The sequence below is a fragment of the Tiliqua scincoides genome, chromosome 9, assembly GCF_035046505.1.
Source record: "Tiliqua scincoides isolate rTilSci1 chromosome 9, rTilSci1.hap2, whole genome shotgun sequence".
In the NCBI taxonomy this organism is placed as follows: domain Eukaryota; kingdom Metazoa; phylum Chordata; class Lepidosauria; order Squamata; family Scincidae; genus Tiliqua; species Tiliqua scincoides.
In genome coordinates, this window is record NC_089829.1 from 14,645,904 (window position 1) to 14,717,467 (window position 71,564).

The 71,564-nt window shown below is 46.5% G+C and overlaps 1 protein-coding gene and 2 pseudogenes across 1 annotated transcript; all 3 read right to left on the minus strand.

Annotated features, from left to right (window-relative positions):
- Positions 1 to 2,158: 2,158 nt before the first annotated feature.
- LOC136660335 (arylacetamide deacetylase-like 4) lies at positions 2,159 to 10,350 on the minus strand. The gene is made up of 4 exons (XM_066637463.1): positions 10,174 to 10,350; positions 7,615 to 7,831; positions 3,303 to 3,366; positions 2,159 to 2,933 (listed from the first exon to the last, which is right to left on the minus strand). Exons 1-4 carry the CDS (start codon positions 10,348 to 10,350, stop codon positions 2,159 to 2,161), a joined length of 1,233 nt encoding a protein of 410 aa, XP_066493560.1.
- A 10,515-nt stretch (positions 10,351 to 20,865) lies between these two features.
- LOC136660336 (arylacetamide deacetylase-like 4) lies at positions 20,866 to 25,230 on the minus strand (annotated as a pseudogene).
- Positions 25,231 to 27,676: 2,446 nt separating this feature from the next.
- On the minus strand, positions 27,677 to 50,261 carry LOC136660337 (arylacetamide deacetylase-like 3; annotated as a pseudogene).
- Positions 50,262 to 71,564: the final 21,303 nt, after the last annotated feature.

A 71,564-nucleotide genomic window follows, 5' to 3' on the forward strand; every position in this document is an offset into this window, starting at 1 on the left:
CCGCCAAGAATCGCCCCATAGCCAGGCTCCTGTGCTATTCCCAAAACCAGGGGGGAGCATGAGCCCTAAAGTTGTCCAGCTGCTTAAGGGGGGCAAGAAGCAACCCCATTTTCTGCCCCAACACGCACGGCAGTCAGGGAGCTCAGGCAGGATGGCTGCAGTCCTTTTCCCCACAACTTGTTTAAAAGTAAAAAGGGGCCAAAACCCAAGGAAAAAAACAGTGTTGAAGGTCAGGTAAGCTGACCAAGAAAACACCCAGCCTAGAGACAAGCCTGCCTAGAGACAAGGTCAGTCTGGGGAATCGAGGGAGCCCCTCCCCTCAGGAAGACTTTGTAGACTGACCTGCCTGCCTGAGATGGAGGGGCTTCCTAGATGTCAAGGACTGACGCTGCCATGGAGATTCCACTGGATAATGCTGTCCCATGGGCCACGGCTTCCACAGCCCTCAGAAGGCCTCCTTATCCACCTGGTGGGTGTGCTGCACAGGTGGCATAAGGGACAGCATTTTGTGGTCCTGGTCTTAGCAATTTTTGGCAAAAGTTGGAAGTGATTTTTTAGACTCTCTGCAGGCCACAGAAGGTTTTCTGGTTGCCAGGGAGGTCGTGGATGGCATCCCAAGCCCTCAGAAGGCCTTGGAAAGTCCTGCTTAAAAAAAAAAAAAAAAAGCGCTGCCCCCCTGGATGCCCCAGGCCATTTGCCCCCGGCCCTCCTCCAAGTATGCCTGTGATGACAACAACAACAGGGCAAGGGTCCCGGGTTGTAGTATTTCATCCTACATGTGAAAAAGAAGAGTTGGGGTGATGGATACCGTTGTCAGGAGTCCCAATGGTCAGCAGGTGTCACCAAAGAACCAAAGGAATCTGTTTACTTCTACGCTCTTCTCAAGCAACCCAAAACAGGGAGGAGGGTGGATTTTGAATTCCTTCTCTGCTGAATTTCTCCCTGGATTTGCAAATTCCAGAGGAGCTCCTAGCACTAAGGTGAGGGTCCTTCCAAAGTTGGGTGTGCTCATCTGTTTGAATGCTTCTATGAATGTAAGAAGGGGCCTCCAGCTAATGAGACCAGCGGTCTCTCTCACTCAGCTCTGTGAACAGAGGCCCACAGAAGCTCTCTAGGAGTTCAGGCAGTAGTCAGACTCTGGTCGTGCTGGTCAGCGTACAAACTAAGTCCTCTTGCCTCACCTCAATGAGAGTCAAGTATCAACACAGGGGCCAGGGGCACACCCACTTTCTTGCCAGTGAGTGCAGGGGCCAGGCTTCCCGAGACACTGCAAGATGCTACCAATAGGCACTGAAATTCAAGCTAAACACTTGATTATGTTCTGTGACTTATTTGACTTGATTATGTTCTGTTTGCTTTTTTCTGAGCCAAGTCCATCTGCCAACTTCACAGGTTTCCTTGGGAGTTTGTGTGCTTTGCTCTGGAGTAGCATCTGCTGAACATTACCAGCCACCGACTCCACTTTGGTCAAAGCTTTGCCTTGCGCCCAAGCAAGCCAAATTCCAGCATATTCCATAATTTTTGTTTGCAGACCTGACACGTCAAATTGATTGCTGCTACTTTGTTCTCATCTGAATGTCAGCCAGGTACTTCTAGTAAGCTTGATCAGCGCCTGATGCGAGGCCAATACACATTGCATGTTTGAACACTTTTATTCAATGGTTCACTTGGAAATAAGAGAAAAGCAGAGCATAGAGCAGAGCAAAAAGCCAAGTCTCTATCTGACAAAGACAGGGTGCTTTGACTTATACAGTTTCCAGAAAGCTCAATCTTTATTTGGCTTTCCCTGACCCTCATAATGCCTTTTAAAAGCATAACACCACTGCTGGTTTTGCAAAAAATATCACTTTCTTTTGCTTGCATTAGCCATTCTGAGCCCACAGAGGCCACAAGTGGACACGAGCGGACTCAAAAGAGCCTCTGGAGGCAAAGGTGAGGAGGGAATCCCATTTATCCACTGTGCCTGTGCTTTTTTTCTTTTTTCTTTTAAAGCTTCTGATCATTACCATCAATAGTGAAAAAGCTTCTCCTTCAGAGGGACAACATGTAGGACTTATGGTCAAACAATTCATCATCAGATGATTCTGGTTACTGAAAGCAAATGATTGTTCTTATGCAGAAACAGGAAACTACCACTTTGCATGAACATTGATTTTTGTTAGAGACCTTCTAAAAAATGCAATACTTGATTCAAAGAGTCTTTTAAGTTTTGAAATTCCAGAAATGGATAATTAAGTAGTAGTAACATTCCATGCACACCATCCCGAGCATGATACCAGGTCACTGGCACACCGTTGTCCTCCAAGCGTTTCTTGTACAAAAGTCCATCATCCCTGAGAATGTCATATTCGCAGGTCAAAAGGAAAGTCTCAGGCAGTTGCCGGATAACCTCATCATCAGCTAGAAGTGGGGAAAACTTGGTCTCAAGTGCTGCCTTGCACACTTCGTACAGTACTTCTGAAAACGAGGCAAGCACTGGGGGCTCAGAGGCCTTGACCTTGAACTCAGCCGGAATGAGGTCGGCATTAATCCACTTACTGTACTTCACCCTCATGGCCTCAGGAACATGGGCATTTTTCATAATTGCATTCACACCTCTAGGTTTCAGAGCAAGATTCATGAAATAAAAAATCACAAGCAATTTTTTGGATAAAATAGGGCTTGAGTGGTACTGCTGGTAGGAAGGCAAATTGATATCTAGTGCCTGGAGAAATGGGTATATCAAGATCTGTGCTCGGAGCCTTGGGAGATCCGCTCGGGACACCAGTTCTTGGGCAACCGCTGTAGAATATGTGCCACCACTACTGTCCCCACCAATAATAATGCGATTGGGGTCAACTCCGTAATCCTTGGCATGCTTCAGAAAGTGTATGGCAGCCGTGAGACAGTCTCTTAGCTTGATTGGATGCGGATGCTCAGGAGCTAAACGATACCTAAAGCAATGGCAAAAATGATCCACATTTATCATTTTGATACTCCTTTTGATGAGATTGGATACCCCCCCCCACCGTGAACACAATCAACAGAATTCTGAACATAGAGGTTGTACCTAAGGCTTGGGATGAAGCAAAAATTGTTGTGGTCTTCTTTAGATCTGCTTAGTTCCTAGAGAAGTAATTCCTGCAGTGGTAAGTTGGTCAACCTAAAGCTGCCCCTTTCTGGACTCACACACACTGACTCTGCACCAGGGAGAGAGGCTGTTCTATTCAGACAGGCAGACATTCCAAGCTTACTTATAAGCCAATCCTCAACTCCAGAACCACATACTCTTTTCTAACACAAAGAAATACAAAGTCACTTACCCAACACTTACAACCACAGAATCACTTCTTTGGGCAATACTGCGACAGATTCGTTCATATCCTCCTGAAAAACACGTTTTTCCAAGGGAGATTATTGGACAAGTTCTATGAACATCGATGAAGTGATAAAAGCCTCAGGGGATTTTTTTCATGTAGAAATCATGAGGTTGGGAAGGCACTGGGAATAGATATGATTCCATTATTTTGTTCTAATCATTAAGAGGAATAAAAGCAGGTTAATGAAAGAAAAGGAAATTAGAAGGAAGGCTAGCAGTTCAGTCACAGAGAACATGCCCTGCATGCAGAAGATTCTGGACTCAATCCCTGGCCACATCTCCTGGAAGGGCAGGGTGAGACAAGGCCATGAAAGCAAGCTAAAACTAATCATTTATGCAAATATTTACTTATGTTAATAATGTTTATGCTATGTTATGGGTGTTTATAGCTAAATTAGTTTAAAACAAATTATTGGTTTATATGTTTAGGAAATAAGGAAAAGTGTTTATTTGTTTAGCATACTTATATGTTGAGAACCAAAAAAAAAACCCAAACATTTTTTTGGTCTCTGTCTGCAAAATGCAAGCTGGCTGCTAATTAGTCTCAAGGAATGTCTCTTGGCAAACTGCCTAAGCATCAGATAAGATGAACGCTTCATGAAAAAGGGAGTGAAATACACTCCCAAGCTTGAATGACAAAACAAGTGGACAGATGAAAACACATGGAAAAAGAACATTTTTGGCTTTTTAAACCTATTATTCTATTAGTTCCCTTTTAAATCAAAAAAGGAAAACAAAAACAGTTTTGCCATTTGAAAACATATTTTCAGAAGGACAATTTTATGAATACTGAGAGAGTTATTTACACCAGAGCATCACAGAAGTGTCAAATAAATTACTAAGTTAGCATGCATGCCAAATATTCTTCAATAGTTAATAGTTATAGAGTGTAACTAACACACACATATAAGGATGTAATAGTTTAGGAATACGTTTTATTGTTTGAAAGTTAATAATAGCATAAAAATACACAGAAAGGTGAAAAAGCTATTAAAAAGGCTTAAAGTCACAAGTCTGAAAATGTAACCTTGAGAGGCAGATGTCTTGCAAAAGTTAATTAAAAAGAGTCTAACAAGGAGACTCTGAAATGTGGTATAAAGTTACTCCTCACAGATAAGACTCTTACCTTAAGCAAGAGCATTCCTAACTCTGTATCTCCTCTGTAGACTCAAGGTCCTGCCTGATACTTTTAATTGGAACTAGGGAGTTACTACTCAAAGTGACAGATTTAGATACAACATACGAGAGAACAAATAAGGAGTAGCCAGGAAGCAGGATGCACCTGCAACAATTAATTGGGAAAAGTTATATCTCTTGGCACCAAGAAGCGAGAAAACCAAAGGTTATACACAGGTTAGAAACATTTTAATGAGGAAAACTAGCAACATTAGATAGAAAGGCCTTGGCAAGGACAGTTTATCTGTTGCTAATGAAAAATAGAGTTTTATAAGATACAGACACCTGCAGAAACCAGCTAAACAGGAACAGATAAGCAGGAACATTCCTGAAAAAGTCCCCCAATTAAACCAAACATCATTAGAGCCTCTGACTGAACTAAAAGCTGACAGAAGGAGCTAGATTTAGTTAAAATAAATGAGAAAAGTCTCTTAAAATCCTTTTTACAATAAGAGGTTAGTTTGTCTTGTATTAAATATATGTTTATACCACTATACATCACAGCAACATGTCACATATAGAGAATCACACATGAAATAGAAGGCAGACCAAAGAGCTTAGTTTAAACAGAGGTTGGCAGAAAGCCCACAGTGTTTGATGAGACCAGACAGAAAGGAATTTGGAAAGATAACACTGGTAGCTCTACCAAGGTCAAACCAGTAAAGAGTAGCAAAAGATAAGAACAGAGACATACCAAAGGCCAGTAAATGAGTAAACAGTGCCATCTAGTGGTTTTTGAAATCTTTAAATTCTATATGTCTCAATGTATGTATTTGCCTTTTTTGGAGTCTGTAACTTGAAACCAACCAGTCAAATGCTTGTAAAGTTATCTGTGGCCAACCCTGAGAAAGCCCTCCATCTCTGATGTCACACACCAGCCAATGAGAAGTTTAAGACTCCTCAAACAAAGGAGCCAGAATCAAATATAAGTGAGAGGCTCACACTGGAAAATTGCTTTCTCTGAGAGCTCCCACATGGCTCTCATTGCTCTCTTCGCTTTGGACAGGAGTCCCTGAGAAGCCCCTTGCTGGCAATGAAATAAAGCTTGCAGACAATCACCACTCTTGCCTACTGAGATTGATTTTGACCTTGCAACAAGGGTATCCCAAGAAGGTGAAAATCTGGCTGAGTATTATAAGGCTTCAGCCTGTTGTCATCCTGGACCTAGCTGTTTCCATTTTGGGAAAGCAGCTCAATCACATGCTGAAAAAAGGAATTGTTTGTTTGGTCTGGGAGCAACCATTCAAAGATCTGGGCAGCAAAGAGCCTAGTTCTGCACAGCTTGTTTTAAATAGCCAAGGACACCTTGATTGGCCATGGGATACAACTGTGTCTTCTGGTTGGGAGGAGGCAGGAGTAAGTAGTTTTCCAGGTTATAAAGCCTTCTGGAAGTTTCAGAAGGTTCTGACTTTCTATTCGTTGTGAGCTGAGAGTTGGGTATAAAGTTGGAAGGGGGTATGACTGCTTTACCATTCTGTCATGAATGCCTACCTGGTCAGATGCTGTGAGTGAGATAGGATGCAGACCTGGTGTAGAGTAAGCTTTGAGATACCTAACTGGGAGAGGGTTAGGGTCTGTAAGTTCTTAGGAAGCTGGTTTCATTATTTTGTGTTCTATCACTGTCCAATTGCCTGCCCTTTTATGTGTAACCTTATTTAATCCTTAAAATAAACCAAACATACACAGTTGTGCGTCGCTTAATGACAGGGATGTGGTCCGGCACCCCTGTTGTCAAGAGAGGCTTGGTGTTAAACGAAACCTTCAAAGCTGAGGGGAGCTGGCCTCTGGAGGCTTTTCGGAGCCCTACAGAGGCAGCACATGTCTGAGCTGCCTCTGGGAGGCTCAGAATGGCTGAAACAACCAAGAAAATGTGACTTTCCTATTAGGAAACAAAAGTGACATTTTTTGCTTTATTAGGCATTAGGAGGCCCGGGGAAGCCTTGCAGGGCTAAAAAAGCCTCTGGAGGCAATGGTCCCCTTGGTTTTGGAGGCTTGGGGAGGGGGACAAGGACCAGTGGCAGCTGTCACATATGTGGGCCATCACTGGTTGGAACATCAGTAACATCACCTGTATTTCCATTTGTGTTTTTCTGAGCAAGCCATCAAGACACTGGGCAGTGACTGGTCCTCCACGCGCTTCTCATCACCCCTCAAAGCAATCCAAGCTACAGGCCACCAGCACATCTTGTACCAATGGATTTCCCAAATAAATTACACAGTGAGTGAAGAATTCTCTCTTTATGTCTGTCCAAAATGACCCACCTATCGGTTTTGTTGGCTGATCTCATGATCCTGAAACAATGGTGCAAAATTCACTCCCTCATTCTGTGTGCAGGTCGTGACAATGAGAATGGCCAGAGGCCTAGTGCAGGCACCACACTGGCTCACAGAATTTCCCCCTTCCCCCACTGGAGCAGAAAGGTTGGCAGCAGGGGTGCTTCAGGAGAGGAACAGGCTGGGGAGAGACTTAGGATGGGGGTATTTCAGGAAAGGGAGGGGGAAATCTTGGTTGCAGCCAGGCACACCAAGCACCTATCCCCCTCTTCCCATCCCAACCTGCCCTGAGTCCTCTTGGGCTTACACCAGCTAAAGAGTTGGCATAGTTCTATGGAGAATCATTGTGGACCAGGTGGCTTAAGAGGAGGTAATATTTTTACTTACCTTCCTTAGCCGTCTGGTCCTCTCCCCAAAGCAGGGAGAGCGCAGGGTCCGTCAGCACCACTGCATATTATGGGCTAGTGGGAGTAAGACTGAGCCCTAAAACTTATTTATCTTGTTGCAGATCCCATAAGGCTGTCATTCCTTCCTAGATTCACAAATCTCTTATGTCTTCATTCTGGGTTGTGTTGAACCTTGTGCACCACTTCAGATGACTTTCCTACAATTATCTGTGAACAGAATCACACTGAAATCATGTAGCTAAACCACATTTGGAAGATGCACAAATTCAACAATTTCCCTTTGAGCAGATTAATAGGTACATATTTTGCAAAATGCTATTATGATGGACTGTCATTTTTTTTTTAAAATAGCCATGAAATCCCCCGCCCCCCAAAGTAGTTTCCCTCAAAGGAACTTACGGATGCTCCCAACCAGGCCAGCTCCACCATGAAGGTAGAGCATTCCTCTCTTTTGGCCAGCAACTGGTGTTTTGGGCCAGTACACCCTCACTGGGACGTCGTCAAAAATCAGATCCATGATGAGCAGGTTGGAGTTCTGTAATGGTGGTATCCCATCGAATGTCAACCGCACTAATGCAAGCTTGTGGCAGATGCCAAGTTTTTCGAGAAACTTCCCCTAATTTCAAAGCAACGTAGAGGAAGCAAATCAAGAGACATTAGCATCCATGTTATTTTTTTTATGTATTATGGCTTTAAGTGATAAATATTTGGGGGGGGGGGAATGTTCTCCCATGTAGCCTGGGTGCATCTTTAGCTCTCACCCCTTTGCTCTCACATTATAAATAATAAAAGCTATGCACATAGAAATACTCAGAACATAGTAAAATACTTTTATAACAAGCACAATTATCCGGTGGCTCAAATGCAGCCAGCAATAAAATATAAAATAAATGCATAATAAGCACAGAGCAAACAGTTTAAAATCCCAGCAGAGTGCGGGGGGGGGGGGCAAATGCCCCAGAGTGCCATGTTTCTGGTGCTGGTGTCACCTTCCTCACCTGCCCCACCCTGCACCCCACCCCCATTCAGAGCCCTCTGGAGAGCCATGGAGGCTATGTGCCTTGTCCCCAATCCTCCAAGAATTCTGGACTAAGAGGAATTCAGGTCAGGATTAAAAGTTTTAAATTATGGTTGAAATTTTTTCCTGTTAAACGCACTTTGCCTTTTGATGCCTCCAATAATAGCGGTTTTCAGCCTTCCTGAGGACTCAGAAGGCTTTTAGAGGGTTGGGAAAGTAGCACACAGCCTTCCTGTCCCTTGGAAAGGCTGAAAATTGCTACTTCCTGTTTTCAGAAGTCTTTCAGAGGGCCAGGGAGGCGCACGGACTGCCCAGCTCTAAAAAGGCCACTTGAGAACAGAAGGGGACAAAGTGCGTTTAACAGGAAACGATTTCAACCATAATTTAAAACCTATTTAATCCTGACCTGAATTCCTCTTAGTCCAGAATTCTTTTCAAAGAACAGAGAGTTAACCACAGCAGGCAGAGGACAAAGAGTGACTCTCCAAAGACCATTCTTATAATCTACCCAGGCTGAAAGAATGGAACACAGCTGCCCCTTTTCCCTTGTCAGGCCTCTGGTCCAGGGTACCACTCAACATTGCTGAGCTGGTGGATGGTCCCACAGGTATGGCTTGCTCCTAAACTTCAGTGGGTCTGTAGTCTGTAGGGGAAGCTCAGCGAGGCCTCAGTCTATTGGGGGGGGGGGTTGTTGAATGCACCCTGATCCCCTGCCTGGGTCTTGAGGCAAGCCAGTGGTTCCCAGGCAGGTAACCTCTGCCTGCCTCACCTGTCCTCAGACTCCTCATCATCACTGGCCAACCCCAGCTTTATGGAGCTTATCAGCTCCACCCAACTTCTCCCCCTTCCTGCCAGACATCCTTAAAGTGACCCCAGCCTCCTTTCCCCCTGCATATTCCCTGGTGGTGTCTAATGGGATAGCAGGCAGTTGTCTGTCAGGTCGGGGGTGCTTTGCCTCCTCTCTTGCCTGCCCTGGTGGAGAAGGTGCCCACCCCATTGCCAGGGCTCACAATGCATCCTCATGGCGTCCTCAAACACAGGGGGTCTTCACCCAGAGAGCGGGGCCTGCTGTGGGCATCTCTAGCTGGCAAGGTCCTTGCCACAGGTGTCCTGGGAAGCCCCAAGGTTTCCTGGGGTCCTGGCAGCAGGTGGGGGACGTGAACAGCGGCTGCTCCTCCTGCTACTTGCCCTGGTTAAAGGAGTGTCTTGGTTGGCTGCGGGGGGCGGTCTGGGAGGCTATGCCTTGTTCACCCTCCCTGCTGGGGCTGCGGTTGGAGGCCCTGCTTGGCAAGCGCTCACCGCCTCCAGGTGGCCCTCTAGCGATGGCAGTAGCAGCAGGGGCTCTTGTATGACAGCTCGGGGTTGGATGCTGCCCCCTCATCCCCCGCAGATAAGTCAGGAGCTCTCAGGTGGACTGTCCCCTGACATCCCCATTAAAAAAAACCCTGTTCCCTTAAAGGGGAAAAGGCTGTTCTTCCTTCCTAACCATCATATCACTTATTGTGAGGTCATTTAGTCTGGAAGCTTCTGGAGCTTCACTGCTTGGCAGGGCTACTCAGCTTTCACTAGACAGACCCCATGGACCCTTGATCCATCTAGCTCAGTACTGTCAAGCACTGACTGGCAGCAGCTGTCCTGGGCTTCAGGCTCCTTCCCAGACCAACCTGGAGATGCTGCCTTGGATTGAAACTAGAGCATTCCATGGGCAAAGCAAACACCCTGGCAAAGACAGCCTCTACACTCACATTTTGTTTCCCACATGATGGTGTTTCTCTTCATGATGCAGATCAGCCACAACCCTCATTTAGGCACTTACAAGACTACTTCGTGTTCCTCTCTCCTAGCCACTGCAGGTCAATTTGTGAGAATACGGTGTGCCCTGCATCTCCTGTGAGCAACTTAACAGAACAAGAATATATATAAAGTGCAAGTAAGCTTACCAAACCAAATGCGCAATCACGCACTATATCCATAGCTTGTAGTATTACACGTTGTTTGAATCCAGGAGGCAAGTCTGTCCTGGTGATGGCATAATAAACGGTCCATGGAAACATCAGGGAAGAAATGCAGGTGAAGATATACCAGGACAGAACCATCAGAACTTTAGCAAGTGCCATCCCGTTTGCTCAGGAGATCACACTGGAGACATCCCTCGCGGCATCAGAGGCAAACGGAGTCCTGCCTCAGCAACGTCTCTCCAGTAAGTATAGAGGCAACAGCCCTGCACCCACCTTTGCTTTCTTGCTTAATGGCAAAGCTCAGAAGCTATTTGTTTTTGTTTTTTGCCCTGCTTCAGTGGTTTAGCAATCACGTTATTCAGTGATTTCCAAACTGAAGCTGGAAGATAGAGAATGCAATGTTGGTTTCAAAAGGATCCAGATGTCTGAGTAATTGCAGGTTAGTCGACTTACAGCATAATCCTACCCTGTGCTAGAACAGCCAAGCCCTGCCTCCCACTCCCCTCTGGGGCAGCCCACCACCTGCCCTCTCCCTGCCCAGGAATGCTTCTTTCCCATCTCCTCCCTGCCTCCTCCCCACCCACCATAGAGCCTTGTGTTGGCCCAGTTGGGCCTACGCAAGGCTCGCCACACAAGCTGCCACAGAGGCTGGATTCAGCCTCTGTGTGCCGGCGCACCTCCGTGCGCTGTCGCAGCTTGCTCATGAGGAGGCACAAACATACTTTATAGCACGTGTGTGACTCCCCTTAGGATTGTGCTGCACATGTGTGTTCTGCTAAAGGAAGAATGTATCTGGTTGAAGGGAAATCCTCCTGGTGACTGCAAAGCTCAGTCCTGCCCCATGTTCCCAGGTGTGCTTTCAATGCAGGTTAACCTGTGCAGGTGGAAAAAGACTCTCTCCTGTGCTGGATTCCTGTGTACCATCCAGCAGCTTGCAGCTCGGTGGCTTTATAGGAGACAAACATCGCCTCCGATCGTCTAAAGAGAGCTGTCCTTGAGACATAAAAACTTAACACCCTCTCCACATCTAAAGGCAGTTTTCTGGGAGAGCTGTCATAAGGGACAAATGGCCATGGGTTTGAACAGATGTCTGGTAAGTGCCTTAAGCACCAGAGTGAGAGCCCAGTGGAGGAATTGGTGGAGGATTTATGAGGGCTGTCCCCTTCAGAAATGTAAGTATGTAAGTATGTAGGGGTGGGATGAGAGAGCGCTTCCCCTGGATAACCAAGTATAGAGGCTATGGCCGACACCTAGCATCTGAGGGTGGCTGTGCTCAAACCCTATTGGGACCAGTCTGAATGAATTCAAGGAGATCCTTCACCTTGGGTCTCACAGAATCGATCCGTCTACTCAAACACCAGGTTGTAAAAACCCTTCAAGTATAGTTGTATATCCTGTTAGTGGGGGATCTTTTTTCGAAGAGCATGTTATTTAACACTGCTTCTGAATAGTCCTTGGCACAGCCTCCACACAGCTGAGTATAGGATGCCTGGGTGAGGGTGTGTGATCCAGCCCTGACTAATGATGATGATGGCTGACCCCCTTTCCCCTTGCAGTTGCTGAAGAGGGCCCTCCCCCTACTGACCTGCTGGTCTTATAGGACAGTTTGGTTCCCTACCTCACTTGGATATTGCTCTGCTCCCTGAACCATTAAGCCTAGCTGGAGGTTCAAAAGGAATGGGAAGATTTGTATACCCTTCCTTGCTTGCCACTGGAAGCACCTTCTTCTTGTCTCAGTTCTCTGTTTGGACTGTATCTACTGTCTCCCCAAAAGGCTTTGAACCTGGAAAGGGTATTCCAACCAGACAAGACTGGGAACATGGATCCATCTCCCTCTGCTCTAGTCAATGTTCTGTTGATCTTGGAAAGGCCTATGGAAAAAAAAGCAGCAGGGAAGGGGGCCATGGAGACCCCACCTGATTTGATCCCAACCCCAGTCCTTCAACACCCCCCCCCCTCCAATTCCTTGGTGCCCACTGGCACTTTTAGGGCTCAATCCTGACTTGTGCTGGATCCGGTGGGCTAGCAGGCCTGCACTACATCTAGTGCCAGTTTGGGACCAGAATCAGCGCAACCTGAGGCAAGGGGAAAACTTTCCCCTTACCCTATGCATCACACTGCACAAGCCTCAATGGGTCTACTCGGATCTGAGCCATCTCAGGAGGTGGTGCAAATCCAAGTAGAGTGGAGCAACCAGAGGCCCACACCATTCAGGAACAGGGTCAGGATCTGGCATAACTGCTGAATCCTGGCCCACCTCCCGCATGCCACCTGCCCTCCCCGCCCGTAAACTTCCCTCCCCCCAGACCCCTGCGTTGGCTGAGCTCAACTGATGCAAACTTACCCTGCCGGGCCTGGATCAAGCATGGGGAGGCCAGCGCAAGTCCTTGCACTGACCTCCCCAACTCTAAAGTTGGCACAAACATGCCTTTTGGCACGTTTGTGACACCCCCAGGATGGCACAAGTGACTTGCGCAGGCCTAACCCAGGGGTTAGGATTGTGCTGTTAGATGGGGGACCACTGATTTTCTCTTATTATTCACTTACTTAATTTCACTGAAGTATCTGAAGCATGTGAGAGAGTGTAGCAGCATCCACGGGTCTTCAGCACTGCAGAGAACATTTTTCTTTCTTGCTTCCTCTCTTGTTTTCAATTCTTTTTGGCCTGTGCTGCTTGCAGACAGGATATGGATCCGCTCATGCTCAGTCCTGGCTTGGATAGGGTCTCTCTCTCTCTCTCTCTCACACACACACACACACACACACACACACACACACACACACAGCATATGGGAGTGAGGCTGCTCAATTTGGGTCATCAGCACCAATGATGGGGAAGTGTACATGAAGGCATTCACACAGAATTGTGCCCCAGCTATTCTGTATCTTGTATATTGTTGGCAACCTTCAGTCTCAAAAGACTGGTATTGCGCTCTGAATGGTGGTTCTGGAACAGCATCTAGTGTGGCTGAATAGGCCAATTCGGGAGTGACAATCCCTTCCACACTGGGAGCAAGTGCAGTCTGTCCCTGGTCTGTCTCCCTGGCTATGGGCCTTCCTTCTTTGCCTCTTTGCCTCAGTCTGTTGGCCAAATGTCTCTTCAAACTGGGAAAGGCCATGCTGCACAGTGCAATATAATATATGAACAGCTCTTACGATATCCAAATGCGATCCTGGCCTCTGTGTCGGTCGAGGCCAGAACCACTAAAAGGGGAGATCTGAGCTTACCTGTGAATTCCCCTTCTCTGTGGTCTCCATGGCAGGGTCAGTCCTTGACATCTGGGAAGCTCCTCCCTCTCAGGCAGGCAGGTCAGGTTACAAAGTCTTCCTGAGGGGAGGGGCTCCCTTGATTCCCCTGACTACAAAAGCCTTGATAGCCCCTCCCCAGATCAACTCAGACTTGCTCAGGTAGATGTCCATCCTTAAAGTCCAATGTGTTGAAAAGTCAACCGGATGAACTCCGATGACATAAATCTCACCATTCTGAACCAAGAAAGGCTAGGACCACACTGTACCCCAGTTCAGGGACCTAATGAGGACCTGTCAGGGATGTTTTGTTCTTATCTCGTACCACCGCATTGTTTTGTGTTTGCTGTCTTTTTTTTCATATGCTTCAAGCTGTGAGGGTGGGCGGACTGACCCTGCCATGGAGACCACAGAGAAGGGGAATTCACAGGTAAGCTCAAATCTCCGCTTTCTCCGGTGGAATCTCCATGGCAGGGTCAGTCCTTGACATCTGGGAAATGCCCAAGCTGTGCCTCCTCAAGGGTGGGAGCTGCCCGAAGCATCTGAAACTATGCTCTGCAGAACGCGCCTGGCAAAGGCTGCGACCCTGGAAGCATCGGCATCTGCCTAGTAGTGCTTTGTGAACATATGGGGGGGGGGGGAGCTCCAGGTGGTTGCTCTACAAACCATCTTCAAAGACAAAAAATGTCCTGAATGCTAGAGGTAGCAGCACCCCTTAGCGAATGAGCAACTATGCCCTGAGGCAGGTCCCTTCCATGAGCCCTGTAGGCCTCCACTATCACATCCCTTACCCATCTGGAGATGATAGATGGAAAAACCTTAAATCTCTGCTCGTTTGCCTTGTGCAGCAAAAACAGTAACTTTCATATGTCTGAAGGTAGAGTTTCTGGAGATATACTCCCTGTCCAGCACACATCCAAAATGTGCCAATCACACTCTCTGGGTTGAAAGGTTTGGAAAGAAAGACAGAATCTGGGAAACAAAGAATTAATCTTGGGTAAGGTTGGTGAGGTGAATCACCCTGTTCTTCTGAAACAGACACAAGTCCCAGCTACAGAAAAATCTGTCAGTTCAGACACCCATCTAGATGATATTATTCCCACTAAAAAAGGCAGTTTTCTGGAGGAAAAATATGTAGCCATAGGCCTGAAGGGAGGCCATGTCAATGCCTTGAGAACTAGATCTAAATCCCACAAAGGTACCCTGGTCACCGGAGGGGGGGTTGATCAAAACCACTCCACTATTGAATTTTCTATCACGAGGGTAGGAAGACAGGAGTCAACAATCAGGATACCCAAAAATACATGAAACTGTGAAGACTTATCTTATCTTATACTCAGGCCATCATGAGCACAAGGCATGCAGGGCGAGGCAGCTCCAGGGCCTTGCTATCTCTAAGTGTTAGGTGAACCTCTGATCCTAATCAGATGCTGTAAATATACACTCAATGGAACTGTAAGTAAATAACTTCTTTTTTGCAACTTTAACAAGCCATTGCCTCTTTGTCTTTTTTATTGATTAGCAGTCAGCCGGGTGAGGAAGGATCCCTGAGTGATACCCAAAGGGGGAGGGTCTGCTGCTTAAGCTACTCTGCTTCCCCCCAAAGAGGAAATTATTTTTAATTTTAATTAACCCCTGCTGATTGGGTAAGAGGCACTTTTTCAAGTGAGTGCTCCTTTTTTTTTTTTTAGCAGGGGGGGAGAGAGTAACTGGCCCATCTCACCTCAGCAAGTGTCTGTTCTGGTGGCTGTCTGCTGGTATTCTTTTGCATCTTTTTAGATTGTGAGCCCTTTTGGGACAGGGAGCCATTTAGTTATTTGATTTTTCTCTGTAAACTGCTTTGTGAACTTTTAGTTGAAAAGCGGTATATAAATACTGTTAATAATAATGTTAATAATAATTTCCTCCAACAGTAACCCATTCCCTTGCCCAAATGGCTGAGGGACAGGAAAGCCTTGAAGTGCCTCCTGATGTGCTGGAAGGGACTGCCAAAGCACCCCATTTATTACTATAAGAAGCCTCACATGTTAATCTCTTTTCCTCCATCAGTATAAGAACTGTGATGGGGTCCTACTAACCTACTCAGGCAAACCTAGCATCAGGTGTTGCATTATCTTAGGCTAGATGCTCTGGCTGGAGGATGCAGAGTTTGGATATCTGCCCAGGGATGATGAGGCTTAATCTTGGACCACTGAGATCTCAACTTGGATTGACACTTGGGACGAAAGGATAGCTTGTGACTGTTATGCAGGATTGACAGAGACCACTGAAACTAACGTAAGTTCAAGGCTTTTATTGTGAGGAATGGAACCTGAACCAAAATGATAACACCCTTGTTCCAAATTCCCTGACTGAGTGAGGACCTGGGGCAGGCACTAGGCAGGCAGGAGGCAGCAGGACTTGAGGCAAAGGCTGGCTGGTTGCTCCCTGGCTCTCAGGGGCTCCTTGCTGCAGCTCTCTCTCCTCAGCTCTCAGGTTTCAGCTCTGCTCTGCAGCTCCTTCTCTCCCAGCTCGCCTGATGATCTTTCTTCCTCCACAGAGCTTGCTCTCCAAGGCTCCTCATAGCAGCTTTTCCCTGGTGGTCTCCCCAGCTCTCCCTTGTGCAGCCCCTTTTATAGGCCTCTGCACACAGCAGCCTCTACCTTTCCTCCACTGGTACTGCAGCCTCCTCTCTTGCAGCAGTTTTCCCTCAGGTCCTTCTCAAGACAGATCCCAAGTTTTACACATAACATGACCATGAAAGGACTGATGTTATTTATATTTGGAATAGCCCTTTCAAAGAGTGGGCAAAACCTCTCTCTGACCCCTGTTCTCAATCAGAATGGGATATTGTGCTCCCCAAAAGGCTTTATTCCCTTCAAAGGGGAGGACAACCAATCTGGCCTGGGAACCTGTGTCAACAACCCAGGGTCGGAGCTAGCCACCATTTCTTCTAGCCACCAAGGCAGAGGCCATGGATCTTGCAGCAAACTGACAAGCATCAAGAGGGGCATCTGTAGAAAAGGCTACTTACAAAGCAATTTTCCTCAGCACCTTCTTGACACTCCGGGATAGGTTGTGGTCTGAAATGGCCTGCTCTTCTGCCCCCAAAAAGGTAGCTTTAGACATTAGGAGGTTAGTGGCAGCTGCCTTGAAAGCATAAGAAGAGGTTCTAAGTCTCTCTTGACAGCCACCTCTGTCCTTTGCATCACAAAGGCCCCTCGGTCCCCCTTCGCCCTCTGATAGAATCTGACAGAATCACTGCATGTGAAGACAAGGTGGCAATGGGAGCACTGACTTGGAGCTTGCAGAGTAACCTGAGGCAGAGAATAAAGCTCACCAAGCAATTTGGAGGTATGCTTCTTCTGAGATGGTGTTGCCCACTCTGCTTCCAAGGTGGACTTAAATGCCTCTGGAAGGGAACCTCTGGTGACTTGGTGGGACCCAGAGGAAAAACAGACACTTGGCCTCTGGTCTGGTTAGACTGGCAGAGGCAGAAGGTAACTCAGGCTCTGAGCCAAGATTGAGAGACCTAGGGCGCAATTCTAATCGGCAGTTATGCCCATATAAGAGCCTCTAGAGGGTAGCAAACATGCCGTAAAGCACGTTTGCGCCTCTGTGGGAGGAAGCTGCATCGGCACATCCAGATGCGCCGACGCATGGAGGCCGGTAGAAGCCTTTGCAGCGGCTTCCTCCCCGCCACTTGTGCCAGCGCACCTGTGCTGACACAAGCGGCAAAGGTAGGTGCGGGGGGGAGGAGGCGGGTGGCGCGCTTCAGGGCAGGGGGAGGGTTGGCGATGGGTGGCCCCAGCCGGCGCACAGGGAGCCCAGGGTGGGGCAGGGACCCCACAGTTATGCTGATCCCAACCCCCGTCCCCAGGGAGAATGGAGCGGCTTCAAGCTGCTCTGCTCTGCTCGGAATTGTGCCACCTCTGGGGGTGGCGCAGGTCCAAGGAGACCCATTGGGGCACACAGCCCTTAAGGGAAGAGCTTCCCCTTGTCCCTGGCTGAGCTGCTGCACCCAACAAACCTGCATTGGATGCAGTGCAAGCCTCCTGGCTTGCCTGCTCCAGCACAGGTTTGGATTGCGCCCCTAGTTGCCTTAGGTAACAGTTCAGGAAATAGGACACTGGTAAAATCCTGTTCATGTTATTAGCGGCATCTTCCCCGAAGAGTTCTCCTTCCTCCCTAGAGGATATGGAGTCCGTGGGGCCCATTTCAAGAAGCTAGTAACCTTTAGCAGTTGGAACCCTCTTGTGTTGACTGCCCTGTAGGAGCTTTGGGGCTGCAGGGAAGATGGAGAGGATGATTGAGACTTGCACATCTTAGTGGAGTCCCCTCAGAGTTAGAGAAAATAGACCCCAATGAAGATTGGGGCGGGAGAGGTGAACACTGGCACTTGAACCTGTAGGACGTAAAGTCCTGTCCTCTCACCCCCTGCTGAGTCCTCAAGAGTTGCCCCAATTTGTCAGCCGCAGTCTGAGTCACAAGCCCTTAAACCCAGCTTTGCACTAAATTTTGTGCTTCCTGGGACACTGGCAGGCATCCTGTGCCTGGGGAATCCTGCCATGGGGGAGAAACAGTTGCCCCAGGATGCCCCAAATCCCCTCTCAGGCCGACCTCCAGTCAAACCAGCACTTTCCCCAATGCTCTGGGGAAAGGGAACATGACCCTACGTACGCTAAAGCAGAGACTTCAGGCATGTTGCCATGTCCCAAGAAGCCCTGAGGGAAGCAGGACTCACAAAATGGAGTCCTTAAGGCACTCCTCAGCAAGTGCTGTAGAGAAAAGGCAAAGCTTGGAGCGTGGGTCAGGCTGGGCGCCAGATTGCTTTTAAGCCTGCCTGACCCTCCAAGGCACAGGGCAAGGGCGACAGGAGGTCTGCAAGCTCCTGAACCCTCCGCCTCGCCGCTTGAGATGTGAAGAGATATACAGTTCCAACAGGATTTGGTGCCTCCGTCAGGGGCGACACAGTTGGCAGCCTCATGATTTCTTAGGAGTCCGGCCTCCACACCTGATGGAACGGGCTGAAAACCCCTCAGCTGAGATCCTGAGGAGAGGGAAGTGCCCAGGCATGAGCTAAACAGTCCTCTAACTGCAGCAGCTACTGAGGTAAAAATTCTGAGGTAAAAATCCCCCCCCCCGACCCTGAGGGAGTACTTTGGGGGGGGAGAAAGCTCAATGGTTAGCTCAGGCTTAGAAGGGAAAAAATACAGCCGACTGCTGTGGCGCGGTTTTGGCGGGAAAAGTACAGCCGACTGCTGTGGTGCAGTAAGTTTGGCGGGAAAGGGCTTGAGCTGTCATCCACCGCCAAGAATCGCCCCATAGCCAGGCTCCTGTGCTATTCCCAAAACCAGGGGGGAGCATGAGCCCTAAAGTTGTCCAGCTGCTTAAGGGGGGCAAGAAGCAACCCCATTTTCTGCCCCAACACGCACGGCAGTCAGGGAGCTCAGGCAGGATGGCTGCAGTCCTTTTCCCCACAACTTGTTTAAAAGTAAAAAGGGGCCAAAACCCAAGGAAAAAAACAGTGTTGAAGGTCAGGTAAGCTGACCAAGAAAACACCCAGCCTAGAGACAAGCCTGCCTAGAGACAAGGTCAGTCTGGGGAATCGAGGGAGCCCCTCCCCTCAGGAAGACTTTGTAGACTGACCTGCCTGCCTGAGATGGAGGGGCTTCCTAGATGTCAAGGACTGACCCTGCCATGGAGATTCCACTGGATAATGCTGTCCCATGGGCCACGGCCTCCCCAGCCCTCAGAAGGCCTCCATACCCACCTGGTGGGTGTGCTGCACAGGTGGCATAAGGGACAGCATTTTGTGGTCCTGGTCTTAGCAATTTTTGGCAAAAGTTGGAAGTGATTTTTTAGACTCTCTGCAGGCCACAGAAGGTTTTCTGGTTGCCAGGGAGGTCGTGGATGGCATCCCAAGCCCTCAGAAGGCCTTGGAAAGTCCTGCTTAAAAAAAAAAAAAAAAAGGCGCTGCCCCCCTGGATGCCCCAGGCCATTTGCCCCCGGCCCTCCTCCAAGTATGCCTGTGATGACAACAACAACAGGGCAAGGGTCCCGGGTTGTAGTATTTCATCCTACATGTGAAAAAGAAGAGTTGGGGTGATGGATACTGTTGTCAGGAGTCCCAATGGTCAGCAGGTGTCACCAAAGAACCAAAGGAATCTGTTTGCTCTTCTCAAGCAACCCAAAACAGGGAGGAGGGTGGATTTTGAATTCCTTCGCTGCTGAATTTCTCCCTGGATTTGCAAATTCCAGAGGAGCTCCTAGCACTAAGGTGAGGGTCCTTCCAAAGTTGGGTGTGCACATCTGTTTGAATGCTTCTATGAATGTAAGAAGGGGCCTCCAGCTAATGAGACCAGCGGTCTCTCTCACTCAGCTCTGTGAACAGAGGCCCACAGAAGCTCTCTAGGAGTTCAGGCAGTAGTCAGACTCTGGTCGTGCTGGTCAGCGTACAAACTAAGTCCTCTTGCCTCACCTCAATGAGAGTCAAGTATCAACACAGGGGCCAGGGGCACACCCACTTTCTTGCCAGTGAGTGCAGGGGCCAGGCTTCCCGAGACACTGCAAGATGCTACCAATAGGCACTGAAATTCAAGCTAAACACTTGATTATGTTCTGTGACTTGATTATGTTCTGTTTGCTTTTTTCTGAGCCAAGTCCATCTGCCAACTTCACGGGTTTCCTTGGGAGTTTGTGTGCTTTGCTCTGGAGTAGCATCTGCTGGACATTACCAGCCACCGACTCCACTTTGGTCAAAGCTTTGCCTTGCGCCCAAGCAAGCCAAATTCCAGCATATTCCATAATTTTTGTTTGCAGACCTGACACGTCAAATTGATTGCTGCTACTTTGTTCTCATCTGAATGTCAGCCAGGTACTTCTAGTAAGCTTGATCAGCGCCTGATGCGAGGCCAATACACATTGCATGTTTGAACACTTTTATTCAATGGTTCACTTGGAAATAAGAGAAAAGCAGAGCATAGAGCAGAGCAAAAAGCCAAGTCTCTATCTGACAAAGACAGGGTGCTTTGACTTATACAGTTTCCAGAAAGCTCAATCTTTATTTGGCTTTCCCTGACCCTCATAATGCCTTTTAAAAGCATAAAACCACTGCTGGTTTTGCAAAAAATATCACTTTCTTTTGCTTGCATTAGCCATTCTGAGCCCACAGAGGCCACAAGTGGACACGAGCGGACTCAAAAGAGCCTCTGGAGGCAAAGGTGAGGCGGGAATCCCACTTATCCACTGTGCCTGTGCTTTTTTTCTTTTTTCTTTTAAAGCTTCTGATCATTACCATCAATAGTGAGAAAGCTTCTCCTTCAGAGGGACAACATGTAGGACTTATGGTCAAACAATTCATCATCAGATGATTCTGGTTACTGAAAGCAAATGATTGTTCTTATGCAGAAACAGGAAACTACCACTTTGCATGAACATTGATTTTTGTTAGAGACCTTCTAAAAAATGCAATACTTGATTCAAAGAGTCCTTTAAGTTTTGAAATTCCAGAAATGGATAATTAAGTAGTAGTAACATTCCATACACACCATCCCGAGCATGATACCAGGTCACTGGCACACCGTCGTCCTCCAAGCGTTTCTTGTACAAAAGTCCATCGTCCCTGAGAATGTCATATTCGCAGGTCAAAAGGAAAGTCTCAGGCAGTTGCCGGATAACCTCATCATCAGCTAGAAGTGGGGAAAACCTGGTCTCAAGTGCTGCCTTGCACACTTCGTACAGTACTTCTGAAAACGAGGCAAGCACTGGGGCTCAGAGGCCTCGCCCGGAATGAGGTCGGCACTAATCCATTTGCTGTACTTCACCCTCAGGGCCTCAGGAAAGTGGACGTTCTTCATAATTGCATTCACACCTCTAGGCTTTGGAACTATATTCATTAAACTAAACACAACAAGCAATTTTTTGGTTAAAATAGGGCTTGAGTGGTACAGCTGTTGGGAAGGTAAATTTATATCCAGACCCTGGAGGAATGGATAGATCAGGATCTGTACTCGGAGCCTTGGAAGATCCACTTGGGACACCAGTTCTTGAGCAATAACTGAAGAAACCGTACCTCCAACACTGTCCCCACCAATAATAATGCGATTGGGGTCAACTCCGTAATCCTCAATGTGCTTCAGAAAATGTATGGCAGCTGTGAGACAGTCGATTAGCTGATTTGGATATGGATGCTCAGGAGCTAAACGATATCTAAAGAATTGGCAAAACAGTCCACATTCATTATTTTGATACTTCTTTTGATGAGATTGGATTCCCCCCTCCAGTGAATACACTCAATGGAACTCTGAACATGAAGATTTTACCCAAGTCCAAGGATTAAGCAAAAATTGTTGTGATATCTTTTAGATCTGCTTTGAACTAGAGAGCTCACGGCCCAATCCTGAACAGTGTGTGCCAGCTTATCGTCTGCAGGCCCTATCGCCAGGCAAATGCCGGTGCAAGCCCAGCACTGGCCGGTGCTGGGCTACCACCATGGGGGCACCAGAGTTCCACCACTTGGCAGTTGGGCAGACCACCATGAAGCTGAAAGGTAAGTGGAGGCATGGGGGAAGTGGGTGGTGGCATTCCAGGGAGTGGAAGGCGGGGAGAGGGTGGGGATGAGGCATTAATGGGATGGGGGAGGAGGTGTGCTGGGGGAGGGAGGGAGGGAGGCAGGACTGGTGGAGCAAATCTCCACTGGATCCAGAGCCTCCATGTTCACCGCCCGATATAGAGGCTCTTGATTCTCCATCAACCTTTGGGTCGGTGGAGAATCAAGTAGTTCCATTGCAGGGATACTCAGTTTACCCAGGGGAAGGGGACAAAAGTTCCCTTCTCCCGAGGTACCACTAGCGGCTGGCTGGAGCGTGCATGATGCAGTGGCAGTCATTTTCAGCGCTGCTGCAGCCCAGCACCCCAAGCAGCTCAGAATTGGGCTGTCAGTCCTGCAATGGTAAGTTGGTCAGCATAAAGCTGCCCCTTTCTGGCAGCTTTACTGTGGTGTACTAACTGTGCAATAACTGCACCAGGGAGCAAGGCTGTTTTATACAGGCTGGCAGACGTTCCAAGCTTACTTGTAAGCCAGTCCTTCTCCAGAACCACGTATTCTTTTCTAACACAAAGAAATACAAAGTCACTTACCCAACACTTACAACCACAGAATCACTTTTTTGGGCAATACTGCGGCAGATCCGTTCATATCCTCCTGAAAAAACATGTTTTTCCAAGGGAGGTTATTGGACAAGTTCTGTGATCATCACTGAAGCAAAAAGGCCTCAGGGGATTTTTTTTTTTTTCATGTACAAGTCTTGAGATCAAGTAGCTACTAGGAACAGACATGCTTTTTGTTGTTCCTTTTGATGCATTGTAATCAGTAACAGCAAAACAGAAATTAAAAAGGCTTTACTTTTAAAATTAAAGGTTCAGTCACAGAGAACTTGCTCTGCACACAGTAGATTCTGAACTCAGTCCCTGGCAGTGGCCATTCACGTTGAGTCAAATTCATTTATAAAAAATCCACGTATTTATTTACCTTCCTTAGCCATCTGGTCCTGCCCCCCCCCCCATGCCCTGGTGGAAACCACCAAAAAAAACCAACAACATAGGTTCCCTCAATCAAACTTACGAATGCTCCCAAGTATGCCGGCTCCACCGTGAAGGTAGAGCATTCCTCTCCTTTGTCCGGCAACTGGTGTTTTGGGCCAGTACACCCTCACTGGGTCATAGTCAAAAATCAGATCCTTGATGAGTAGGCTTGAGTCCTGAAATGGTGGCATTCCATCAAACGACAGACGCAGTAATGCAAGCTCGTGGCAGATGCCGAGTTTGGACAGAAACTTCCCCTAATTTCAAAGCAACAAGAGACATTAGCATCCATATTATTTTTTTTGATGTATTAAAGTTCTTTGCTAAAGAATTCTGCCTCCTTGGCTTTAAGTGATAAATATTTGGGAGGGGGTTGTTCTCCCATGTAGCCAGGGTGCATCTTCAGCTCTCACCCCTTTGCCCTGACAATAAATAATAAAAGCTGTGCACGTCTCATATCTATCAGAGGGAAAGCAAATTTTCACCCCAGCATGGTATCTTATCTTACTCCAGGGCTTATCTTACCCCAGGGCTTATCTATCTATGTATTTAATAGGTTTATATCCCACTTTTCCTAAAGAAAGATCAAAGTGATTTACAAGAGTAAAATCCAAAAAATATCTATAGTACCAATACTCAAAACATAGTAAAATACTTTTATAACAAGCGCAATAAACTCAACTGCAGCCCGCAATAAAATATAAAACAAATACATAATAAGCACAGAGCATATAATTTAAAAACACAGCAGAGTAGAATTAGTTCAGATAGCCAATACTGTAGCCCAACACAATGATGTTCTTGAGGGAGGGCAGAGGGGCAAATGCCCCAGGGCACATGCCTCTAGGGGTGGCACCATATTCCTCGCAGATGGCCTCCCTGGCTCTCCGAAGGCACCAGGGGGGGGGAAACAAGGTGAGTTTAACAGGAAAAGATTGGACGCATATCTTCAAAAACCATAGAGAGTTCCCAGTTGTGCTCTCGTGATTTAACCTCAATTGAGTCTTTGACCCATGTATTACTTTATTGCCCCCACCAATACGCCATCAGTTCATATTCCTGTTTCTGGAAAACTTTCAAGGATCGAATATTGACACTGTTCAGTATCTGCAGGATGGGAGAAATGGGTGCTGCTCGTAATATGTTGGGAAATATTTGCTCTCAGTGCTGTCAAGCCATAAATTTGTATGTATTTCTGCTCCCCTATAAAGTGATCCTGAACAACGAATGGTTTCAACCTTGGTTGTTTTTATCCCTCTGTTTATTGAAAGTTTTTATGTTGATATTGCTGTCATTTATTGGAAATTGTTTATGCCAGTAAAGGTAGAATGAATGAATGACCTAAAAAACTTATTTATCCTGACCTGAATTCCTTAGTTCAGACCTCTTTTCAAAGAACAGAGAGTTCACCTCAGCAGGCAGCACATCTCTCCAAAGACCATTCTTATAATCTATCCAGGCTAAAAGAATGTAACATAGCTGCTGCTTTTCCCCATAACAAAGTCAGTTCCTTGATGGGGGAAAAGACTGTTCTTTCTTCCTAAGCATCATATATTACTTCTCATGTAAACTCAACTTGGATGGAAACTCAACTTGGATGACTCAAAATCACAAAAATGCACATTTTTCTGTGACATTGACTTATGAGTCATGCTCGTGGAAGACTATGAAGAAGACTATCCTATCCTTTGATATTTCAGTCCCAACTTTTTTCTGGGGATCCGACCTAACTGGGACTGAGACAAAAGAGAAGTCTTTTGTTTACTCAGCCATTTGTTTTGTTTCGTTTACTCATTCATATCCTGTCTTTTACTAAACAGTTCCCATGTACCCTTGATCTATCTAGCTCAGCACTATCAAGCCTTGTTTGGCAGCATATCTCCTGGGCTTCAGGCTCCTTCCCAGACCAAAGTGGAGATGCTTTCAAGGATTGAAACTGGAGCCTTCCATGTGCAAAGCAAGTACCCCGTCAAAGACACCCCCTGCACCCACATTTGCTTCTCAAATGTTGGTGTTTCTCTGAGTCATCCAGCTCAAACCCAACCCACATTTAGGAAGGAGAGAAGACAGTTGCAAGACTATTGAATGTACCTCTTCTCCAGCCATTGCAGGGCATGTTGAGAGAACAGTGTCCCCTGCATCTCACGTGAAAAACTTAACAGAACAAGAATATATGTAAAGTGCAAGAAAGCTTACCAAGCCAAATGCACAATCACGCAGTATATCCATAGCTTGTAGTATTACATGTTGTTTGAATCCAGGAGGTAAATCTGTCCTGGTGATGGCATAATAAACAGTCCATGAAAACAGCAGGGAAGAAATGCAGGTGAAGATATACCAGGACAGAACCATCAGAACTTTACCAAGTGCCATCATGTTTCTCACCAGAACGCAAGTAGCTATATCTCTTGTGGCATCGAAGACATAAACCCCTCTAGTAAACAGAGAGGCAACTGTCAAAAGGCAAGCTCTGGTACCCATGTTTATTTCTTTGTATGAAGACATTTCTTAAAAATTACTTAGTTTTTTGTTTTGTTTTTACTACTTCAGTGATTTAGCTATCAAGTTAGTGATTTCGCAACTCAAAGCGAAGATAGCGAATGCAACATTGATTTCAAAAGGATCCAGAGATTGGAGTAATTACAGGCTGGTCAGCTTAATATATGTTCTGCTAAAGGAAGAATGGATCTGGCTGAAGGAAAACCAGCCTGGTTTCTGCAAAGTTAAGTTCTGCCCAGTGGCATATCATGGGTTGCCAGCATCGGGGGCAAGGCACGTATTGCTCCCCCTAACCTAGGGGTGCCCAAACCCTGGCCCTGGGGCCACTTGCGGCCCTTGAGGTCTCTCAATGCAGCCCTCAGGAAGCCCCAGTCTCCAATGAGCCTCTGGCCCTCTGGAGATTTGTTGGAACCCACACTAGCCCAACACAACTGCTCTCAGCCTGAGGGCGACTGTTTGACCTCTCACAGCTCTCACGTGCTATGGAATGAGGGCTCCCTCCACTGCTTGCTGTTTCACGTCTGCGATGCAGTAGTGGCAGCAAAGGAAAGGCCAGCCTTGCTTTGTGCAAGGCCTTTTATAGGCCTTGGGCTATTGCAAGACCTTCATTCATTCACCTTTAATATATTCATTTATGTAAACTTATGTAAATTTATTCAAATTTTGAATGTAAATTAATTCGTTTTTCCAGTGTCAGAGAGATGATGTGGCCCTCCTGCCAAAAACTTGGACACCTTCTGCCAAAAACTTTGGACACCCTGCCAAAAACTTTGGACACCGCTGCCCTAACCCATGGACAATTGCATTTACAGTAAAATGAATGTACAGGTTGAGCCTCATCATTTGCGTGGGTTCCGTTCCAAGCACTCACATGGATGGCAAAAAACACACTACAGCAAATCAATCTAAAAAACAAAGTTTCTTTGTTCTGGTGATTTAAAAACAGCCTTGCTGACCTCTTGTGATTTAAGAGTCATTAAGAAGACAATCCATCAAGCAGTCACTTAGAAAGTCGATTCACTCAGCCCCTCCCTTCACCAATGCAAAATGATTGCCTTTTTTTCACTGCTCAGGGGGAAAGGAGGGGTCCGCTGGAGAGAGAAGTTTTGATGGATTGTCAGCCAGCTGCCCCCCCCCCCTCATTAAGGAAGCTATTGTTATACGACTGTTCAGTTTTTTAAACTGATTTTAAAGGGATGCATTTTTCCCCTTCTCCAGGGATCAGCACATTCCTTCTCATTTGCAGTGGCCATTCCTGTTGAGTCAAATCTGTGTATAAAAAATCTGTGTATAAATAGGCTCGACCTGTAATGCAAGTATATGCAAGAGTTTTAGCAAGAGACATGGTGTTACAGCAACATGCAAAAACAAGCCTGCAGATTGAAGGAATTCATATGATAATCTTAAAGGAGATCCCTCTTAGAATCTTAGAAGTGGAAGGATTATGCATTTCTGGCAGAAGAGTTGAAAAAGAGGAAGATAATGTTCAGATGGGGAAAGTTGGAGGGTGTTATTTTCAGATTTCAACAAAGAACCTACAGGCTGGAAACAGTTCAAAAGGCAAGAGATTTTATGCAGAAATTTAAAGGAGAATGGAAAGGTTTAGGAGGACAAAAGGGGAAACCAGAAGACATGCAACAGGACCAGTGCCTTCAGGAGGAGAAGGTTGTGATGGAGAGTGCTGTTATATCCCAAGGAGGCCAATATGGATTACAAATTTTTATTGTGGAACGTTAATGGAGCAAGTGCTCTAAATAAGAGTCATTACTTGAAAAAAAAAATTAAACATGATATAATTTGTCTTCATGAAACCCATATCAGAAGATCCGATACAAAACTGTAAATTTGTAAAGACTTGGCAGAAGATTTTTTTCAACAAATGAGAGGAAGGAAAGAAATGGTGGAGTAGTATTGTACATTAAGGCCCATTTGAAACCCGAATTAATTTTTACAGACGAAAAAGGTAGATGGATAGCGGTGCTAGTCATCTTATTGGAAATTAGAGCTTTAGTAGTGGGAGTTTATGCTCCACTTGAGATGAGGGCTGAATTATTTAAAGAACTGTTGGACAAAATATTACATTATTCATACAGCTCTTATTGTTTTATGGGGGTTTGGAATGGTGTTGTATCTCCACTGAAAGATAAAGGGTGCAATTCAGAACAGCCCAGAAGGGTCACAGCCATGCTGTAAGACATGTTTGCGCCTCCTCGAGAGTCGGCTGGGGCGGCGTGTGGAGGCGCACTGGCCCGCAGAGGCTGAATTCAGCCTCCGCACTGACGGAGGAAGCGAGCCCTGTGTCAGTCGAATTTGCCTGACACAAGTCTCTCTGGAGGGTGGGGAGGAGGCAGGGAGGAGGTGGGAGGTAGGCGTTCTGGGGCAGGGAGAGAGTGGCCCCAGGGGTAGGTGGGTGGGAAGCGGGAAATGCAGCTGGGATCCAGCTGTTATGCCAGATCCCAGCCCCCATACCTGAGAAGCACAGACCAGCTTCAAGCTGCTCTGCTCTCCTCGGATTTGCGCCACCTCAGGAGGTGGTGTAAGTTTGAGGTGACCCATAGGGGCTGCGGTGGCTTACCCATGGGTAAAGGGAAGAATTTCCCCTTACCTTCAGCTGAGCCACTTTGCAGCCCTAGTTCACACTGGATACAGCATAAGTCTCTTGACTTGCCTGTTCCAGTGCAAGATAGGATTGTGCTGAAAATATCTAATAAAGAGATTAAAATTACTTAAGGAAAATTACCAAAGACTTCCTTTCAGTTGGTTGAATCTTTAGATATAGTGGACATTTGGAGAAAGATAAATGGAAATGCAAAGGAATTCACTCATTTTCTTCTGAGAGGCATAAATCTCTCTCACAAATTGATATGTTCTGGATATCAAAAACTTAATCAATTAAAAGCAGAAATATTACCAAAATCTTTCTCAGGAATGGGCTGCCGAAATATACAGTTTTTGGAGAGATTCAAAATGGATGAGAAAATATATTGTTTTGAAGATTGTATGTCCATATTGGAGAGTCAACTGTGTCTGGTAGAAGAACAAGCCATTACCAAAATGTATAAGTTATTGTTAAAATATGATACAAAAGAAGAACAGGTTAAGGAGTATGTGGTACAATGGGTGTTAAATGTTGGTCATGAGATACCAATGGAGCAATGGGAGAGTTTGTGGATTAAAAGATTAAAATTTACATTGAATGTAAACTTAAAGTGTAAGTAAGTACACTTTAAGAATGTAAGTTCTTAAAGTGAACTTTTATAAAATGATATATAGATGGTATTTGACACAAGGTAAATTGTCAAAAATCTATTAAAAAATACCAAATAGATGTTGAAAGTGTAAAAGACAAGAAGGAACATTTTATCATATGTGGTGGACTTGTACAATAGCCAAAAAAATTGGACTTTGCTACACCAGCAAATGCAGTTGATACTTAAGGCAAATGTACAAATGAAACCAGAAGTTTTTTGTTGGGAATATTGGATGATTTGATTTAGAAAGACTATGAAACTATATTTTTATATATTTATTTATGTTTACAGGTATTAATATACCGCCTATCTTTGGTCGTCAGATTTCTTCTCAGACTTTAATCCAAGATGGTTTACATAGGCAGGCTGTTCTAAACCCCTGTAGGGATTTTTACAATTGAATAGTTCTAGTCTTTCATAGAACTCCTCGTTCCAACTGGATTCCTTCCTGGTCTGGCCTCTCTCTGGCCCTTCGCCTTCCACATTCCACTTGACGGCAACTCCTCTCTGCCACCTAGGGTCAGCTCATCAGTATATCAGCGTGTCGTCAGTTCTCGGGTACTTCCGGTTGTTTCGAACTGGCAGCCTCAGATCTTCAGGCATATAAGGCAGCAGCTCTGCCAACTGAGCCAGACCTCCTGCCTTTCCAATATCCAGAAGTAAATAACTTTCCAGTATTTGGCATCCAATATTCTTGCAGCAGTTGTCATATATAAAAATATAGTTTCATAGTCTTTCTGAATCGAATCATCCAATATGCGCTGGAAGAATGGCAGCTAAAGGTATTGGATCTGGCAGAAATTGATAAACTTACAATTCTTCCTAAAGACAAGTCAGTAAAAAATTTTATGGACAATTGAAAACCATTCACAGACTTTCTGCGCATCGTGGGGAAAATGGGCTAAATGACCTATGGATTTGATGAGTAGATAAGGGATTTAGGGCCCAATCCTATCCAGTTTTCCAGTGGTGGTGCAACTGTGCTAGTGGGGTGTGCAGTACAAACTGGTGGGGTCACGAGGTCTCCTCAAGGTATGGGAACATTTGATTTCTTATCTTGTACTGCAGTGTGGTTGCAGCACTGCTGGAAGGATGGACAGGATTGGGCCCTTAGAGCCCAATCCTATACCTGTCTACTCTGAAGTAAGTCCCATTACACTCAATGTAAAGTGTGGATAGAGTTGCAGCCTTAATTTTTACTTTTTTTCTCATTTTTCTTTGGTGTTGAAAATCTACTTTTCAATAAGCAATAGACTAAGATCTGATAGCTAATATGTTGTATGATTTTGTAGCAGAACAAAGAAATGTAGATCGAGAGCTCCATACTTGCCACGCAACTTGCAATATATTTACTTTTTCATTTTTCTTTTCATTTGTTCTTAATAATTTTTTAAAAAAAATTGCCTGGTTTTAATTTTTGCAACTTTGTCAATCACAGTATTGACATCTAAATTGGAATCTCTCTCAGTGGACATTATGGCTAGGTTACTCCATCTTCCTTGGCTGATTGTGGCTCTCTGATACACTTTGATTAAGTTTTGAGAAACTTTTTCACAACTGCCAGTTGAAAGAGTGATAGTTTAAAGATCCTTAATGTCACAACAGAGTTAGTCAATCACTCTTGCAGCTTCCACTTGAACACCCACTGAAGCAAATCGCAAGCTAGCAATCTGCTCATCAGGAGTGACTTCCTTACAGTGGCATAGCTAATGTTTGTGTAGCCTGGTGCCACGCTCAAAATGTTGCCCCGGAAGTGACGTCACAACCGGAAGTGACATCACACCCAGGCTTTTTAAAAAGTGAAAATTGGGAGGAACCCACCTCTTTCCCCCAGCAGCTCACCACCCACTTGCTCTGCTGCCTACCCCCAGTCAGTGACATAACTAAGGCATCTTTCTACAACCTGGTGTCAAAGAACATTTTGTAGCAACCCTTGCATGACAAAATCAAATTTAATTAAGGAAATAAAAAAAGTTACTGGTTCCATGCTATATCATAATAACATTTCATTGGTACTCAGAACAGTCTCATAGGTCAGTTTGGAGTTAAGCAAATCCACTTTTTGTTCCACAAGGCAGTTGTGTTTTCATTTTCTGGTTAATTGGCCATAACTTTTGATAGAAAACATATATTCCAGTGCAGTTTGTTTCATTGAATTCTGCATTAAGTTACCTTTTCAATGATATATAACATGATGGCATTATTCATACATACCAAGATTTTCATAATTTTGGTCACTAGTGTCAAGCCCAACTTGCTACCCCCCTAAAGCTTGATGTCCAGCGCAACTGCTACCCCCTGCACCCTCTTAGCTATGCCACTACTTCCTTATACCATTTGGTACTGAAGGAGATTTATTTCTGCGATTGTAGCTGCACATTCAACTCTGTGTACTTGGCACACGTGTGCTGAATTTGCTCATTGATAAAATCTTCTTTGTCAGTGTCCAACAATGTCTGGATTGGCAGGAAGGCAAATTGTTGTATTCATCTGTATTGTGTGCTTTGTAATTTCTGCCTTAAGATCATTGCTTGCTTCCAATTGTTCTCTATGTGTTTCTTGTACTAAGGTCAAGCCGAGATCACAGCTCTGCTTGCCAGGCATCTTCTTACGTTGTCCAGCTCTTCTTTCTAGAGAAATGTCATACGTTTTCACATCTGTAGAGTTTTCTCAGTTGCTTTTGACACTAGACAATCTCAGTTTTTCCTGGCAAAACAGAGCCAATGCTTTCAACTTTTGCACTCATTGATCAAGTCTTCATTCTGAGTTGTGTTGTCAACCACTTCAAATGAATTCTCTGCTATTTTCTCTGAACGGTATCCGAGTGAAATCCTGTAGCTAAAATACACATAGGACATACACAAATTCAGAAATATTTCCTTTGAGCAATCCAGTCGATATTTTGGGAACTGTGAAGAACATTTTGTGAGGGATCAAGCTAGTTTTTTGTTTTGTTTTTTTTCAAAACCACTTAACAGAAAAATAAAGGTTCCCTCTATAGCAGGGGTGCTCACACTTTTTTGGCTCGAGAGCTAATTTGAAACCCAGCAAGGCCCGGAGATCTACCAGAGTTTTTTTTTAATCCCATTATAGTCAGTGGGGCTTACTCCTGTGTAAATGTGGACAGAATTGCAACCTCAGAGCCCTACCCTATGGTGTCTACTCAGAAGTAAGTCCCATGCTAGTCAATGGGGACTACTCTCCGGTAAGTGTGAATAGGAGCTTTAGAGCAGGGATGCTCAAACTTTCAACTTTAGGGATCCTGGACCTTTAAAATTGTGTAGGAGAGATAATTTCAGCAGGTGCAGCTTGTCATCTGTGGGATGACAAGTTGTACCTGCTGAAATTCTCTCTTCTATACACTTGTTAAAGGTCCAGCATCCCTACAGTTGAAAGTTTGAGCACCCCTGCTTTAGAGCCCAATCTTTTGCATGTCCCCTCAGAAGCAAGCTCCATGCTAGTCAATGGGGCTTACTCCTGGGTAAGTGTGGAGGGGATTGCTGCTTGTGTGCCCAAGCCTAAGCCTGTCTCCTCAGAAGTAAGTCCCATGCTAGTCAATGGGGCTTACTCCCAGGTAAGTGAGGAGAGGACCGCAGCCTTGGGCGCCTGCATCTCTCAATTGCTGCTGAACTTCCCAGCCGGAGGCTGCCACCACCCTGCATCAGTGGCATTTCTGAGTGGCCCCAAGCAACTCCTCCAGACAGTCCTGGGCTGCTCCCAAACCCTTCTGGAGATGCTCCTCAGGTTCTCCAAGGCACAACCGAAGTTCTGCTCCAAGCCTTCCCTGCAAAGTCAAGCCCAACCCTTGTTTAGCTCCACTACAGTTACCTGGCTGTAAGAACCATTGACTATAATGGGACTTACTTCTGAGTAGAAAGGCATAGGATTGATCCTATTCACATTTACCTGGGAGTAAGCACCATTGCCTATAATGGAATTTAATTCAGGGTAGAACAAGCATAGGACTGTGTTGTAGGGCTGCAATCCTATCCATACTTTCCTGGGAGCAAGTCCCATTGATTATAATGAGATGTACTTCTTAGACATGCATGGTCCATGCATGGCCTCCAAAGCCCATTTTATCAGATGCATAAAGTGTCTGCATTTAGCAAACAGATGCACAGGGGGATACAAAGAAAAAGTTATAGGGGGGAAAAGGCGATTAACAGTACAGTTATCTGCATGTTTACTCAGAAGTAAATCTGTCTTCAAAGGATTCACCTCCAGGGAAGTGTGGGTACAAAACAACCTCGCAGTTCCATTGGGACTGAATTGAATATGTGGCTCAGTTTTAGTTCCATGAAGCCAGAGCCCCATCCTATGCATGTCTACTCAGAAGTAAGCCCCATTATAGCCAACAGGGCTTACTCCCATGTAAGTGGCTAGCACTGCAGCCCAGCCAGGCTCCTTCCCACATGTACCTCATGTCATCGGTGAAGAAGCACGCCTGAAGCTGAGCCATCACAAGAACCTGAGCTGGTGATGCGAAGGGCAGAAATCTGCAGCCTGCCTGCTACCCCCGAAGCAACCTCGCCACTCCCATGTGGCCCGGTTGGGAGAGGTCTAGCTAGAGCTCCACAATCGATTAGTGAGGGCTGTCTTGCAAAGTCAAGCCCAACCCTTTAGCTCAGGGGTGCTCAACACGTCGATCGCGAGGCAAAATGAGTCAATCACGGAGCCCTTAGTCTATAGACTAGAGCAGACTAAGGGCTCCGCGATCGACTCATTTTGCCTCGCGATCGACCGGTTGATCGCGATCTACGTGTTGAGCACCCCTGCTCTATAGGGTATATCAGTTCCCTCTATATAGGGTATAAGTTTAGGTTCCCTTACTTTCGAAAGCTCCGAAACAGAGCAGCTCTGCAATGAAGGTAGAGCATTCTTCACCTTCTGCCAGCAACTGGTGTTTTGGGCCAGTACACTCTCATGGGGACAGCATCAAAAATCAGATCCTTGATGAGCAGGTTTGAGTCCTGTGAAGCTGACATTCCATCAAACACCAGCCATGGTAATGTAAACTCCTGGCAGAAGCCAAGTTTCTCCAGAAATGACTGCTAATTTCAGAGCAACAAACAGAGAACAAATCAAGGCACATTTACTGTCTACATTAATTTTTGATATGTTAGAACACTTTGCAAGAGAATTCTGCCTCCTTAGCTTTAGGTGATAAATTTTTTTTTTGGGGGGGGGCATGTTTTCCCATGTAGCCAGGGTGCATCTTCAGCTCTCACCCCTTTTCCCTGACAAGAAGTAATACCTTCTTATATTTAGCAGTAGGAGAACAAATTTTCATCCCAGAGGTGTTGCTGGCATCTCTTACATTTATATTTACAGCGCAATTCTATCTTGCACTGAAACAGGCAGGCCAGGAGGCCTGCACTGTATTTAGCGCAAGATTGGGGCCTGAAGTGGCTCAGCCAGCAGCAAGGGGAAATTCTTTCCCTTACCCTGGGTAAGCCACCACAGCCCCCATGACTTGCACCACCTCAGGCACTGCTTGGGGAACCATGGTTGGGATCTGGCATAACACCTGGGTTCCAGCCCCACCTCCTGATGCCCACCCACCTGCCCCCAGGATTGCCCTCTGCCTGCCCTGCCCTGGAATGCAAACTTCCCTTACCAAGTCTGTGTGGAGGCTGGATGCAGGGATGGAGTTCCACATAAAAAGTGCCTCCACAGAAAAGGCCCTGCCTCCTGCACCTCTTTTTAGACTGTGAGCCCTTTCGTTCCTATTGTTCATTCCCTCTTTTTATCCTCACAACAACCTTGTGAGGTAGTTGAGGCTGACACACAGTGTCTGGCCAAAGGATAACTAGGAAACTTTGTGGCTGAGTGGGGATTTGAACAATGTCTGAGGCCCCTGGGTAGGGCCCGAACAGTAATTAGCACCAAGCCCAGCTAAAGTCCAGCAGCTGTGATATGCCAGAAATGATAATAATTTGGCAAGACAAAATCATGTTGTGGCTACTTTACCTACCTGACCAAGGACAAATAAAACCGGGTTTTTGGTTGCTATCATGGAAATAATTTACCCTAGTACTTTAAGGATAAAGAATCAGGCAACAGAGCATCACTGGCCCATTTAGTGTTGCCCCAACAATTCTCCAAACAGATTCATTTCCTCACTGAAGCCTCCCCATGACCTGATGCAGGTAAGTTCAGTGGTTTTAGGTCTTGATGTGCTCTTCTTTGAAGGGCTACCTAGACTGGGCTGTGACAAGGGCAAAGGCTTTCATTTACTCAGCCATTCATATCCTGCCTTTCACTAAACAGCCCAGATAGACTCTTGATCCATCTAGCCCAATAGTGTTGAGCATAGACCGGCAGCAGTTCTCCTGGGCTTCAGCCTCCTTCCCAGACCAACCTGGAGATGCTTCCAGGGCCAGAAATGGGAGCCTTTCATGTGTAAAGCAAGCACCCAGCCAATGACAGTCCCTGCACCCTCATTTGTTTCTCACATGATGCTGTTTCTCTGGGGTACCCAGATGCAAGGGCTGACACAAGGCTCTGGGGTAGGTGGGGCGGTTCAGCGTCCTGGCCCTGGGACAGCATCCTGCTCTGGTAAGCGTACCCTTTGGTCCTTCTGAAGCTGCCTTTTATCCTGCAGCCCTTTGTTAAGTCCAAATGCAGCTCAGCTGCGAGCTACCTTGTTAAGTCCAAATTAGGCTCAGCTGAGCCATCTCTTCAGTCCATGTCCATTCAAAGTCCCATCAAGGTCAAATGAAGCTCAGTTGCCCAACCAGGTCTCCATTGGCCTTGATTGATTACAGCTGTGGAGCCAGCCCTGCCCTTCCCAGAGCTGTCAACCACCTGTCAAAACAGGGAATCGCTGTCAACATTCCATCATCCACCTGATGATCTTCTGATCTTCCATTACACCATGCCCTGTGCCTTGGCTTGCTGAGGGTCAGGCAGGCTTAAAAGAAATCCATGCAAAGCCTGTCCAACACCTCGAGCTTCACCTTTCTCCACAGTGTTTGCTGAGGGGTGCCTTGAGGTCTCCATTTTGAGGTCTCCTCAGGGCTTCCAGGGACGTGACAAGATGCCTGCTTTAGTATATATGTGGCAAATTCCCTTTCCCCAGAGCATTGGGGAAAAGTGCTGGTTCGGCTGGAGATTGGCCTGAGGGGATCTGGGACACCCTGGGGCAGCCGTTCTCCCCCAGGCACTGGCTGCCTTGCCAGTGTCCCAGGAAGCACAAAGTTCAGTGCAAGTCTGAGTTTAAGGGCTTGTGGATCAGGCTGCGGCTGACAAATTGGGGCAGCTTCTGGGGTCTCAGCAGGGGGTGAGAGGACAGAACTTTAAGTCCTATAGGTTCAAGTGCCAGTGTTCACCTCCCCCCATCTTCATTGGATTCTGCTTTCTCTAACTCTGAGGGGACTCTGCAATCCTAGCCAGGTCTACTCAGTAGTAAGTCCCATAGTGGTCAATGGGGCTTTCGCTCAGGAAGGTGTGGTTAGGATTGCAGCCTAGGGCACACAGTCCTAACCAGGTCTACTCAGAAGTAAGTCCTATTTTGTTCAATGGGGCTTACTCTCAGGAAAGTGTGGTTAGGATTGCAGCCTGCAAATTGTTGGAAGATCCCATGCACACCATCCTTAACGTGATACCAGGTCACCGGCACACAGTTGTCCTCTAAGCGTTTCTTGTACAAAAGTCCATCGTCCCTGAGAATGTCATATTTGCACGTCAAAAGGAAAGTCTCGTGCAGTTGCTGGATGATCTCATCATCAGCTAACAGTGGGGAAAACCTGGTCTCGAATAATGCCTTGCACACTTCATACAGTTCTTCTGAAAATAGAGCAAGCACTGTGGGCTCAGAGGCCTTGACCTTGAACTCAGCCGGAATGAGGTCGGCACTAATCCATTTTGTAGCAGTGCAGAAGCACTGGGCTTTGAAATGCTTTAGCATATGTGGCAACAGCAGGCACATCTACTTTTGCACAGAGCAAACTCTGCTGGCCTTGGTCATAAGCTGGGAGCATGCACCCAGTGCTGTAAACAGGATGAGATAGGAAGCACTCAGACCTTAGGAATGTGTTGCCAGCTAGAAGCTTATCAGTAACCTTCAGTAACCCTCAGTATTGCACTGTATTGCTTCATGAGAGAGAAAGTGAATAAAAGGCAGGAGGCCGGCTCAGACAGGCAGCCTAGCTTTTGCTCCCTGCATTCTCCCTTTGAAACCTGCCTGCTGTCTCTTCATTCTGCCTCTCTGACTCTTCACTGCATCTGCTCCTTGCACTACATCAAGCAACCTGACTTTGAGTTTTGTTTGCTTCCCAAGCCATTGCTACACATTTGATGTACCTCACCTTCATGGCCTCAGGAACATGGGCATTCTTCATAAGTGCATCCATATATTTAACCTTCTTACCAAGGGTCCTGAAAGAAAGCTGGCTAGCCAACTTTTTCGGTAAAGTAGGAATTAAGTGGTATTGTTGATAGGAAGGCAAATTGAAATCCAGGGCCTGGAGGAATGGGTAGAGCAGGATCTGTGCTTGGAATCTTGGGAGATCCACTTGGGTCACCAGTTCTTGGGCAATGACTGTAGAATATGTGCTGCCAGTGCTGTCCCCACCAATAATAATGCGATTGGGGTCGACTGCATAATCCTCAGTGTGCTTCAGAAAGTGTATGGCAGCCGTGAGACAGTCGATTGGATTGGATATGGATGCTCAGGAGCTAAATGGAACCTAAAGCGATGGCAAAGAGGACCAAATTAATCATTTCAATAATCATTTTGATGAGATTGGAAAACTTCCAGTGAATACAATCAGTGGAATGACGGATGTGAAGGTTTTGGCTAAAAGAGATTATAATAATGCATGTTTAGTCCCTACTAAGCAGAAATTACTAGGTGTCCCATCCAAAAAAACCCTCCCTCTCCCAATGTCTGCTTTTTGGCTAATTAACACCTCCTCTTCAGATACAGCAGCTGCAAAGGAATGAACAAAGGAATGAACACAGAACTCCTTATCAGTATGAGCAATTAACAAAATTTATTGCTACAAACACAGACACTCCCTGCAATTCCTCTTGTCCAGAAGTTTTTCCTCCTCAACACTTAACTTAGTGGGTATAGGTCCAAAACATCTGGTCCAATCTCCAAAGTCCAGTCTTCCCAGTTCAGTCTTCCCAGTAGCAGTCCACTGCAGCAGAGTCCTTCCTCTGTGTCTTCCCACAGAGTTCAGGCAGTCCCTTCCTCTGTCTTCTCCAGCAGAGTGTCTCCTCCAGCAGGGTTCTGGCAGTTCTCTTCTCCCTGTGTCCTCCAGCAGAGTTCTGGCAGTCCCCTTCTCCCTGTGTCCATGTAGGTCCGGTCTGTGTGCCGTAGGTCTGGTTGTGCAGGGGTCCTTTCTCCTTCTGAAGCTGCCTTTTGTCCTTGTAAATCCTATTATCCAAGATGCAGCTCAGCTGTGAGCTACCTCATTAGCCCATGTCCATACAAAGTCCTATCAAGGTCAAATGAAGCTCAGGTGTCTATCCAAGTCTCCATTGGCCTTGATTGATTACAGCTGTGGAGCTAGCCCTGCCCTCCCCAGAGCTGTCAAACAGCTGTTAAAATATGGGAATTGCTGTCAACACCACATCATCCACCTGATGATCTTCTGATCTTCCATTACACTAGGATCTCTTTTAGATCTGCTGTGCTCCAGATCATGTAGGGGAGTTAACATGGCAGTCTGAACTTTCCAGCTTGGAAAGGCACCAGGAGACTTAAACCCGGCTGCTGTTGACAGCTTGCAGCTGAGGACTTCTCTGGATCAAAGGGATATCAAGAGATTATTCACAACTCTTCAGAGGTTGCTCCTTTTGGGGGGTATTTCTGGTGAAGGCTGGGGAACCCCTCTTCAGTTCAAGCAATGGAAGAGAAGGACAGACACCCAGCTCGGATCTTCAGTGGTCAGACAAAGCCTGACCGTTGCCTTGAAACTTATTATTTTTGTTTTGGCAAGTGGTGGAGAAATATCTAAGATTTATAGAACTTGTTTGGATATTCAAGATAAGACTGCCAGTTAAGGAACTATAAAGAATTTTAATGAGATCTAGATGAAAGTTTTACTCATGGGTCAGAAGGAAAAGAATGTGGGGAGGCCGTAGCAAGCTTAGTAAAGAAGATGTGTGTTTTGAAAGCTTCTAACGGCCGAATGGTCTCCAATGCTTTTTTAGGATTTTTTTATACTGATGAATGACTTTTTATTGACTAATCATTATGATATCTGGGCTGTTTATATTTTATTTTTATACGTCATAGCTTACGAATTTCAAGTAAATAAGTTTTACAATGGAAGAATTTCTTCATAAACCATTCAGTGCTATAAACTAGGGATGCCCAAACCCGGCCCAGGTCACTTGTGGCCCTTGGGGGCTCCCAATCCAGCCCGTGGGGAGCCCCAGTCTCCAATGAGCATCTGGCCCTCCAGAGACTTGCTGGAGCCCATGCTGGCCCGACGCAACTGCTCTCAGTATGAGGACGGCTGTTCAACCTTTCACCTGAGCTGTGGGATGAGGACTCCCTCCACTACTTGCTGTTTCACGTCTGTTATACAGCAGTGGCAGTGAAGGAAAGGCTGGCCTTGCTATGTGCAAGACCTTTTATAGGCTTTGAGCTACTGCAAGACCTTCATTCATTCATATAAGTTCCATCACAAATACATTTATGTAAATTTATTCAAATTTTAAATATAAATTAATTCTTTTCTTCCCAGCCCTTGACGCAGTGCCAGAGAGATGATGTGGTCCTCCTGCCAAAATGTTTGGACACCCCTGCTATTTTTATAGTGTTTGAACTGGTTGAATTCAATTGAAAGTGACATCTGCTGGTGAAAAGTGGAACTACATTTGGAATTTTTCCCCTCTTTTTCAAGATACACAGAACTCCACTCATATTTAAGTGTAAGCTGTCATATTAATATGACATCACATAAAAGAACCAATACTATGCAGCAAGCTAAAGAACAACCAAAACAGCCAAGATCACCAACACAGACTCCAAATAGAGAACTTGTGTGGAATTTTTTGATCACCTGTTTTGGAAGTTTCAGGTTAAAATGGAATCAAAATAGGTTTAGGGAGCAATCCAAACCTGCACTGGAGCAGGCAAGCCAGGAGGCTTGTGCTGCATCCAAGGCAGGTTTATGGGCAGCAGAGGCTCAGCAAGAGGCAAGGGGAAACTCTTCCCCTTACACCTGGGTAAGGACTGCTGGCCCCAATGGGTCTCCTCAGACCTGCTCCATCTCTGGAGGTAGCATAAGTCCAAGGAGAGCAGAGCAGCTTGAAGCCACGGGGCTTCTCCACGGGGATGGGGGTTGGGATCCGGCATAACTGCCAGGTCCCAGCCCTGCCTCTGGCTGCCCATGCACCCGCCCCCAGGGCCACCCATTGCCCACCCTCCCCCATCCAGAAACACCTCCTTCTCTCCTCCTCCCTGCCCCCCCACGCCTACCTTTGCTGCTTGTGCCAGCATGAGCGCGCCGACACAAGCAGCTGCGGCTGAGGCTTATGCCAGGCCTGGCTTCCCTGCAAGCAGGTGCAAACATGCTTTATGGCACGTTTGGGACCCTCTTATGCTAGCCCAAGGGACTTGGGCTGAATAAGGCACACTTTGGATTGCGCGCTTAGTTCGACAAGAGCTTAAAGACCTGAAATTGGAATTGAGAAAGGATATGGCTCAGTTGGAAGAATCTGTCAAACATATCAAACAAGAGAAACAGGAGATGCAGAACAGAGTCAATGTTATTGACTTTAGAATGGAAGTCCTGAGTTCAGAACAAGAACATTGGATATGATTTCTTTGATGGAGCAAGCATATAAAGAGAAGATATTGAGATTCAGAGTCATACCATCCCCAAGAGATTCCAAAATAGTGCAACACTCTTTCAGTTTCAGTACCTTTATTGGCATACAGTTACAATACGTACACACTTACATATACAAGAAAAAAAAAAACTTGAAAGAACTGACTAGAGAACCAAGCATACCAAACTAAAATTGACAATTATAAAACACGGACTTCAGGGAGTAGGGACACGCTTCAAGTTGGACGCCACTATTTGTGAAATAAATGTAGCTATCTGGAAAATGATGTTAGGGTCAGTGGAGGGTAATAAAGATTGCAATATAACAGAGACCTCAAAAGAGGAGTTAAGATAAGATTGGAGAACTAAGCATTTTCCCCTAGCCACACTATGGAGCGGGCAATGAAAAAGGAGGTGATCTAACGTTTCTGCAACTAGCTGGGGGCAAGGACAGATTCTTTCCTGAAGAGGAATACCTTGAAATCTACCCCAAAAAACAGTGGATGGAATAGAGTTGCAACGGGCCATAGAAAAAGCCCTTCTAATTTTTGGGCATTCCAAAATGTAAAAATAATTGGGAATTTCCCCCACTTTGACCGGTAGGTGATAATATGCTGGTGAACAGGTTTTATTAACAGCAAGTAGGATATTAGAAGTATAGGTATCCAAAAGTCTCCCTTTAATGAGCCTAAATGGCTCATCTTGGGACAATGGCCAAGGAGGTCAGGCTCAACTCCCAGTTGCTTTATTTTTGTGCTCCAAGGTTTATCTGAGAAATATGGGTCATCAAGGAGGTGATATAGGAGAGTGTTAGGATCAGTATTATAGAGAATTTTTAGCCAAAATTTGGTTGTTCTAATCCATGCCAGTGTTTCGAGATGAATTTGGCCTGATTCAATACAGAGCACCTCATAGGACACACACCGGGGCAGGCCTAGTATACTGCCTGCAATAACAACCCCCCAAAAAGAATCAGTGAGATTTCCAGTCCTCCCAGTGCCCAGTTTAAAGTTCTTCTATTTCAGGCATATCCATACAAAGACCACCTGGCTTTACAAGTGCAAAATAGAAAACTTTCCCCTTACCATTCAAGCTGCTTTTTTTTTGTTTGTTTTTTAGTGGGGGGGGGGGGGGCTGCATTCTGGAACATATATTGAACTTCAGTTCCATCAGATCAGGACCATTCTGGTGTCCTCACATTCCCCTTTGCCTGGCCTGACCACAAGGCAAGGCACGTCTGCCTACTCGTGAGTGAACACAACATGAGGCTTCTTCGCTTTCCATAGGGCTGGGAGGGAGGGACCTCCTCCCTTTTTGTTTTTTGGGGCTGCATTCTTTGGATCATTCCAGTGTCATTGGATTCCTCTCAGCCTGCCCTTTCCGATGGATTATGACAAGTATGCCTACTCATGAGTAAATGCGCAATATGGCTCACTTTCACTTTCCATAGGGCTCCATGCATTTTTTCTTTTCGGTTCTTTGACCATACCTTTTTAATGAAAGGAGCAATTTAAATTCTGTTTTTTGCATTGCACTCTGCTGGACATTCTGCATCCGTTTATGGCAAGATGGGGTAGCTCCAAAAGCCGCAAAGTTAGCACATCCTCCCCCAGGGCGCATCACCCCCCTAGCATGTCACCCAGTGTGGCCTACACTCCCGCACCCGCCTAGCAACGCGAGTGTTGCAGCCTCGGAGGGGAGCCCAATCCTCTGCCTGTCTACTTAGAAGCAAGCACATTATAGTTAATGGGGCTTGCTCCCAGGAAAGTGGGGATAGGATTGCAGATTTGGAGGGGAGCCCAATCCTCTAATGTGTACTCAGAAGCAAGCACATTATAGTTAATGGGGCTTGCTCCCAGGAAAGTGGGGATAGGATTGCAGATTTGGAGGGGAGCCCAATCCTCTAATGTGTACTCAGAAGCAAGCACATTATAGTTAATGGGGCTTGCTCCCAGGAAAGTGGGGATAGGATTGCAGATTTGGAGGGGAGCCCAATCCTCTAATGTGTACTCAGAAGTAAGCTAGTTATAGTCAATGGGGCTTGCTCCCGACAAAGTGGGGATAGGATTGCAACCTCAGAGGGGAGCCCAATCCTCTGCATCCTCAGAAGGATTCCTCAGAAAGACCCCAATCCTCAGAAGCTAGCCCTACTGGCTTAAATTGCAGGTACAATTGGGCTGCTGCAGCCTTGCCAGGCACTCAGGAGGAGAGAGCAAGCTAAGGAGGGGCAAATAGAGTACCTATGGGGAGCAGAGGAGAGAAGGAGGTGTGGGGGGGAGCAATGAGCAGCCAGTCCCACTGCACAAAGAGAACCCCCTCCTCAGTCCAGGTTGGGCTCCACAGGGGTCTCTGCCTGCCTGCTTGCCTAGCAGGAGCTCCACTTACACACACCCCCTGCCTGTCCTGAGCAGCATCTGACAGTCCCAGCTCTCCTCACAAGCAGCTTCTTCCTTGCTCTCTGCTCCGCTCCCTACATTCCTCTCTTGCCACTTAAGCCAAATAGGCCTTCAGGGGGCAGCATATTCAGCAGCACAGGTGGAGGAAATCACGGAGGGAAAGAGGGATGGCAGACGCATGAAAGAAAGGTGCACGCATGCCTGAATGTGCAGGCCCCACCATCTTAGCTGCTGCTGAGATCCTTGAGCTCTGCTGGAGGCGAGGGCTAGACAATCCTCTTCCCCCCTCCCCCCGCACAAACAAGCAATTTCTTCCATCTCGGCTGCAAGGAGGGGCATGACTCACCATGACTGTTGCCCCTCCTCCCTCCGGAGTGCCTGGCACTGGCGGGGCTGCCGGCAGCAGCCCAATTGTCACGCACAGGTGCTGTTGCCTGCAAGTTGTTGCCCCATCAGCCACATTGTTGCCCCCTCACCCTGTAGCCCGGTGCACTTGCTATCCCCTGTAACCCATTAGCTACACCACTGATCGTACATACTGTGCCAATACCTAGTTGATACTTAGATCTCAGGCTGAGAGTTGTATCAATTTCTCAACACCAGTCAGAAAGCTACCCAGTTTGGTTCAGCACACATTATACGTAAATACATTACGATGCCCTAGGCGCCTGGGTGGGGCCTGACTAGTAATTAACGTCAAGTCCAGCTAAAGGACTGGCCTCTGTGATATGCAAGATAATAATAATATGGCTGCTTGACCCACCTGACCATGAAAGTGGGGTATTTTATTGGGGTACAGTTTCCTGGTACTTTAAAAGATAAAGAATTGGTCAGCAGAGCATCATTAGCCTCATTTAGTGTTGCCTCACCCTTTCCTCCAAACACCCATGCCCTAATTAAAGCCTCCTCATGACCTGATAGAGGTAAGTTCAATGGTTTTAGGTCCTTAGGTGCTGTCCTCTTCTTTGAAGTACGATCTTACCCTTTGGTATTTCAATCCCAAATCTTCCTAGGGATTATAAGAACACCTTCTTATATTTAGCAGTAGGAGACTATCTTTTCACCCCAGCATGGCATCTTTTCCAGGGCTCTTGTTGGCATCTCTCTCTCTCTCTCTCTCTCTCTCTCTCTCTCTCTCTCTCTCTCTCTCTCTCTCTCTCTCTCTCTCTTTCACAGGCTTATATTTATTCCTTGTAAAGATTTGCCTTTCCCATGCCAGAGCATATGACAAAGGCTGTGGTGGGCACCTCTTACCAACCTAGGTATTTAACAGGTTTATATCCTGCTTTCCTAAAAAAAGATCAAAATGGTTTACAACAGTAAAATACACCAAATATAATATAATACATATACAACATTGTAAAATAATATTACTACAATAAGTAGATGGTTAAACCGCAGCCAGCTAAACGATGTAAGCTAATAAAGCCCATAAACAAGTCCATTCCTTTCCGGTCCCAATTCAAGGTGCTAGTTGCAACCTTTAAGCCCTCCATGATCTGGGTCCAGGCTACCTGAAAGACTGCCTCCTTCCATACATTCCAGCCCTCCCTCTTGGGTCATCTGAGGGGGCTTTTCTAAGGTGCCACCTTTGTTGCATGTGAGGGGTGGCAGCTCAAACGCAAGACTTCTCTGCAGTGAAGCCACAACTATAAAATGCCATGCCAGAGGAATGGACAACTACTTCCTCTTTCATAGCTTTTCAGTGAGGGCTCAGAACATACTTGTTTCATGTGGCATTTGGCTGCTGAATGGATAATTGCCCTCAACGCCTCTAAAATACTACTGTGAATGTGTCATGTTCTGTTGCCCATTTTATCAGGGGATCCAAGATAAGTTTATTATTCCCCTGAGCAGAAAATTCTTGGGCTTGTCACAAACAGAAATGACCAAGAAACTTCTTTCAGGGGCTAGTTCTCAGCTTTTAAGACCAACTGCAAGTTTTTTGGCTGCTGCTTACAAAACCCGGGAGGGCATTATTAATAATGAAAGGAAATTTTAATTGCTACTCCCTCTTATTTGATGGCTATTTTATTGTATTTTAATGTTGCATTTTAATGCTGAATGTATTTTAATATTGAAATCTTAAATTCTGCCTGTTGTATGGCGGTATTGTATGTTTGATTTTGCTGGTCTTTGACTGTAACAATAAATATATGTCTATCTACTGTGAATACAGTAGTCGTAAAATACTAATATTTCATTATTATAAAATAAAGAATAAAGTAAAATATAGAATAAAGTAGCAGTAAAATACTACTACTGCCTCTCTGGACTTACATTAATTGTTAGTTTTTTACTCTCTTTTTTGTTAAGTTACACTATGTAATGTGAAAATTAAATGCCTATGTAATGTTTTTAATGCCTTACTTGATGTTTTTACCTGCTACTAAACTGTGTTTATAAGCTTTGTTAGCCGCCTTGGGAATTTGCTTTGACATGGGAAAGGCAGGATATAAATTTCGTAGGTAGGTAGGTAGGTAGGTAGGTAGGTACGTAGATAGATAGATAGATAGATAGATAGATAGATAGATAGATAGATAGATAGATAGATAGATAGAACCCATCTGGACCAGCTTACCCAGGCACTCCCCAAGAAGGACACAAGACAGAGACTTGGACAAAAAGGGAATTCAGAAACCCCACCTATACTAATTGGGCTAACAGAACAAGGACCAAGCGGGTCTAAACAGCACCTGGGACCAGGCCATAGCCATGGACCCGATTTGGGACACCCTTCGATGGGCACCCAAACAATAGGGGGCAAGGCCGGAACCAACACCCCCAGTTGGAACACCCACAATGGTCACCCAAACTAATACTTACTTAATGGGATACCCACAATGGGCACCCAGACCAAGGGGGCAAGGGCAGAGCTGACACCCCCAACTTGGACACCCACACGGGGCACCCAAGCTAATACTTTCCCATGTATTATCTGTAGGCAGCCGACCATCACCGCACCATCCTGAGAACCTCCTTGTAAACAAACCCGACGCAGCCACGACTGAAGCTGCCCTAATCCTGAAAGAATGCAGCCCATCCACCTCTGGAGGCAGTCCTATCAATGACAAGCCAGGCAACCATGGGCCAATACAGGTCTTTTTCACTTGCAAACTCAGCCCCATATAGGGTGCTGAATGCCTGTCAGCTATTGTCAGGCAACTGCAGGCCGATAAAGGCCTAGTTCACTTGAAAACGTAGCCCCAGACAGGGTGCTGAATGGTCATTAGCCTCTGCTAGACAATTATGGGCTATTGAAGACCTATTTCACCTACAAAAACAGCCCCGTATAGGAGGAAGCAATAGTCTATGAGACCTGATTCCTTCATGCCAAGGACTGAGTAATGATGCGCAAGCATAGTGTGTGGGAAGCAATTTATTATTATTATTTTTATAAGATTTTTGCACAGTCAGGTGGGTTGACCGGTTTGTTTTATCCAGACCTTGAGTCCTTCCCAAGGGCCTGGGATGCCTGGTTTCATCCTATAAATGCTGCCGCAATATGCAAGCTGTTCCCCTTTTGCGTTAGCGATAGCACAGTTTATAGTAGGAGTGTCCGAATTTTGTGACAGGAGGGCCACATCATCTCTCTGACACTAAGTCAGGGGTCGGGAAGAAAAAGAATTGACTTACATTTCAAATTTGAATAAATTTACATAAATGAATATATTACAGATGGAACTTATATGAATGAATGAATGTCTTGCGATAGCTCAAGGTCTATAAAAGGCCTTGCACAAAGCCTTTCCTTTGCTGCCACTATTGTATTACAGATCCGAAGCAGCAAGCAGTGGAGGAGCCCTCGTCCCACAGTAGGTTGAACTGTTGGCCATGATGCTGAGATCAGCTGTGTCAGGCCAGTGCGGGCTCCAGCAAGTCTCTTGAGGGCCAGAGGCTCATTGGAGGCTGGGGGCTCCACGAGGGCTGGATTGGGAGTCCTCGAGGGCCACAAGTGCTCCCAGGGCGGGGGTTTGGGCACCCCTGTAGTAGATTATTATTATTATTATTATTATTATTATTATTATTATTATTATTATTATTATTATAACAGTTTTTATATACCGCTTTTCAACAGAAAGTTCACAAAGCAGTTTACAGAGAAAATCAAACTGGCTCACAATCTAAAAGGATGCAACAGAACACCAGCAAACAGCCACTAGAAAAGACAGTGCTGGGTGAGGAGGGCCAGAGCCTGATCCTATGCATGTCTAATCAGAAGTAAGTCCCATTAGAGTCAATGGGGCTTACTCCCGGGAAAGTATGGATAGAAGTGGGCTGCCAGTTACTCTCCCCCCACTAAATAAAAGAAGAGCACCCACTTAAAAAGTGCCTCTTACCCAGTTAGCAGGGGTAATCTTTATGCAAGACGCAAGATTATCCTGCATCTCACAGCTGCCTGTTCTTTAGGTGGACTTGGCATTAATTGTTAGTCGGGCCCCATTATTAGATCATTATTCTAGATTCCTCATACATCATTATTATTATTCCTAACTACATGAAACACAACCGGTGTTAAGCAACAGAAACAAGTCTTAAACTGAGACCCAAGTATCAACCAGGTGTCGGCGCAGTATGTACGATGTTCCAAAGCCTGCCGTGGCTCTTATTATTCTTAAATTAAAAAGCACTGTAAATTAAATGAACCCTTTATAGGAATCCCCTGACAATGGCATGTCCACAATCAACACACACACACACATGCCATTAGCTCCGTTTTTTTCTGCAAAGCCGCACCTGACGTGTCCCAAAAAAGGCTTTGGCCGAGTTGCGAAGGCTGCCCTTTAAGACTTGCGCGTGAATGGGGACATGGAACTCGACTTGATTCCCACCACGGTGAATCCACACATCCCTGGTGTGAGGTAAAGAGCACTCCTGCTCCCCGCAAATAAGCAAATCCATGAGCAGCAAATCAGTGGGTCGTGAAAATTAACTGCACTTCCTCCTTTTACAAGGCCAGCATCTGAGTTAGCACTGAAATAAGAAGCATCCTGTTTCAACCAGTTAGCCCACTTCCTCCTGGGGGTTTCCACTCCTTCCCAATGTGGCGCTAACAGAGGCCATTAGCACTGCTGTTCCCTGGCTGCTAAAACTACCACCAATGTGGAACACTGTGACTGCCAAAGAGCAATTTGGGAAACCCTCGATCCTAAACATCCACAATGAAGCAGCTCCTCCATTACAGGGATGACATGAAGGACTTCACAGCCACTCACTGTGAAACAATAAACGATACAAAAAGCAAATGATTGTCCCTGTGCAGCAATACGAAGCTGTCACTGCCAATGAAAAGGGGTTTTTGTTAGAGAGCTTGTAAAAATGCATTACACGTTTGAAACAGACCCCTGAGCTTTGAAATTCAAGAAATGGAGGTTCAAACAGTTGGAAGATCCCATGTACGCCACCTTGAGCATGAAGCCAGATCACCAGCACATCATGTACAAAAGAGCACATCTTGTACAAAAGAGGCTGAACTTCCATGGAGAAGGATCTCAGTGACTGGGTCATGGAATGCAGGCAAAATGACTATATACTGACTTGCTCCAGCATTCAGATGCAGGCACTTCAGTTGGCTGAAGATGAAAAACATTCAGGAACCAAAGGCACTGCACCATTTATAGCACTGCTTCTCAACCGACGGTATGGGTACCACCAGTGTTACTTGAGGTGGTGTCTGGCGGTGACCCTTGGACATCTGCCACCCGTTGGCGAGACTGGGAAGACACCACAAACAGCGTCAGAAGGCTCCTAAAACCTAAAAGTGTGGGTTCTGAGTCTCAAACTCTCAGGCTGTCATCTTGGACGACTATACTATTCCCTTATTCCATGGGAATGTCAGGTCAGGTTAGTGATGGGAGTGCCTCAGATTCTGTGAGTGGGAACACTGACCCTGCTGAGAAGGGGAATTCACATGTAAGTTCAAATCTTCCCATTCTCCATAGTTCCAGGCAGGGTCAGTGTGGTACATCTGGGACATGCCACAACCATACCACATTAAGGGTGGTATTACTCTGAGGCACCCTGAAAAATGCTCTCAAGGACCTACCTAGCAACGGTGGTGTCCCTCGCAGTGTCTACCTTGTAGTGTCGGATGAAGGTGTGCGGGAAGCTCCAGGTAGCTGCCCTGCATACCAACTCCAATGAGGGAAAGGCCTTGAAGCTCTCTGCTGTGGTTGCACCTCGGAGACAGTGGGCCACAATACCCTCCGGAACGGACCCCCCAGGCCCTATATGCTGCCTTAATCACGTTGAGATCCTAGAGGGAGAGCCCTTAAGATCCTGCTTGGGCAGAACCGTGCGGGCAGATGGGCAGGGCGGGTCATGAGGGGGATGGTGCCAAAATCCAGCACTTAGGCCAGATCCTAACCCCCTTTCCAGGTGACCTGGTGCAGCGCCAGGCTACTCGGCAACTTTAGGCAGATCCATCTTTAGTAGGCAGATCCAAGTAGCCCCATTGGGGCTGCTGCTGCATTACCTGGGGGAAGGGGAATTAATTCCCTTAACCCAGACTGAGCCGCAGTCAGCCCCAACCCTGCGTGGGATACAGCACAGGCCTGTTCCAGTGCAGGTTTGGATTGTGCTCAAGCCTACCCAGAAGTAAATCCCATTGTGTTTAGTGGTGTATACCCCCAAGTCAGGGCCTAATGCTATCCAGCTTTCCAGCAATCAGTGATGTCGCTGTTGCCAACGAGGTCTGTGCTGCATCCCGTGGTGAGGGTGGGGTCCCAGAGGTCTCCTTATTGTCTGTGATAAAGGAAGGCTACACCAGTAACTAATTAATTTCAGCAACTGATTTGCCAATTGTGGTATTAGTGGTGTGGTGATAGTAGCACCTAACAGCCCTTTCATGTTCAGGTGTGGCCTGTGTGAAACCAGTGCCTCAAACACCAGAGATTCCTGCTGCCGCTGGCAGTTCTGCCTCTCAGTGCTTACCAGTGTGCTCCCCAGCTCCCCACTACACCGGTGTGCTCAGACGCCAGTCAGGGCCTCTGAGAGGAATCTTATCAGCGGGTACAAAGTTTCTTTTGGGCCCCTTCCCAAAGTCAGTGTTCTCCACACTGGTGTTCTCAGGGAGGCCGACCTTCTTCCTTCGCCTTGGTGTTAGCCCAGTCCACCTGGGAAGGGGAGTCTGCTGTGAAGGCTTTCACCATGTTTCCCACATTGTCTGTCACCACACACCGCACCCTTTCTTTAATTTGGAAAGAGGTGCACACCACATCAAAGACCTTGTAGGTGTTTGTGCCTCTATGCCTCATCAGAAAATGCTGGCAAGCAAGCAATCTGTCCTTCAGCTCAAAGTCCACAATCACGTGTGCCATCACCCCAAGGAAGCCATGCACTCTCCAGTCCGACCAGATGTCAAGGGTCAGAGCCGCATCACCTGCCTGGGTGAGAAGGCTGCAGACTTCAGCTTTAGCCATGGAGTACTGTCTGTCTGTTTCAACACAAATCAGCTTTCAGTTCAGCTGTCGAAAATGAGGGCCAAGCACCTTGCAGAAGCATCAAAATTGCGGCCTTTCCACCAACAACAGAGGGGGGGAACATCTGACGATTAATTCGCAGATAAACAGACCTCTGGATTCTTTTCTGTTTTGGGATGGCAGCTGTGTAAGCATTGATTTGGCCCTGATCTGTGCCGGAGAGGACATGAAATTGGACAGTGTGGTCTGGGCAGTGGCACCACTAGGGTTTGCGTCACCTGGTGCGAGAGACGAGCATGTCACCACCATGATGGATCTCCTCCCATGCAGTGGGTGGGGCAAAGTATCATCACCCCCACCCCTGCTGGTTTTTTGGCTAAAACCTTTGATAGAACAGAGATAGTTCAACCTAGTTTTTTTCACTGCATTCTGCTGTCAATTCCACATCCACTGGTATAAGACATGATGGCATTATTCCTAACTGCTGAGATTTTACCGCATGACCACCACACTGTGCATCACCCCTCGTGTGCATCACCCGGTGCGGCCCGCACTTCCCTAGTGATGCCACGGGTCTGGGTGGCAGGGATGCAGCCAAAGATGGATTGCTCACTCAGACTGGATGGCGGCTGAGAACAGGTGTGGAAGGGTGGTCGAACCACTGGACGCGATTGGCAATCTGCTGCTCCTCCTAGGAAAAAACTGGCACCTCTACTCAGATGTACATTGTACTATTATTATGTATCTCAATAAAGCTTCTCTGTTTCTCTGGAAGGGTTTCTAATTTGTTGCCAAAACGTCCTGCATGTGCCTGCCTGTGTGTGTTGGGCAATACGAGTGGAGGGGACTTGCCAAAATATGTTAGCTCTTTGGGAAGAAGCCCAGCTGAAGCTGCCCTCCCAAACAGTAGAAGAAAGAACGAACAGAAGGCTTGCCTTTTTTTCTGCTGGAGAAAAACACACTGGAATTGAAACCACTGCCTTCCTTCTTCTAATAGAGAAGGTGTTCTTGTACCTTAACTTTGCCTGCCTAGTACAATCTCTAAAAGCAGTGCTTTTTTTGTAAAACAAAACAAAAAACAAACAAAAAACAAAAAAAGTTGCAGGAACTCAGGACTTGTTAATCTTTTATTTATTTATTTATTTTTAAATTTATTTAAAATAATATATATATATATATATATATATATATATATATATATATATATATATATATATATATATATATATATATATATATATATATATATATATAATTTATTTAAAATAAAATAAATCTTTTATTTATTTATTTATTTCATTTATGTATTCATCTCATTTCTCTCTCTTTAAATCCCCATTCCCCAACTACTTAAGAACTAGAAAATGAGGGGAGATCTTCAAGAGAGAAGAACAAAAAGAGATGGACCACCTTGGGAGCGCACACCAAGGATTATATCAAGGCTTGTTGCATGTATTTGCAAATATGTAACAACCAAAAAATTTAATTAAAACTTGATTGGGCTGGAGATGGATTCAAGATGGCTTCTGGCTAACAGCTCTTTTGTTGGAGTGTTCCTAAAACAACATCTGTGTGCCAGTTTTTGGTCCACTTTCTCAGCATACCTAATTTTTTTTTTTTTATTGACAAGGATCCCTCTTGTGGTTCTGCTATTTTTTACTTGATTTTATAATCGACAAGCTGTGGATTGCTTTGGATTGAATTCTGACTGCTGGGGAATTCAACAGATAAAGAATCATGGGAGGAAAAAGAAATGCCAAAGAGTTTCCCCAGGTCGGGGCTCTCCAATGAAAGCTGCTAAGCAACTCTGCTTAGAGGATTTATCAGGCTGGACTGAGATAGCAATTGAGACTTCCATCTCTGCTTCTACAAACAAATTCTCTGTATTGGAATCATCACCTTCTGCTGTTGAAAAGGAAAATGGGGAGTGCTGTGAGAATGCCTCTGAACCTGTTTATGAAAGATCTCTGCAAGCTGGGAGACACAACACAGCTTCTACACCCTCCTCTCTGACAAAGGAAAATACTATTCTTACCGACTGCCTCCTGGAAGATAACGCTGACGCGGACAAACTTCAGAACTCAAAGGAGGATAAGGAGGGTATGTTTCCACTGAACAGTCCCTTGTTACCTCTTATGGCGGAGCAGTGTGTGATATCAGGGAGCACTGCCTTGATTTTCTTTCAAGAAATAAAATGTATAGCCTCCCGTGTTTGCACCCTCCAGGAGTCAGTTAACTCCCTCCGAGATTTGTTTTGTAAACATTTTGTTGACCCCCAGCCACCGCAACAGCAGACACATGGGAGGCATAAAAGCTTCACTCCTAAACCTGAGAGGCATAAAAGGCAAAAAAGCTTAACTCCCGAGCCTAAGAGTGGGGGAAGAGAAAGGGAGAATATGGAGAAGATAGAGAATGCAACTGTATCTCGGCATCTTCTAGTGAAACAGGTGACCCTTGAACTCAAAAAGAATGTATATAATGCTGGTAAATGGCTAAATAAATTTAAAATTGTGGATTCACTGGCTAGATTACTTAGATCGGAACCCAGATGGACTGATTTAAAATATTACCAGAGATTGGCTGCCCCTCCAGATAGAACAAAATTGAGGCTGGAATTTGCAAGCCCGGCCATCCCCCTGATGCTTTTCAGAATGCGGGGTTTTCTGAACTCCTATGAAATAAGAGCAATGAGAGTTTTTACAGATATAAGGTGAGGCTACCACTTGCCTGATGTTTGCTGTGCAGGGCCAGCCTTTCCTGGAAGTAACGTGAAAGCATCACACTCAGTGGCAAAGGCGAAGGGGCAGCAAACTGATGTGCCCTCAGCCTCTGCCACCCTCTCTGGTTGGCAACTGATCCTCTGCTGGCTTCCTGAGAGCCAGGAAGGAGGCTCTCCATTTGAAGGAGGATCGTGGCAGTGGCAGCTTCCTTCTCTCTCTAGCACTGCTTGAATGGGGGGAGGGACTGCCTGGTATAGTTTCACAAGGGAGGAATAGATTGCCGCATCTCTAATTGTTTAAGCTTCACTACAGTTTGGCTTCAAGGGGACTCCAGTATTTTAGGTGCTCCTGGGAGAGAGGCTTTCCATGGTGGCCTCTTCTTGGAAGCTGCAAAGAAACCCACCAGTTTCACCCAAGAAAGTGAGTGGAGGGACTGGGTGCTGGCTGTTGGCTATTAGGTGCTTTGCCCTGGTCAATCCTGGTTAGCCATCTGGTCATCCTTTACCTGGTCTGTCACATAACTGACTGCTTCCGGCTGTAGAGGTTAAAACACATGTCAGTTAACATGCAGCAGTGGCAGGACCCTTGGAAGAGTCCCCAGATTCAGGGTCAACCCCAAAGTAATCATCTTGCCCACCAGATTCACTTCCCACAGACCACCATGCCCACAAGACACTCACTTTCATTGGGTGCACGAACTGGCCTGTGGTGGTCACCTCAATCACCCGCTTGCTCCACTTTCATTCCATGCTTGCTGAGAACTAAGAGAAGTAGGGAAGAAAAAAGAAGCATTTTAGTTTACTGGACAGATCAGGAACCCTTCTGGGTAAGATGCTTTTCAACTCCTCCATTGTAGAGCACATTATGAACATCAACTTTTTTAGCTCTCTTGGGGTTCCATCAAGGAGCCCTGGGGACCATATTCATGTGAGACAAGGGTCAAAAGAATTGTCAGGACTCTCAGTACAATAAGCTCTGCCCTCCACCCCCAACTGCTCTGTCTCCCCACTCCCAATGAGGTAATACAGAGGTTAAATTCATCTGCACATGAAAGCTATTGAATTGTTGCTGACACTCTTGACAGATGGATCCATCAAAAACTTCTTCCATCTTTTTTTCTTTTCTTTTTTTTTGAAAGCCACTCAAGCTAGTGACCAGCACCACAACAGGTAGCCACTAATTCTGTGGAGGTCATGCGATACTTTCTTCCATAAGTACAGCTTCCGTGGATAAAATTAATTTCATGCATAGCATTTCCGAGGGCCCTTAGAGGATTTCAAGAGGATTCGGCTGGCTGAATTAGGATTAGAGTGTGGGTGGCTCTCCCAAACCCAGGTATGGATAGACTGAAGATGACAGGTGAATCTCAGTGCTTACCTTGACTGGTTAGGGTGATGGACCCCATTTTCCAAGATTCACATGTCCTCTTTCCTCCTCGCTTTTTTTTTTTTTTTTTGGGGGGGGGGGGGTTCCAATTCTTGGTGGCATTTTGATGCTCCTGAATGGAAAAAGAGGGTTTAGGTTGTTGTCTTTCTCAACCTGCAGCTTGCCAAATTCAGCTTCTGACCTCAGGCCAGGAAGTCAGCTTCCAGGTCAAGCAGGGCCCTGGCAACCCGCTCTGCTCCAGACACATAAAGAACTGCTCTAGGTCAACAGCCTCCTCTTGAGAAGAAATTCATCTTTTCAGATTCAGATTATCTGATATTTCTCATCAGATTGTTGCAAAGAGAAGAGATTCTGGTTGGACATCAAGAAGAAATTCCTGACAGTAAGGGGTGTTTGGTAGTTGAAGAGATTGCCAAGGGAGGCCGTGGATTCTCCCTCATCGGAGATCTTCGAGCAGTACTTCAAACAGTGGCGTAGATATGGGGGTGCAGGGGATAGCAGTTGCACCGGGAAACAAGGTTTAGGGGGGGCAACAAGCTGAGCTTGACACTAGTGTCCAAAATTGTGAAAAAATTGATATGTACAAATAATACTATCATGTTATATATCATTGGAAAGGTAATTTAATGCAGAATGCAATGAAACAAATCATTGGCATATCTGTATTCTATCAAAAGTTATAGCCAATTAACCAGAAAATGAAAACACAACTGCCTTATGGAACAGCAAGTGGATTTTTTTAACTTAAAACTGACCTATGAGACTGATTGTTCTGAGAGCTAATGAGATGTTATTATGATACAGCATGGAATGAATAAGCATATGCGTCCACTCTCATTTCCATGTATCATAATACAGTTACCCTGCTAACTGGGTAAAGAGGCACTTTTTTCCATGGGTGTTCATCTTATATTTAGTAGGGGGAGAATAACTGTCCCTCTTCAGCCCTCTTCAAAATCTTCTTTGACCCCAGGTGGCAGGTAGATGCATTATGCCACTGACTGGGGGGTGGCGGTGGCAGAGCAAGTAGGTTGCGAGCTTAAGAACATAAGAACAGCCCCATTGGATCAGGCCATAGGCCCATCTAGTCCAGCCTCCTGTATCTCACAGCGGCCCACGAAATGTCCCAGGGTGCACAAAGGGTTCAGCTTTGCAAGCGGTGATGTGCAGTTAGGGAAGACCAGTGCTCCTGAGTCAGTTCTGGACTTTTCTCCTCATCATAGATCTGATGTATGTGTTGTGCCTCTTCATTGTGGTTCTGGCGTGGAACTGGAACTGCTGGCTGATTCCAGTCCGCTGGGCCTACCCTTTCCAAATGCCCAGAAACATCCATTATTGGATGATTGTGGACTACGTCTGTGACCTCATCTACCTGCTGGACATCAGCGTTTTTCAGGTCCACTTGCAGTTTGTCCAAAGAGGAGACATCATAGTAAGTGCATGTAGTAGGCTGAGCAATCTCTCTGTGCGTCTTTTGCCAAAGTCCCCACCGCATGCTGAGAGGCTGTAGCCAGAAGGGACCACCCACAAAGAAGGTGGAGGTTCCTGGGTACTTAGTGAACTCCAGAGTTTACAGATGTTAGGGCCCAATCCTATCCAACCTCCCAGCACTGATGCAGCCATGCCAATAGGGCCTGCACTGCATCCTACAGTGCAGGGGGGCGGCAGTCACAGAGGCCTCCTCAAGGGAACAGTTGTTACCTCTGGGCTGCATTGCAGCTGCGGCTGCGCTGGAAAGTTGGATAGGATCAGGTCCTTAAACAGTTTCACAAACAGAAACCGCAAAATGGGCAAAAAAAGAGCCCCAAATACTTTGCTAGCAAACCTAGATGCTTCTCGGTTAAAGAAAGAGTCTGGATTTCTACTAGTAGAAATGGTAGTCAGTAGTAGTAGTTTCCACTAGGAGTAGGAGGAAAGTTCATTCAGGTTTATTCCCAGTTCCTTCCAGCAAAGTTCTGAACAGCATTTGGTGACTGTTTCTTTGATGTTTGTTCCTTACTTCATGGCTGCATTGTGGCTGCACTGGAGCTGGTAAGGACTGGGCCCTCAAAGTCTTCAGAGACTGCCCTGAAAGATGAAGCAATCCTTTGCAAGGCAGGCAGACAGGCAGACCCTCATACCTTTCTCTTTCCCCCCTTTCCTGACCACGTGATACTCCATCATATGCTGATCTCTGTTGATTGTGACTCAAAGTTCTTTCAAGCTCACAAATACATAATGTACTCTCTCTTTCTCTCTCTCTTTCTCCCCCCCCCCTCCACTTTACTCCCTCATCTAGACGGATAAAAAAGCCATGAGGAAGAACTATCTGAAGTCACGACGCTTCAAGGCTTGTTACCTTTAGTGACAAGATTTTCCCAGCCGTTTGACTTTATTTACTGATTTAGGACATCTGTACCTCAAAGCAGCTCCAAGGACAGAACTAGAGTAATCTCAAAGGCAGACAAGGAGGTGCAATGGGAGCTTCCCTGGTCTGGAGTCAACCTGGTGAAATAGTTCAATAGATAGGGGCTGCCTAGGACAACACAACATCTGGGGTAGCATCCTTCTTTCAGAGTTCCAGTGCAGATTTTCCCTGCTCAGGATTAAGGCCGCTGTGTAGCCTGGGCAAACTGGTAGGTACCTCCCTCCTTTAGTTACCTACAAGGCAGTGACTGATCTCAAGGGAATGTTCTGAAGGTCAATCTCCTAAGGAGGGGGAACAGTGGAAGCTGCCTTGCTCTGAGTCAGAACACGATGAGGTCTGCACTGACTGGCAGCAGGGCCTTTCCAGTTTTCCTACCTGAGATGGTGCCAGGGACTGAACCTACTGGGACTGTCAGTATGCAAAGCAGTGAGGGCTCTCCCACGGAGCCTCAGGTTCTCCCCTATAGGTGTGGCACAGCCACATCCAAGACCTCCAAAATAATGTGCTGGGAAGGTAAGTCTGGTTACTAACCTCTACTGAGGGGGTGTGTGTGTGTGCCTTTACAGCTGGATGTGATCTGTCTTCTGCCACTGGATTTTCTTTACCTCAAGGTTGGCTTCAATTCGCTCCTGCGTTTGCCTCGCTGCTTAAAGGTAAGTCAGGATGTGCTATGTGCACAGCCCGTTCCTCAAAGCCTCTGGCAGGGAGCTTTTGCAGGTGCTGCTGTTTCCTGCAAGCAGGGGAGAGGAAGAGCACTGCTCTTTTGGTGGTTCTGCTGGCATTGCTGAAGATGGCAGCTGCTTAGTTTAGGGGTTAGATGTAAAAGTGCTTTGTAGGGATTTGATCAAATGAAAAGAAAGAAACCAGAGTGGTCTTTTGGGTGTTATTTTTAACTGCTGGCATCTGTGATAGGGAACAAGTCCCAGCAGCTCCATACACTTCAGAAGGCCTCCTCAGAGGCACTGCTGGTTTGACAAAAAACGAGAAGTGCCTCTCAGAAGTCTCTTGGAGGCCTTGTGAGGTGCGCGGAGGCCGCATGCAGCCTCCCCCTGCCACAGAACACCTCTGGACTTGAGTAGAAGACTTTTCCAGTTGCAACTGGAGGTGCTCTGATAGGCGCTTAGTATCTGCAGGGGGGTCCGGGAACGGGTCCACAGGTGGTCTGAGACCAACCTGTATTTGGCAGGGGAGAGCAACTGTCCCTCTTCACCCAGCATGGCATCTTTTTCAGTGGCTGTTGCTGGTGTCTCTTCCTCTCCATCTCTTTTTAGACCGTGACAGGAATCCATTTATTGATTTATTTGGCTACGTAAACCACTTTGTGAACTAGTGTTTCCAACCAGTTTTGGCATTATGTTTGGCCTACACTGTACTCAAATTAATGTTCAGGCATTCCCCCATGAACCAAGCAATTGGTGGTCAGGTATCATGTTCCAGTTTACCAGAATACATCCTCAAACACCATAATTAACTTTCAATCTCATGAAATTACATTTCTCCATAGAGTTGGTGATCCTCATCTCCTGGATCCTTTCTGTACTGGAGAAAATGGTGGGTGCCAGAGTAGCTATTTCAGCTGAAGGAATGAGATTACGTAGATGCTAACATGTTCATACAGTGTGTAGTTTAGTTCATTTTTGTTACATTGCTCACAACAGCTGTAGTTAATGCCAAATAACACTCCCCTTAATTTGTCCTCTTTCTCTTTTAATCTCACCGCCAGATGAGAGATGTTGTTGGTGCTGCTACAGCTGGACAAACATAATACTGGAGCTGTATGGACAACACAACTAAATACATGGCTTTCTACAGAATTCCTCGTTCTGTTCAGAATAGAGTCAAAACATGGTATGAGCACACTTGGCCCTCTCAAGGCATGCTGGGTAAGGCTAACCTGTAGTTTTGATTATTGATTTCATAAGATGTCTTGCTGTGCCTCTGATGACTCCATGTTCCTTAGTTACAGTCAGTTCTCTTTATCTGCAGATTCACTATCTGTGAATTCATATCTCTCTGAGGGGCAGAACTGCTAACTACCTCTCATTATCCATACCCCTCTTCTCCTTATCTGCTATGCAGAGACCTTCAGAATAGTGCCTGCGACCAGCTCTGATCCCTTTAAAATGGCGGGCAGAAGCTTCCACCAGCCATTTTAAAGGGGTCTGCACTGGTCACAAGAGCCTTTCTGAATGTCCTGGCAAGCCTCTGGAAGGTCCCTGCAGCTTCTGGAGAGCTTTTGGGAAGCACTGCCTTAGAGGATAATGAGAACTGACTGTACATTATTTGCACCATCTTGACTCAGGGAGGGCATTTGGAACATATGTGTGCAGCGAGCGGAGGAGGTCATCGGAAGTTGAAAAAGAGGACCAAAAAGTTTTAAACTTCTGTCCCAGGGAAATATCTGCCTACATCAGTAGGGATCTGTTGACAAGAAAAACACCTCTGAGCCTGCCTCCTGTGATGTGTGTGTGGCCTGCCTCATACACTTGGGCTCCTGAATCAGACTCCACCAGTCCAAGATGGGGGTGCCCATCAAACAAAGGACCAGAAAGCCAAAATATGGAACTTCCTGCTCCCCTTGGTTGCAACCTCTGGGAGGAATCTCTCCCTCCCTAGTGCCTCAGATTCCCCAAGCGGGAAAGGGGTCAAATCATTCTTTTTTCCTCCTTTACCCAGCCGCACCCTGGAACTCTCAGCTAGCTATGCTTCCTCTCAGCACATGAATGGCTTGCTGCTCTGCCCCAGCTGTACCCAGTTCACAACTTTTCCTGTCTTGCTGTTTTTCCTTCCTGCTTCCTAGTTGCCTCAGCAACTGAAGTGGCAGGTGCAAGAGAAATATCCCTCCTTGCGAGTAGGCCGGGATACTGTCTACCTCTGGTCCTGCTGTAGTTCTTCTGCCTTAGGGGCAATCCTCACTTTGCCATCAGCATGTTGAAAGGAAAGAGCCCTAACTCAGGTCAGCAGGGTACCAGCTACTGCAGTGTGCTGGGCAGTTCTGCACTGAGTGCCAGGATTGTGTAGTGGTTTTGTGATTGAACTTAGACCTAGCAGCTCTAGGTTCAAATCCCTGCTTAGTCTCATTGTGTCCCAGGTGACCTAGGGCCAATTGCTATCTCTCAGCCTAACCTACCTAACTAGATGACATGTAGCTCTGCCCAGGAATCTGGTTCAGGGGATCTCCTTATTAGTCTTTGCACTGAAAACTGGGGCACTCTAGATGTGCGGAAGACTCTGCAGGAGGGCACCTGCAAGCCAGCAGACTATAGCTCACTGTCATTTGATCCCCATATTAGTCCATGGCAAAAGGAGACTGTGCAGATATTCTTGCCGCAGACACCCCAAGTGCAGAGTCCACCTTCAGTGTTGGCAGATGTATTTGTGATTCCTGATTTCAGGGTGAACAGATTCTTGTTTCTGCCTCCTTTTCTGCAGATGAATCAGAACTGCTGATACAGCTGCCTGACACCATGAGGCTGGATATTGCTGTGGACGTGAACTATGACATTGTTAGCAAGGTGCCGCTCTCTCAGGTATGGTCTCCCATTTCCTTGGGTTTTGCACCCTTCAATCCTGTCAGATGTGTACAAGGCAGATAAATTCCTCCTTTCTTTCATTCAGGGTTGTGACCGGCAAATGGGTTTTGACATGCTGAAGAGGCTCAGATCTGTGGTGTACTTGCCCAATGACTATGTGTGCAAGAAGGTAAGCAGCAGGGGAAACTAAACTGGTTTGTGTGTGTGTGTGTGTGTATCATTGCAGTTCTTGAAATGTGCCCCCCATTTGCACGGACCACTCAAAATCAAGTTAAAGTGTTTGTGAAGGAGTTTCTGGGATGTTTAAAAATCTGGACCTTTCTGTACGTTGGCAGCCAGGAGTGGCTGGAAAAAGAGAGAGCCAAGACTTCATGCTCGTTCTGCAGGGTGAATGGTGACCTTGTCAATGGATTCAGAGAGTGTGCTAAGAAAGAAGGACTTGGGAGGAGAGGTGCAACATCTGGCTGTGGATATTTTGAGTGTGAGATGTGGATATTTTGAGTGTGAGGATCCCAATGGGAAATTCCAGTCAGGAAATTGGGGGTTCAGGGTGACGTGAAGAGAGAAAGAGCTAAAGGTAGAATTGCATGTTACTTTTAACCTGTATGTTTGACCCTGCAGAGTGTGTGGTGAATGGGGAAGAGCCATGCCTCTGGACCGGCTCCCAGCCCTGGATTAACCACTTAGCAAAATAAGCATGCGCTCAGAGCATCAAGGGAAGAGGGGCACCACAGAGTTTTTTCCAGTGCTGGACTTACCAGGGACCCTGGAGCAAAAAACCCAAAACAGATGAATGCGAAATCTACTACATGAAATTTCTTTTGACAAAGTAATATTTTTCTGCTTTGAAGCACCAAAATGCTTAAAATGTAGTAGTTGGCAACCTTCAGTCTCAAAAGAGTATGGTATCGCGCTCTGAATGGTGGTTCTGGAACAGCGTCTAGCGTGGCTGAAAAGGACGATTCGGGAGTGACAATCCTTTCCATGCCGGGAGCAAGTGCAGTCTGTCCCTGGTCTGTCTCCCTGGCTATGGGCCTTCCTTCTTTGCCTCAGTCTGTTGGCCAAGTGTCTCTTCAAACTGGGAAAGGTCATGCTGCACAGCCTGCCTCCAAGCGGGCCGCTCAGAGGCCAGGGTTTCCCACCTGTTGAGGTCCACTCCTAAGGTCTTCAAATCCCTCTTGCAGATGTCCTTGTATCGCATTAAGAAAATACAAGAATTAAAATTAAAATAACCTTTTACCAGCCATTACCTTTGTGGTGTGTGTCTGGCTTGAACCAAACTCTGTAAGCAGCAGCGTGGTGCTTACAGACCAGAAGCAGACAAGCCGACTGAGTGCCAGAGAGGCAGGGATGGATCTGGATCAGTCCTTTCTCAGGCAGAAGATCTGCAAGCCTTCACTGAAATATAGGCACAGATTTCTCTAACAATTCCCAGGAGTCCTGCACTTCCTGGAGAGTGTTCCTTTCATGAACCAGTATTTGATTCCAACAGCAGGATGAAGTCTATCACAGGAGGATGTCACGGCATCCTTTCAGCTGGTGAAGTAGCCTAGAAGCTTCTGGGCAACTGGAAGTGTCCAAAAATAAGAAAAAGGCAGGAGATGAGACAGAGCCAAAGAGTCCACCCTGGACCAGGAACTCAGCCAGAAATCAGCAAAGAAGCTAGAAGTCAAGCCAGGAGCCACAATGGAAATCCAGACCTGATGAGTCCACCCAGGAACAGGAAGTTAGCCAGAAATCAGCTAGGAAGCCAGGAGTCAGGAACAGGAGAGGAGCCAGGCGTCAGGGAGGAGACCACCAGCCAGAGCAGCCAGAAGTGAGGGCGGAAGCCACCAGCACTCAGGAAGGAAGCTGGGAATGAGGACGGAGGAGCCAAGCGAAGAGTGGAGATCCAGGAACCTTGCCATCCTTGAGACCCCCAGCTGGAGCAGTGATGGCCCACCAGCAAGTGACACTAGGCAGTGGGGATTTGTGACCTGTGAGGAGGAGCAATCAAGAGGACCTGCCGCAGACCTTGTGAAGGGGTGGGAAGTCATCAGGGCTTGTCAACCAGCAGACCAATAAGGGGATGAGAGATGAGGGGGAAGCACCGCAATCCTTTGGGCTGCCTCTTCCTGTGGTCCCCTTTCCTGCTTTCCTTCAATCTCTGCTTCTCCTCCCAACAGTTGCTGTCTGCCTCGCTTTCCTCCTGTCTGGATTTTCGCTTTTACGCCACATTCTTCTCCTTCAGTGTCCATCCAGATTTGTCCACCTTCTCTCTTCTGATTGGAGACCAGGATTTCTTCCTCCCTTGTCCCTTCTACCTTCAATGGCTCCGTGGGTCTGCCCACATTTGAGTTTTCTGCCTGCTGGTTCTTCCATATGTACATCTGTCTGCCCCGATCCAGTCTTGCAAAGGGCTGGCATGTTTCTTGGGACAGAAGGAGGGCAAGGCCGGATCCTGCCTCCACCAGGCACTCCCTCACACATGAAGGTCATTCCCACAGCCTGTGTCACTTGCTGCTTGGCATTCTCCACACTGGCCATGGCTCCAGCTGGGGGTCTGTGAGGACGGCTTCCGAGGGCAGTCTTTCTTCTGCTCCTCCTCCTTTCTACTCCTCCCCCTCCAGGTCTTCATATAGAAGGTCATCTGGAAGGAAGGAAGAAGAGAGATGTTATCTTCTACTTGCCTTCAAAAAAGGATAGGGAGGTGGGGTGGGGAGTCACTGCCCATAGTGAAAGTCTGGAGATGGTCTCAAGACAGGCCCACTTGGCATGTCTGCCTCAGAAACAAGTGGCCGACCTTGCTGGCTGCTCTGTCAGCAGCGAAGGCAATGGCCTCAGGCACGGACAGCGAGTGGCTTAAGAGTCTACTGGGATGTGGCCCTGCCCTCCCCCTTTCCTTGGAAATGGCTGTTACCTTTAGTGGAGGAGGAGGAGGGGCCGTCTTCCTCCCTCACCCAGATGGTGCGTATCTCTGGAGCGTCTCTGGCTGCTTCCGGCTGTTGAGGTAAAAGCACATGTCAGTGTCATGCAACAGCATCCCCCACTCTCACCCAGCAGAGCGCCAGGACCCTTGGAAGAGTCCCCAAATTCAGGGTCAACCCCAGGTAGGCATCTTGCCCACCAGCTTCACTTCCCTGACCATCATGTCCACAAGACACTCACTTCTATGGTGTGCACCGGCTGGCCTGTAGTGGTCACCTCACTCACGTTCCTGCACCACGCTTTTTTGATGCTATAGATTTCCTAAGAGAAATGGGGAAGACAAAAGACAAAAGTGAGAGGAAGGACCCCCTGGAAACTCAGCCATGAGAAAGTTGACATGCTGATGGATGCAGCGATGTTGTCTCTTCTGACAGCCGGACAGGCAGCCCTGCCAGCCCCAGGTGGCTCCCTGTCCTCACCAGCCACAGTTTTCTTGAAGAAGACATTCAAGTGTGTTCCACACTTGAAGGAATTGGAAAGCCTGGTCCCAGGGGGAGAAATTTGAGCAGACTTTACCTTGCTGCCTTCCCGTTCTGCAGATCCTAGAGTATCTGGAAGGAGAGAAGGAAAGAGAGATGTATGCCTTTGCGTGGCCCTCAGAAGCAGCAACCTGCTTGGTTTCAGCTTCCAGAGATGACGCATGGCATTTGTTGGAAAGCTTGCTTGCTGCTGGGAAGGACAAGAGGACTCTTTACCTCTGGACCCCCAGTACGAGTTGAGGGTGGACTCTGAGGATGTCCAGCTGCTGGAGGAGGAGGATGTCCTGCTGTTGGAGGAGGAGGAGGAGGATGTCTCTGGTGTTGGCGGCTCTTTTGCAGGATAGACTCTCCTGTTGCTCAATTTGGCCAGCACCTGCTGACATTCTCTGCTGGCCTTTCTCAACACAGAAGGCTGGACTTGGTGCTTCTTGATCTTGAGGCAGCAGCAAAGCCTGCAAGAGAGTGAACAGTGAGGAAGTCACTCCTGGGCAGACACTGGGGGGAGAGGGCAACTAGTGGGGGATGGAGGTCATGGAGGACGACCACTCATAAGAACGTAAGAAGAGCCCCACTGGATCAGGCCAAAGGCCCATCTAGTCCAGCTTCCTGTATCTCACAGTGACCCACCAAATGCCCCAGGGAGCACACAAGACAACAGGCACAACCTGCGTCCTGGTGCCCTCCCCTGCATCTGGCAGTCAGAGGCAACTTGCCTCTAAAACCAAGAGCTTGCACATACCTACTATGACTTGTAACCCATAATGAACTTCTCCTCCAGAAATTTGTCCAATCCCCTCTTAAAGGCATCCAGGCAAGATGCCATCACTACATCCTGTGGCAAGGAGTTCCACAAACTAATTACATGCTGTGTAAAGAAATATTTTCTTCTGTCTGTCCTAACTCTCCCAACACTCAGCTTTCGCGGATGTCCCCTGGTTCTGGTGTTATGCAAGAGGGAAAAGAGCATCGCTCTATCCACTCTGTCCATCCCTGCATGATTTTGTATGTCGCAATCATGTCCCCCCTCAGGCGCCTCTTTTCTAGACTGAAGAGGCCCAATCACTATAGCCTTTCCTCATAGGGAAGGTGCCCCAACCCAGTAATCATTTTTGTTGCTCTCTTTTGCACCTTTTCCATCTCCACTATATCCTTTTTGAGATGTGGTGACCAGAACTGGACGCAATGCTCCAGGTTTCTACAATTGATTTGTACAACGGCATTGCAATATAAGCTGTCTTATTCTCAATGCCTTTCCTAATGATCCCAAGCATGGAATTAGCCTTCTTTACTGCCGCCGCACATTGGGTCAACACTTCCATTGAGCTGTCGACAAGGACCCCAAGATCTCTCTCCTGAGACAGGTCCTGATCTCTCCGACAGCTCAGAACCCATTAGCCTATATGTGAAGTTTTGATTTTTTTGCCCCAATGTGCATGACTTCACACTTTCTTACATTGAAACGCATCGGCCATTTTGCTGCCCATTCTGTCTGTCTGGAGAGATCCTTCTGGAGCTCTTCACAATCTCTTCTGGTCTTCACCACTCAGAAAAGTTTGGTGTCATCTGCAAACTTGGCCACATTACTGCTTAGCCCTGCCTCCAGGTCGTTTATGAAGAGGTTGAAAAAGCACCGGACCCAGGACAGATGCTTGCGGCACACTGCTTTCTACCTGTCTCCATTGTGAAAATTGCCCATTGACACCCACTCTCTGTTTCCTGGCCTCCAACCAGTTCCTAATCCAGGAGAGGACCTGCTCTCTATTTCCCTGACCATGGAGCTTTCTCAGCAGCCTTTGGTGAGGGACCGTGTCAAATGCCAAGAACTCATTTAATTTCTCTGCCATCTCTAAGTCTCCTTTTATCTCACCTTTCCCTTCCTCACCATCCAGAGGACCAACTGCTTCTCAAGCAGGTTTCCTGCTTCTAACATATTTGAAGAAACTTTTATTATTCCCTTTAATGTTGCTGGGGGGGGGGGGAGAGAGATGGCTGCCTTCTAGCAGAATCTCGGCTGCTGGAGCTCTTATCAATTTTAGCCTTAGTGGCAACCCGGGAGGTTTTTTCTTCTCCCAGGATATTTTAACTTGCTGAAGATCCTGCTGACAACATTGATACTGGTTATTTTGCTGCTTTGGAGTGCCTACTCTTGTATAGGATTTGGATTGAAAACATGGGCAGGAGAAGGAAAAGGCAGCGAGCTGGCAGTGGTTCCCCACAACTTCGACTGGATCAAATAACATCTTGGAACGAGACCGTAAGTGTTACTCCCAACCCTGCTTCGTCTAACAACTCGGGCTGTCTAGAGACTGAAATTGATTTGGAGGCGGAAGAACATAACAGCGTACCATGTTTGGGAAACACTAAGAATGGGTCCTTAACTGCCTTAACTAAGCTGAATCGCTCTTCCAACCTGTGATATCCAGGAACTGACAAAGACATGCATGGAAAGCTTTCCCCGGCCGCTCTGTTAGAGTCCTAAATTTGAGTAATCTGAATCGAGCCAAACTTTCTGTACCAAGTAATCACTGAGTAGATTACATCTTGGCAATATCTGCAGAGTAACTGATTGTTTTCTGTCTTTTAAATAATTCATGTTTGTATGTAAAATGTAATGTACATTTGTATCTGTGTGTACACGTAGGTGCGCACAAATGCATATATTTGTGCACTACTTAGGTTTATATTCTCTCTACGGTTTCTGTACAGTCTTCACCTATCCACTGTTTATGCCTAATAAAGGTTTTGTTGACTCTTCTGTTAATGTTGCTGGCCATGTTTTTCCTCATAGTCCCTCTTGGCCTCCCGTATCACCTTCTTACATTTGTTTTGCCACAGTTTATGTTCCTTTTTATTCTCCTCATTAGGGCAAGACTTCCATTTACAGAAGGATGCTTCCTTGCCCTTTATAGCCTCTGTAACTTGGCTCGTTAGCCAGGCGGGCACCCTCCTGGACTTAGTGGAGCCCTTCTTCCTTTGAGGTATTCCTCTGAGCCCTTCTCCTGGGCTTCTGTTACTGTTGTTTTAAACAGCTTCCATGCACTCTGGAGAGATTGGACCCTCTTTACCTTCCCTTTCAACTTCTTCCTAACCAGCGTCCTCATTTGAGGGGCCCTTCGTAAGTCAAGGGTTTTTGTGTTAGATTTGTTTGGCACTCTTCCCCCGACATGCATGGTGAAACTAATTGCAGCATGGTGACTGTTCCCCAATGGCTCAGTAACATTTACCTCTCTAACCAGGTCCTGAGCCACACAAGATTAAATCCAGAGTCGCCTGTCCTCTGGTGGGCTCCATGACTAGTTGCTCTAAAGCAGTCATTTAGCATGTCAAGAAAACCGGTCTCTCTTTCATGACCAGAGCATGAATTGACCCAGTCGATGTGAGGAGAATTGAAGTCCCCCATGACTACAACCCTGTCCCTCCTCGACACCTCCCTGATCTCTTTCCTCATTTCAAGGTCCCTTTCTGGTTTCTGGTCTGGAGGACGGTAGCATGCCCCCACTATTACATCGCTCCTCGAACCTGATAATTTAACCCACAGCGATTCTGTGGTGGAGTCAGACCCACTCTTTTGCCCCCATTGGAAGAGCTATTTAAGAGCTATTTAAGCCCCCATTTGAGAGCTATAAGGTGGGTGGGGTGTAGCGCAGTTGCAAGGAACAACTTACCTTCTCAGTTTGCCAAGGAGATTATTTGCCATTGTGTTCTCCTTACCTATTCTAAACCTAAATCTAACACTAACTCTGTACCTTAACTAAATATCTATAGCCCTCCCCCAAAGCACCCACTACAAACCTAACAAAAGAATAATAAAGAAAACGATCCCTCCCAAAGTCTCCCCCTATCTACGCTCTAAACCTAACACTGTCTAAGAACCTACTCTAAAAATAAAGACCCTCCCCAAACACCCCAAATACTATAATCTAAAAAGATGAAAAGATAAAGGAAGGGGAAAAGCAGTGAAATGAATGCAGGAAGAATGAAGGAGAAATCAAGAAATATAGGAATTTTTAAAAAGATAAAAGAAAATAAAGCTTAGAAAAAGGTAAAAGGAAGATAAGAAAAGAGAAGAAAGAAGCAATGGAATAAAAGTATATAAGGTTAAAGAAACAGAAAATAAATAATTATATATGCAACAAATAAATCAAAGAATATAAAAATAAATTTTAAAAATAACACAACCAAAATAAAAAATTAAAAAGAAATAAATGGATGAAGAAATAAATCAGTACAAAAGACACAAATAAAATAAAATAATATAATAAAATATTATAATAAAATAAATATGAATAAAATAAAAATGAATTCAAAAAATCAAAAGAAGAAATTAAAAAACTGAAAAGATAAAAATAAATCCCACTCACTCCACACACAGCCCACGACTCACTCCTCTCTGCCTTTCACCCCTCCTTTCGCTCTCACTTTCACCCCGCCTTTCACGCCTTTCACGCCAAATCAATATGCCAACCACAGAAATCCACTACTCTCCACCACCTCCTCTCTCCACCTCGCCTCTAACAACCCACGCTCAGCCCCTCCCTGTGCCCACAATTTATACAGCTCCCAGAACCTGTCAGCTGATGATGTCACAAACTGATGATGATGTCACAAACTGATGCCAGTCCCCAGTGTTTCCTTCCCGGCCAGTCCATCAGTGCTTCCTTCTTGCGAGATTTCTCTGGAAGGTGGAAAGGCCAGCAGGGCTTCTAAGGGGGAAGGTGCTGTTCCCCTCCCTGCAAGAGGTGGGTGGATGTGCCAGATGGCCACCCCTCTTCCCCATCACGCCACTCAAGAATCAGGCATAGTAGTAAAAATGTGAAAAATAAATAAATAAATAAATAAATAGATGAGGAAACAGAAGAGAGCAAGGGAGAGCTAAGTCCTCCTTGGGTGGGGGTGCTGTTAGCATTTGTAGGAGAGAATAAATGAGCACAGAAAGAGGTCAGATTCCCTTGCCTGAGTCTGAAATTGACCTGCAATAACATAGAGAGGGATGGGGAATTGGGAACTTTGCACTGTTTCCTCATCTCAAGGTCCCCTTCTGGTTTCTGGTTCGGAGGACGGTAGCATGCCCCCACTATTACATCCCTCCTCGAACCTGATGATTGAACCCACAGCGATTCTATGGTGGAGTCGGACCCACTCTTGTACCCCCATTGGAAGAGCTATTTAAGAGCTATTTAAGCCCCCATTTAAGAGCTATAAGGTGGGTCCCACCGGTCCCAGGACAGATCCTTGGGGAACACCGCTTTTCACCTCTCTCCACTGTGAAAACTGACCATTGACACCCACTCTCTGTTTCCTGGTCTTCAACCAGGTCTCACTCCAGGAGAGGACCTGCCCTCTAATTCTCTGACTGGAGTTTTTTCAGTAGCCTTTGGTGAGGGACCGTGTCGAACGCCCTCTGAAAGTCCAGATACATAATGTCCACGGGTTCTCCCGCATCCACATGCCTGTTGACCTTTTCAAAGATCTGTACACTGTATCTTGCGAAGCCAAGTAAAAATGTGAGAACCCCGGGCTAACTTGTACAAGAGTATACCAGAATTAACTATAAAAACAAAACAAAAGACCTTGTTTCAGGTGTGTGGGTTTAAATATGATAATCTGTCTGAACATTACTTCCTTCTGTTGAATCTCTAATGAGTTCAGCATCAAATTTAATTCTAAGGAATTCTCTTGTCTTCCTACAGAAATAAAGTTTTCAGGCAGGACTGGGCAGGCTTGGGAACTGCTTTGCTGCTATTCTCCAGTCCCAATTCTTGTGTTCAGGATATCCTAACAGGGTAGGGTGCCAGATCACAGTTGGGGGAACAGTTGTCAGTACTAGCTGAGAAGAGGGGGAAAACTGCCCCAGCTTGAGTGCAGAACAGTTCCATGACCCCAATAAAGTATGGGACTGGGAAACCACCATCAATCTTGCTGCCCTCCTCAGACCCCATTCACCCATTACCTGCCCCATAACACTCTCCCAAGCACTAAATTATTCTTATAAAAATTCTAAAGTTTCTAAATATCTTATTAGAAAGCAAAAAAAGTTACTGTGAAGCCTGGCACTTGTGAAAATAGCTAGTGAAAGCTATTTTAGCACTACAGGTGGAGCCTATTTATCCGCATAACTTTCGTCCATAGAGTTAAGCAAAGAGGCTGCAGCCTGATACTTCCGGATGGAAGGAAACTAAGGCAGCTGTTCTCAATCCCCTCCCCTCTTCTCTGTACTCAGCCCTCCTGTTGCCAGCTGCCCAGCTTCTTTCACAGTTGGAATGGTGAGCTTGCTTGGGAAGCCTAGTCCTCTGTGTCCCAGACGGCCTCCCAACAGTGCTGCAGGTTCTCCTCCTCCTTCTCTTTGCTGCTGCTGCTCCTGCAGCCCTCCCTGGCCACCATCATGGAAGCTCCTCTGCCCCAGAGCATTCTGGGACATAGTCTGGCTCTCTGTTCACCATCACCTGTCTCTCCAAGGCTTCCCAAGGCTTGCTTGGGAAGGCTTTTGGAGCAGGAGAGCCTGCATCATCTGGGGGGGGGGGATTGGGCAAACACTCCCTGGGTTTTTTAAACAATCCCCTCGCCTCCCCCTCCTGCCTCCCCCCCTGAGCCCTCCCCGTTGCCAGCTGTCCCACTTCTTTCACAGGTGGGATGCTGAGCTTTTCAGAGTCCAGCCCTATGTGTTTCTACTCCAAAGTAAGCCCCATTGTAGTCAATGGGGCTTACTCCCAGGAAAGTGTGGAGAGCATCCTAAGCTATATCTCATGCTTTGCTTGGTGGGAAGGCTTGCTTGTGGTGATTGCCTGCATCATGGGGGGGGGGGGGATTCAGCAAGCACTCCCTGGGTTTTTTTTTAAAGCAATCCCCTCTGTTGCTACCACACCTGCCCCTGTGTATATGTGTGAGAGAGAGCTCCACCTTGCTGCACATGTTCTGGTTACACAGGGTTTTCTGCCCCTCCCTCTTTAGCCTCTTTACTGGCTCAGGGGCTCCAGGAATCTTCCTTCAAAAGGGGAACCTCTTCCAGGGCTATTCCCTGCCTGGGTGAGGCAGAGCCCTTTTGCAGTGTTTTGGGCTGCCTGGAAACAGAGCAAGAGGCCAGGGAAGGGCAAAGGCGTGTGTGACTTTCAGTACCCCCACCCCATTGAGACAAATCTGCAGATAAAAAACCCATGGATAAATGGGCTGCACCTGTATTTCCAAGAACCTTAGCAGGAATGGGAACACAATCTCCTGGTATCTGAAGGGGTACACAAGTGCCTCCCCCTTTATCTGGTGGTGTTCTAGTCCAGTTGTCTTCAACCTTTTTCATTCTCTCCCCCTCAACCCAACCTATACAGACCATTCACACCTGAATCCCTTAGGTTTATTTGTGTCAAGATATAACCAGGGTTTGATAATGGTTGGCAACCTGCAGTCTCGAAAGACTATGGTATAAGCCTACGCACCCGGTATTCCCAAGCAGTCTCCCATCCAAGTACTAACCAGACCCGACCCTGCTTAGCTTCTGAAATCAGACAGGATTGGGCATGTGCAGGGTAATAGTTGGACATTTGAAAAGAGGTAGTATGGCAGGTATAGGATGGAAAGAAGAAAGGACTTTATCACATAGTTCATAATCATCAGTGGAACTCACTGCCACAAGGTTCAGTGAAATTTAGTGGTGAGTAAACATGCCTAGGACTAGTTTATTTGTCCCACTGCTGTGAATGTCTCTGGTCTGCATCACA

Bases quoted from the DNA above. Each gene is read 5' to 3' on its own strand.
- LOC136660335 (XM_066637463.1), bottom strand. From the start codon at position 10,350: ATGGCACTTGCTAAAGTTCTGATGGTTCTGTCCTGGTATATCTTCACC. The intron at 3,367-7,614 runs GTAAGTTCCTTT...CGTGTTTTTCAG, and splicing joins TGGCCTGGTTGGGAGCATCC to GAGGATATGAACGAATCTGT. The intron at 2,934-3,302 runs GTAAGTGACTTT...CCATTGCTTTAG, and splicing joins TCTGTGGTTGTAAGTGTTGG to GTATCGTTTAGCTCCTGAGC.